General features: G+C 42.7%; 1 protein-coding gene across 1 annotated transcript; it reads left to right on the top strand.

The window, feature by feature from the left end:
- The first annotated feature begins 16,526 nt into the window (after nucleotides 1-16,526).
- abcc2 (ATP-binding cassette, sub-family C (CFTR/MRP), member 2) lies at nucleotides 16,527-70,443 on the top strand. Its single transcript, XM_071379782.1, has 32 exons — nucleotides 16,527-17,251; nucleotides 19,781-19,954; nucleotides 20,489-20,635; nucleotides 20,849-20,989; nucleotides 22,335-22,457; nucleotides 22,641-22,696; nucleotides 22,879-23,134; nucleotides 23,785-23,969; nucleotides 27,086-27,263; nucleotides 31,576-31,830; nucleotides 32,250-32,315; nucleotides 33,347-33,484; nucleotides 33,591-33,737; nucleotides 34,010-34,094; nucleotides 34,597-34,663; nucleotides 34,953-35,079; nucleotides 36,805-36,981; nucleotides 37,458-37,625; nucleotides 37,858-38,032; nucleotides 38,133-38,268; nucleotides 44,771-44,879; nucleotides 46,186-46,405; nucleotides 46,577-46,731; nucleotides 46,990-47,145; nucleotides 51,332-51,531; nucleotides 53,046-53,172; nucleotides 54,323-54,424; nucleotides 56,000-56,143; nucleotides 62,871-63,029; nucleotides 63,182-63,348; nucleotides 68,435-68,629; nucleotides 69,189-70,443. Exons 1-32 carry the CDS (start codon nucleotides 17,207-17,209, stop codon nucleotides 69,346-69,348), a joined length of 4,740 nt encoding a protein of 1,579 aa, XP_071235883.1. The 5' UTR covers nucleotides 16,527-17,206; the 3' UTR covers nucleotides 69,349-70,443.
- Nucleotides 70,444-72,089: the final 1,646 nt, after the last annotated feature.

The raw sequence follows: 72,089 nt of genomic DNA, 5'->3' as shown, positions 1-72,089 counted from the left end.
TTCATTGCCAACCAAACACAATTCAATGTTACTTTAGTAATACAGTAAATAGACTAAAGTAAAGGCTATCTTACAAACTAATGTAACAGTATTTATTCAACATTAAAATGAGTAACACATCCATGGCCACATTTTGAGATTAGCCTACATTAATAATAAATGTCAGTTACTGTGTTCTTATGTAATCATAGAAAGCGTGCATGTTCAAAATGTCACGCAAAAGTCGCAGGTCTGTGGAGATCTTCACAATTGCTATACTAATCTGTGCAGAATCTCGAACAGCATTGATCACTTGCACTATGTACTTGTAGCCCATTCCTGCAGTCAAATGACAAAACTGGCTTCATAGTTGGAATGTTATTAATATCTTTCATAATTTCATTATTAATCCAAATTATTTTTTTAAACCCAACGAAAATCCGGTGTTTCAATGTCAAATGGTTCTGTTATATCTCAGTCTTAAGTGATGTACAGTTGAAGTCGGAAGTTTACATACACCTTAGCCAAATACATTTAAACTCAGTTTTTCCACAATTCCTGACATATAATCCCAGTAAAAATTCCCTGTTTTAGGTCAGTTAGTCTCACCACTTTATTTTAATAATGTGAAATGTCAGAATAATAGTAGAGAGAATGATTTATTTCAGTGTTTATTCCTTTCATCACATTCCCAGTGGGTCAGAAGTTAGGCTGTACTTGTGAGCACCCACATTCCCATACAGAGCATCTTCGCATGTGCATGGGAGGTCGTTTCACTCTCCTGCAAATGTGACAGTTAAGGGGCAACTACTGCGGAGTAGATTATCCTCTCGCTTCACTATCTTTGTTGTTGTGGATATCGGCCTGATATGCAGCTACTGACATTTGTATAGCTGAATCTACCTTTATGCATCTCTAAATACACCATGACAGCGCAATACACAAGGGGTGGAACAGTGGCAAAGGTACCCACAGGACAAACAGAATAATATTAGTCTGAGGAGAGATTAAATAGCATTAATACAACAAAAATAATTCTAAACACACCTTTAGTTTACAAAGTTAAACAGATGTATTTTTTCTTCATAATAAGCAGGAGTAATATTCTTAGATCAGAATGACAGCAGACTGTACTTCTATCCATGTCACTAAAGACTAACAGAAACAAAAGACAAAATTTAACTAGAATGGCTTATCTTTTCTCCCCAACCCATGATACAGGGCTAATGTCTGACAAGACCAATGTCTGTTAAGCTCTCTAAGATGAGGTTCTGTTAAATTTAAAGGCAATGCTACCAAATACTAATTGAGTGGATGTAACATCCACTCAATTAGTATTTGGTAGCATTGCCTTTAAATTGTTTAATTAACTTGGGGCAAACGTTTTGGGAAGCCTTACACAAGCTTCCCACAATACGTTGGGTGAATTTTGACCCATTCCTCTGGACAGACCTGGTGTAACTGAGTCAGGTTTGTAGGCCTCCTTGCTCGCACACACTTTTTCAGTTCTGCCCACACATTTTCTATGGGATTCAGGTCAGGGCTTTGTGATGGCCACTCCAATACCTTGACTTTGTTGTCCTTAAGCCATTTTGCCACAACATTGGAAGTATGCTTGGGATCATTGTCCATTTGGAAGACCCATTTGCGACCAAGCTTTAACTTCCTGACTGATGTCTTGAGATGTTGCTTCAATATATCCACATAATTTCCCCTCCTCATGATGCCATCTACCTTGTGAAGTGCACCAGTCCCTCCTGCAGCAAAGCACCCCCACAACATGATGCTGCCACCCCCGTGCTTCACGGTTGGGATGTGTTCTTCAGCTTGCAAGCCTCCCCCTTTTCCCTCCAAACATAACGATGGTCATTATGGCCAAACAGCTCTATTTTTGTTTCATCAGACCAGAGGACATTTCTTTAAGAGGTATGATCTTTGTCCCCATGTGCAGTTGCAAACCGTAGTCAGGCTTTTTCATGGCGGTTTTGGAGCAGTGGCTTCTTCCTTGCTGAGCGGCCTTTCAGGTTATGTCGATATAGTACTCATTTTACTGTGGATATAGATACTTTTGTACCTGTTTCCTCCAGCATCTTCACAAGGTCCTTTGCTGTTGTCGTGGTAATTTCTTGTATTACTAAATGAGGAGTTTACAAACCACACACAAGTCAGGGTTATATTTTAAAGTCCATTTTTAATTATATGCACTTCACCATAGCCCTTTGACTCTCAGATCAATTCAGTGTCTATAAATTAATTCTGAGAGTGCTTACAAAAGAATACTTAGTATCTTTTATAGCCAAGATACACCCCTCTCAACTCACATGACGAACCACAGATCTCAGGGACTTCACAAAGGGCCTTTTACTTGAGTGATGAGTATCATATAGCCAGATATCATTAGCTATAAATTATCGTTCAGTTTGCTCTCTAAGATGAGGTTCTAATCTCTTTCTTGGTACTTCATAGTACCGAAACATTACCTCATCCAATGGCATATATCAATTGTCAATTCTAGATACACCCCACCCCTGGACAAGCTCCCTGAGGGGAGTGACTTCTAGGTCATATACTATCTCAAGATTCATGCAACATCAGAGGGGTAATACAATGGTTCCAGACACTGCCATACTCCTCTCCCCAATGGGAAAAGGAGTGTGACTGGCGTACAGACATTGTGGAGCCCTTCACATGGTTTAACAGATACATTCACATATGAAGACAATGTTCAAACCTATCCACATATGAAGACAATGTTCCATTCTGATATTCTGCATATTACCAGACATGTAAAAGACAAGCCTGACCTCTCCCCTCTCTGGGCCCCAAGTGACTTTTCCCGAGAGAAGAAAGGAAAATGCAACTGCCGACAGTATAGTCCAAAAAGAGACATTCTAATGACAAGTATCTCACATAAGCATATTATGAAAGTAAATAAAACATCTTATTTATCTATGTTACCTAACTAATTCTGATTCAGCTACGACACTGTTGTACTGGGATTGATTTGCACTTCTCGCACCAAAGTACATTCATCTCTAGGAGACAGAATGCGTCTCCTTCCTGAGCGGTATGACGGCTGTGTGGTCGTTTATACTTACGTACTATTGTTTGTACAGATGAACGTGGTACCTTCAGGCATTTGGAAATTTCTCCCAAGAATGAACCAGACTTGCAGAGGTCTACAATTTTTTTCTGAGGTCTTGGCTGATTTATTTTGATTTTCCCATGATGTCAAGCAAAGAGCCACTGAGTTTGAAGGTAGGCCTTGAAATACATCCACAGGTACACCTCCAATTGACTAAAATGATGTCAATTAGCCGATCAGAAGCTTCTAAAGCCATGGCATAATTTTCTGGAATTTTCCAAGCTGTTTAAAGGCACAGTCAACTTAGTGTATGTAAACGTCTGACCCACTGGAATTGTGATACAGTGATTTATAAATTAAATAATCTGTCTGTAAACAATTGTTGGAAAAAGTACTTGTGTCATGCACCAAGTAGATGTCCTAACCGACTTGCCAAAACTATAGTTTGTTAACAAGAAATGTGTGGAGTGGTTGAAAAACTAGTTTTAATGACTCCAACCTAAGTGTATGTAAACTTCCGACTTCAACTGTATATAAAGTGTAATATTGGGATGCAAAAAAAACTTGGAATACATTTCAACTGTATATCTGACATGGAAAATGTGTCTTCTTTTTCTTCTTCTTTTTAAACCCATAACCATGTGCGTGAGGTGTATACTTTTGTTTCAAAGTAAATTTGTTTAAGACTAGCAAGAAACACTCTGTGTGACACTGATTTAGCCCACTGTATTAAACTGATATTATTAATGTAATCTCAACTGCAATCTAGGTAATCTGGTTGTGCTATTCAATGAAGCACATGATAACATATTAGGTTGTTGTATAAATACAAAATATCTGACATTGTGTTCCCATTTTAACTTTGTTGTGCTTTTAAAAAAGTTGAAAGCGCAGTGATAACACATTTAGATGATAACTAATCCAAAAATCTGACATTGTTTTTCAAATGCAATTTGTTGGGCTTTTAGATGGTTACAACCATAGTGATAACACATCGGAAATTCAACAAACTTCTGGCTGTCTTTTTGAGTGGGTGAAGAAAGGTTAAAATCTCATTGATCAACGTCTCAAACAAATATTACCCACATTTCCACTTTGAAATGGCATGGTGTGCCCAGTTGGACAGTATGATTATTATTTACAAGGATTCACCACATCGTACTTCTGAAAAAGTAAGGACATTTACAGTGAGGTCTTTGTCATGTGTTCAGCCTTCAGTGGATTGCTGAGTCACCTCTCCTACGAGTAGTCTGTCAGAGGCTAGGGATCTGACAGCGAGAAAGTAATGCGCGTAAATGTTCCATAGCTTATTGCAGATCTTTTACTATCAGAATTCTCCTCTGATTTTCCTCCTCCGATCTGACGTGACAGTTTTTGTGTTTTCTAAGTAGTTATGTGTTCTCTTAATAGAACATCTTTTCAGTTACACAACTGCGTAAATTTAATGTGAGCGAGCGAGCATGAGTGTGTGTGTGTGTGTGTGTGTGTCCCTTGTAACCAGTTAGAGTAAGGTGGGTGGAGGGGAGTGGGTGGATGGGAGTATCTTATCCAAGAGAAGATGTCACTGATTTGTCTCTTCACTCTGAGCCACTCCCTCTGCCAGTCAGATAGGCCCAATTTTGTGGTGTGTGCATGCATACAAAATGTGTGTGTACTTGAATGCGTTTGTGCATATGTGTGTGTATGTGTGTGTATGTGTGACTGACTTACTGAGTCAGTGTGACTAGGGGTAATGTGATGTTGTTAAACACACTGTAATCATTAACCATCATGCACTGCTTCTGGGGAGAGGGTCATGTATGGGCAGATTGTCAGTCAGTCTCTATGAGTATGACTTACAGTTGAAGTCGGAAGTTTACATACACCTTAGCCAAATACATTTAAACTCCGTTTTTCACAATTCCTGGCATTTAATCCTAGTAAAAATTCCCTGTCTTAGGTCAGTTAGGATCACCACTTTATTTTAAGAATGTGAAATGTTAGAATAATAGTAGAGAGAATGATTTATTTCAGCATTTATTCCTTTCATCACATTCCCAGTGGGTCAGAAGTTTACATAGACTCAATTAGTATTTGGTAGCATTGCCTTTAAAATGTTTAACTTGGGTCAAACATTTCTTGTAGCCTTCCACAAACTTCCCACAATAAGTTGAGTGAATTTTGGCCCATTCCTCCTGACAGAGCTGGTGTAACTGAGTCAGGTTTGTAAGCCTCCTTACTCGCACACGCTTTTTCAGTTTTGTCTATGTAACCGATGTGAAATGATTAGCTAGTTAGCGGTGGTGCGCGCTAATAGTGTTTCAATCGGTGACGTCACTCGCTCTGAGACCTGAAGTAGTTGTTCCCCTTGCTCTGCAAGGGCCACGGCTTTTGTGGCGCGATGGGTAACGATGCTTCGTGGGGCGCAGTTGTTGATGTGTGCAGAGGGTCCCTGGTTCAAGCCCAGGTCGGGGCGAGGGGATGGATGAAAGTTAAGCTGTTACAAACTTTCTATAGGATTGAGGTCAGGGCTTTGTGATGGCCACTCCAATACCTTGACTTTGTTGTACTTAAGCCATTTTGCCACAACTTTGGAAGTATGCTTGGGGTCATTGTCCATTTGGAAGACTCATTTGCGACCAAGCTTTAACTTCCTGACTGATGTCTTGACATGTTGCTACAATATATCCACATAATTTTCCTTCTCATGATGCCATATATTTTGTGAAGTGCATCAGTCCCTCCTGCAGCAAAGCACCCCCACAACATGATGCTGCCACCCCAGTGCTTCACGGTTGGGATGGTGTTCTTCAGCTTGCAAGCCTCCCCCTTTTCCCTCCAAACATAACGATGGTCATTATGGCCAAACAGCTCTATTTTTGTTTCATCAGACCAGAGGACATTTCTCCAAAAAGTACGATCTTTGTCCCCATGTGCAGTTGCAAACCGTAGTCTGGCTTTTTATGGCAGTTTTGGAGCAGTGGCTTCTTCCTTGCTGAGCGGCCTTTCAGGTTATGTCGATATAGGACTCGTTTTACTGTGGATATAGATACTTTTGTACCTGTTTCCTCCAGCATCTTCACAAGGTCCTTTGCTGTTGTTCTGGGATTGATTTGCGCTTTTAGCACCAAAGTACGTTCATCTCTAGGAGACAGAACTTGTCTCCTTCCTGAGTCGTATGACGGCTGCGTGGTCCCATGGTGTTTATACGTGCGTACAATTGTTTGTACAGATGAACGTGGTACCTTCAACCGTTTGGAAATTGCTCCCAAGGATGAACCAGACTTGCGGAGTCTTGGCTGATTTCTTTTGATTTTCCCATGATGTCAAGCAAAGAGGCACTGAGTTTGAAGGTAGGCCTTGAAATACATCCACAGGTACACCTCCAATTGACTAAAATGATGTCAATTAGCCTATCAGAAGCTTCTACAGCCATGACATCATTATCTGGAATTTTCCAAATTGTTTAAAGGCACTGTCAACTTAGGTTAAACTTCTGACCCACTGGAATTGTGATTCCGTGAATTATAAGTGAAATAATCTGTCTGTAAACAATTGTTGGAAAAATGACGTGTCATGCACAAAGTAGATGTCCTAACCGACTTTCCAAAACTATAGCTTGTCAACAAGAAATTGGTGGAGTGGAGTTTTAATGTCTCCAACCTAAGTGTATGTAAACTTCCGACTTCAACTGTATATACACTTGGGGTCAATGTTCCCTCTAAACTGCGCACTTCCTCCAGGACTGCCGTGTAGAATAAATGCCATGCCACTTACCGACACAAGAGATTGAACTTCACTGAATTCGCCCCATTAGTTTGCACTATATTTTTCTGGGATCGACTCAACATTATATCAGCCTTTTTTCAATGCAACAAACGAAAACAAATCTAACATTGCAAGATTGAGTCTGTGATTTTGTTGTAGGCAGAGCCAGAGCGCAACGGAGTAGAATTCTATTGGCGGGGTTGTCTTTCAATCACCCGCGAGTGAGTGTGCTTTTCAAATCAGTTCATAAGGGAGAGCCGCGCTTGTGAACATTTGTTGATATTCTTTGCTAGTTAGCAAGTTCTTAGCCCAGTTATAGATAAGTATAGGTCAGCAATGGGGAGTTACAGCTTCCTACAAGAGCACAGAACCTGCAGGCTACATTTCAAGCTGTCTTTGAAAAGCTGGTCAGATAAAAAGCTTATGTCTTAATTAAAGGGGCAGTGTTGTATTTTGAGACAGACTTAAATATGAAAATAAGCCAATAGGCAGAGGGGTAGCCTACATTGTCTAATTCTCTGTTTGGTAATAATTATTCGTGTTATTTTGTAAAGTGGTTTCTTGCATCATACAACACAATACAATGCAATTTACAGTCGCATTTTGGCCCATGGTGTTACAGACCAAGTAAAGAATCATTCATTCATGTCAAGCCCTTCATAATGTAAAAACGTTTTAAAAGTCTCATGCAATGGAGACCTGCATTGAACACCACATATAGGCTACTGTAGGCTATATCATAGAAATCAAAAGCTATTTCCATGTGAAAATGTTATGGGCTTCGCTCCATTGGTTTTGTTGGTATGCCTACACTATGCTCAAATAGCCACAGTAGCCGGTTAGCCGGTTGGCTACTGTTTAACGCTGTAAGGATACAGCCTCAGTGTTCACTGTAAGCACACGCCAGAAGATGCACAAAATTCTCACAATGTTCAAGTTTCACAAAAACAAAAATTTGTTCAGTGCTCCAAATAATTTAAGGGAGCATTGCTTGGGGTCGATCCATATGAATTCAATCACTTTTTGACTGCATCCTTTTTGATTGAAACAAAACTTTTAATATGTTTGCCCTTGGTATAAGTGTTCAGAAAGGGACTTTTTGGACCTGAAGGTAAAAACACTTGCGAGATAGAGGTGCTCAAAGTTGACCCATTTTGCATATTTAAGACATTCATATCTTCATCACTGAAAAATATATTTTGATAAGCTTAAAAACAGGGTAATCAATCTACAATATTTTATGATTTATTGAAACAAGTTTTGTAATTTTTTTTATTGTAATTTATCATTTGTATTTTTAAACTTTTAACCTTAACCTTTAAAATGAATTATCTAAATTTCCATGTGTTGTAATTCTTTATAAATTCTATAAAAAGAAAGTCACACACTCTATTTATACTCCCAACAAGTTAATGGGAAAACCTAATAACCAACATTTCGGCAATGCAGTTCCTTCTTCAGGGCATGTAATTCATTATAAAAAAATGATTTGCAAGAAATTATATATTTGTTTGACAATCCATATTTGTAAGCTTTCAAATGACATTGAGCGCAACTGTTTACCTTTTTCAGTGATGAAGATATGGATTTCTCATGGTATGGTGGGATATGCAAAATGGGTATTTGAACACCTGTCTCCTAGATGTTTTGGCTTTCAGGTTCAAAAGGTCACTTTCTGACCACTTATACCATGGGCAAATGTGTATGGAAATTCACAGTTAAATCAAAAGGGGTGTGGTTACAAAGCGTTTGAATTCATATGGATTGACCCACTTATAAATATGATTATCTAATACCTATTATCAATAACACTGCCATGTGACCTCATCAGGAAAAACAAATTACCACGGGTAGGGATGCATTATCATTCTTGTTACAGGTTAATAGTTACTTTATAGTCAAACTCATAAAGTATCAAACTTGCATATAATGATACCTCTAAGAAGCACTAGACAGCTGCACAATGAGCATGTTGATTGCTTTCTATTTACCAGGTACAGGTAACTGACAACATAACGGAAACACCAACATAAAGTGTCTTAATAGGGCGTTGGGCCACCACGAGCCAGAATAGCTTCAGTGCACCTTGGCATACATTCTACAAGTGTCTGGAACTCTATTGGAGGGACGTGACACCATTCTTCCATGGGAAATTGCATAATTTGGTGTTTCGTTGATGGTGGTGGAAACGCTGTCTCAGACGCCGCTCCAGAATCTCCCGTAAGTGTTCAATTGGGTTGAGAGATCTGGGCCCAGATTCACAAAACCTTAAGAAGAAATGTCAAATTTTTTCCTTAACTATCGACTTAAGAAGAAAGTTAAGTATAGTTGCTATTCCTCAAAAAGGTTATTGGAAATGTTCTTCGGCAATTTCTTATGTTTCTCCTTAATGTCACGCCCTGACCATAGAGAGCTGTTTATTCTCAATGTTGGTTGGGGCGTGATAGTGTCTAGGGTGGGTCATCTAGGTGAATTGTATTTCTATGGTGGCCTGATATGGTTCCCAATCAGAGGCAGCTGTTTATCGTTGTCTCTGATTGGGGATCATATTTAGGTAGCTATTTCCTCATTGTGTTTCGTGGCATCTTGTCTACAGATTATTGCCTGTGTGCACACCAGTAGCTTCATGTTTCGTTTGTGCTTGTTTGTTTTGTTTGGTGAGTTTCTATTAACTGAAAGATGTTGAACTCTACGCACGCTGCGCCTTGGCCCAATCCTTTCGACGAACGTGACAGAAGATCCCACCAACAACGGACCAAGCAGCGTGCCCGGGTGATAATGGCATCCTGGTCTATAGAGGAGATTAGGGAGAGAACATCCTGGACTTGGGACGACATAATAGCAGGAGAGAAGAGCCTGCCATAGAGGCAGGCGGAAACAGCGAAGGAGGGACAGCGACGACGTCGGGGAGGAAGGCCACAGAAACCCCAAGAAAATGTTAGGGGGGGGGGGTACATGGAGCAGTCGGCGGAGCCGAGGAGTGAACCAGAGCCAGTCTGGGAGAAGAAGGAGAATTTGGAGGAGAGAGAAATGGGAGAGTTGTTGAGTTGGTGGAGGATGCACGGATTTGGAATAAAGGAACGTGTTGTCAGTTTGGTGCCACCTGAGTCAGCTCCCCGTACTCGTCCTGAGAAGTGTGTTAAAGTTCCGGAACAATTGATGCCGGCTATACACATCGGGTCTCCAGTACACCTTCACAACCCAGTACGTCCTGTGCCAGTTCCTCGCACTTGCCGTGTGAAGTGTGTTAAAGTTCCGGTACCATTGATGCCGGCTATACGCATCAGGTCTCCAGTACGTCTCCACAGCCCGGTACGTCCTGTGCCTGCTCCTCGCACTCTCCCTCAAGTGCGTGTTCCCAGTCAGGTCCGTCATGTTCCTGCTCCCTGCACTCGCCCTGTGGTGCGTGCCATCAGCCTGGTGCCACCTGTACCGGTCCCACGCATCAGGCCTCCAGTGATCCTCCACAGTCCAGAGCTTCCGGCGACAGTTCCCAGTCCGGAGCTTCCAGCGACAGTTCCCAGTCCGGGGCTTCCGGCGACAGTTCCCAGTCCGGAGCTTCCGGCGACAGTTTCACGGTCCGGAACCTCCAACGACGGTCCAGGGTCCGGAACCTCCAACGACGGTCCACGGTCCAGAGTCTCCAGCGACGGTCGGCGGTCCGGAGCCTCCAGCGACGGTCGGCGGTCCGGAGGCTCCAGCGACGGTCGGCGGTCCGGAGGCTCCAGAGACGGTCGGCGGTCCGGAGGCTCCAGAGACGGTCGGCGGTCCGGAGTCTCCAGCGACGGTCGGAAGTCCGGAGTCTCCAGCGACGGTTGGCGGTCCGGAGCCTCCAGCGACGGTCGGCGGTCCAAAGCCTTCAGCAGGGGTTCTCACTCCAGAGCCTCCAGCGAGGATCCACGGTCCGGAGCTTCCGGGGACGATTCCCGCACCAGATCCGCCATGGAGGATGGCGTATCTGCTAGCGGAGTGGGTACTTCACCCTGCACCGGAGCCGCCCCCGACGGTAGATGCCCACCCGGACACTCCCCTATTGAGTCAGGTTTTGTGGTCGGAGTCCTCTCTACGTTTTGTTTGTGCTTGTTTGTTTTGTTTGGGGAGTTAATTAAAAGATGTCGAACTCTACGCACGCTGCGCCTTGGTCTAATCCTTTCGACGAACGTGACACTTAATCAAAAAGTTAAGAAGAAATTAGATTCTTATCAGGATAAGGTAAGACCCAGGTGCAGACTGTGTTGAAGTAACAATGCTTATTACAGCAACAGAGGCAAAGGTACAGGACGGCAGGCAGGCTCAGGGTCAGGTCAGGTAGAGATCGGAAATCCAGATAGGGGCAAAGGTACAGGACGGCAGGCAGGCTCAGGGTCAGGTCAGGTAGAGGTCGGAAATCCAGATAGGGGCAAAGGTACAGGACGGCAGGCAGGCTCAGGGTCAGGGGCAGCCAGAGTGGTCAGGCAGGTGGGTACAAGGTCAGGACAGGCAAGGGTCAAAAACCAGGAGGGTGAGAAAAAGAGAGGCTGGGAAAAGACAGGAGCTGACAGGACAAACGCTGGGCTTGACAAACAAGACAAACGGGCAACAGACAAACAGAAAACACAGGTATAAGTACACAGGGGATAATGGGGAAGATGGGTGACACCTGGAGGAGGGTGGAGACAAGCACAAAGACAGGTGAAACAGATGTGACAATTCTTGAAAATAAAGTTCTTAGAAATGTTCTTAATTCTAAGATAGTGAAACCCTTGTCTTAAACTCAGGGCAGTGAGAGAAAAAGCTCATGAAAGCAATTGAACATGTTTAATTCACTCACAAACTTCATCTGAAAGTTTCTGTTTTGATTATTTTAAACCCACGAACATGTTTTAGAACCGTAATCTCAGTAAGAAATATACTAAAATCATTGCCTTTGCTAGCTAGATAGTTAGCTAAAACAATTACCTAGCAATAAACATCTTAAGAAGATTTGTAAGAAGATATTTGAGAAGTTTGCAAGAAAATCATTATATCTTAAGATATTGTTGAGGAATTGCACTTACGAACTATCTTATGAACTTTTACTTTTTACTTTTTTGCGTAAGAAGTGTTTTGTGAATCCGGGCCCCGATGGCACATAGTTTACATTGTTTTCATGCTCATCAAACCATAGCGTGACCACTTGTGCCCTGTGGATGGGGGCATTATCATCCTATAGGAGCATAGCCATGGTAGCCAAAATATTGGCCTGCCCAGCATTTTTATACATGACCCAAAGGATGATGGGACGTTAATTGCTTAATTAACTCAGGAACCACACCTGTGTGGAAGCAGCTGCTTTCACTATACTGTGTATCTCTTAGTGGTCTGTGTGTGTGTGTGTGTGTATGCGTGTGTGTGTGTGTTGGTGGTGGCCATTGTGTTTACTCTGTGCTGAAGGCCATGTAAGCAGCAGGGGTTAGGCTGCACAGGGGTTGTCCCTGTGCAGCCTAAGACAGTCAGATCAGATTTAACATGAAATATGAACAGTTAGAGACATATACTGTAGCTACACACTAGACCTGTCTTAAATACATACTCAAATACTGTAATATACTTGAACATTTATCAGATGCTCTTGAATTAGGACTTTTCCATTGGTTCCATTGAACCGAATATAGTAAATGAAGCTCAGCTCAAGTATTTAAAAATATTTGACATATTTAAACCAGGTCTGACATACACCTACTCTCATCTTACACACACCTTTAAACACACACAGCCATGTTTACTATCCATCAAAGCTCACTGCTCACCAAAGAAACCCTCACTGTTGACTATCTATCCATGTCAGATCAATGATTATTCACGAAGGAAGGAAGGAAGGAAGGGAAGGAAGGATTTTAGAGTATTTGAACAGGCCACAGTGTAATCTCATGTGAGTGGAGTCCAACCCAGTCAGAATGGAAAGTCAGAATGGAAAACAGATGTAGCCTGTGCATGTCTGCGCATGCGTTTGTGTGTCAAATCAAATGTTATTGGACACATACACATGGTTAGCAGATGTTAATGCGGGCGTCGTGAAATGCTTGTGCTTCTAGTTCCGACAGTGCAGTAATATCGAAAAAGTAATCTAACAATTTCCCAACAACTACCTAATACACACAAATCTAAAGGGGTGAATGAGAATATGTACATATAAATATATGGATGAGCGATGGCCGAGCGGCATAGGCAAGGTGCAATAGATGGTATAAAATACATTATATACATATGATATGATTAATGTAAGATCTGTAAGCATTATTAAAGTGGCATTATTTAAAATGGCATTGTTTAAAGTGACTAGTGATCCAATTATTAAAGTGGCCAGTGATTGGGTCTCAATGTAGGCAGCAGCCTCTCTGAGTTAGTGATTGCTGTTTAGCAGTCTGATGGCCTTGAGATAGAAGCTGTTTTTCAGTCTCTCAGTCCCAGCTTTGATGCACCTGTACTGACCTCGCCTTCTGGATGGTAGCGGTGTGAACAGGCAGTGGCTCAGGTGGTTGTTGTCCTTGATGATCTTTTTGGCCTTCCTGTGACATCGGGTGCTGTAGGTGTCATAGAGGGCAGCACCCTCTGGAGAACCTTGCAGTTGAGTGTGGTGCAGTTGCCGTACCAGGCGGTGATACAGCCTGACAGGATGCTCACGATTGTGCATCTGTAAAAGTTTGTCAGGGTTTTAGTTGACAAGCCAAATTTCTTCAGCCTCCTGAGGTTGAAGAGCCGTTGTGCCTTCTTCACCACACTGTCTGTGTGGGTGGATCATTTCAGTTTGTCTGTGATGTGTACGCCGAGGAACTTAAAACTTTCCACTTTCTCAGCTGCTGTCCCTTTGATGTGGATAGGGGGTGCTCCCTCTGCTGTTTCCTGAAGTCCACAATAATCTCCTTTGTTTTGTTGACGTTGAGTGAGAGGTTGTTTTCCTGACACCACACTCCGAGTGCCCTCACTTCCTCCCTGTAGGCTGCCTCGTCGTCGTTGGTAATCAAGCCCACTACAGTTGCGTTGTCTGCAAACTTGATGATTGAGTTGTAGGCGTGCATGGCCATGCAGTCGTGGGTGAACAGGGAGTACATGAGGGGGCCGAGCACGCACCCTTCTGGGGCCCCAGTGTTGAGGGTCAGCGAAGTGGAGATGTTGTTTCCTACCTTCACCACCTGGGGGCAGCCCGCCAAAGTCCAGGACCCAATGGCATAGGGCGGGGATGAGACCCAGGGCCTCCAGCTTTATGATGAGCTCGGTGGGTACTATGGTGTTGAATGCTGAGCTGTAGTCAATGAACAGCATTCTTACATAGGTATTCCTTTGTCCAGATGGGATAGGGCAGTGTGCAGTGTGATGGCGATTGCATCGTCTGTGGACTTGTTGGGGCAGTATGCAAACTGAAGTGGGTCTAGGGTGGCTGGTAAGGTGGAGGTGATATGATCCTTGACTAGTCTCTCAAAGCACTTCATGATGACAGAAGTGAGTGCTACAGGGCGGTAGTCATTTAGTTCAGTTATCTTTGCCTTCTTGGGTACAGGAACAATGGTGGCCATCTTGAAGCATGTGGGGACAGCAGACTGGGATAGAGTGATTTAAATTGGTCCGTAAACACACCAGCCGGCTGGTCTGCACATGCTCTGAGGACGCGGCTAGGACTACCCTCTGGGCCAGCAGCCTTGCGAGGGTGGCACTGAATTATCCTCAAAGCGGGAAAAGAAGGTGTTTAGTTTGTCTGGAAGCGTGACGTCGGTGTCTGTGACATGGCTGGTTTTCTTTTTGTAGTCCGTGATTTCCTGTAGTCCCTGCCACATACTGTACGTCTCGTGTCTGAGCCGTTGAGTTGCGACTCCACTTTGTCCCTGTACCGGCATTTCACTTGTTTGATTGCCATGTGGAGGGAATAACTACACTGTTTATATTCAGCCATATTCCCAGACCTCTTTCCATGGTTAAATGCGGTGGTTTGCGCTTTCTGTTTTGCGTGAATGCCACCATCCATCCACGGTTTCTGGTTAGGGTAGGTTTTAATAGTCACAGTGGGTACAACATCTCCAATGCACTTCTTTATAAACTCACTCAACGAGTCAGCGTATACATCAATGATTTTCTCTGAGCCTGACCGGAACATATCCCAGTCCGTGTGATCAAAACAATCTTGAAGCGTTGATTCCGATTGGTCAGACCAGCGTTGAATGGTTCTAGTCACTAGTACATCCTGTTTGAGTTTCTGTCTAAAAGACGGTAGGAGCAAGATGCTGTCGTGGTCGGATTTGCCGAAGGGAGGGCGGGGGAGGGCTTTGTATGCATCGCGGAAGTTAGAGTAGCAGTGATCAAATGTATTATCCCCGCGTGTAGTGCAATCAATATGCTGATAGAATTTAGGTAGCCTTGTTCTCAAATTTGCCTCAGGATATATGGTTTCCAGTTTACATAGAGTCCAGTGAAGTTACTTGAGGGCTGTCTTGGTGTCTGCTTGAGAGGGAATGTACACAGCTGTGACGATAACTGACGAGAATTCTCTTGTGAGGTAATATGGCCGGAATTTGATTGTAAGGAATTCTAGGTCGGGTGAGCAGAAGGACTTGAGTTCCTGTATGTTGTTATGATTACACCATGAGTCGTTAATCATGAAGCATACATCCTGCCCTTCCTCTTCCCAGAGAGGTGTTTATCTCTGTCGGCGCAGTGCATGGAGAAGCCCGGTGGCTGAACCGATTCTGACAACATATCCAGAGAGAAGCATGTTTCGTAAAACAGTGAATGTTAGAATCTCTGATGTCTCTCTGGAAGGCAACCCTTGCTCAAATTTCATCTACCTTGTTGTCAAGAGACTGGACATTGGCGAGTAGTATCCTCGGGAGCGGTGGGCGATGTGCACGTCTACGGAGCCTGACCAGGAGGCTGCTCCGTCTGCCCCTTCTGCGGCACCGTTGTTTTGGGTCGGCTTCTGGGATTAGATCCATTGTCCTGGGTGGTGATCCAAACAGGGGATCCGCTTCGGGAAAGTCGTATTCCTGGTCGTAATGTTGGTAAGTTGATGTCGCTCTTATATTCAATAGTTCTTCCCGGCTGTATGTGATAAGACTTAAGATTTCCTGGGGCAACAAGGTAAAAAATAATACATAAAAAAAAATAAAATACTGCAGTTTCCTAAGGACTCGGAACGGGACGACCATCTCTGTCGACGCCATCTTGTGCGTTCGTATGTGTGTGTGTTCAAATGGGTGTATGTGTGTGTGTTAGTATGCGTGTGTGTGTTGTGTGTATGGGTGTGTGTCTCACTGGGTTTGACTGGGAACAATGGTACCCAGTTGGACAACACTCAAGCTCTTCACAGTTCTCCCCATCCCTCCCTCTCTTTGGCTTTCGTTCAGCCACAGACTGTCAAAGCAAATTGTATCTGAAACATGTTTTTCAGGCAACACTCAGTTAGCTCCCCTCCCATCTAATGATGCAAATCACTTATCCTGTGACGTTTATTGGACATTACTTAAACACGGAGGAATAGGTCTGAGCAGAAGGAAAGTAAGTAAAACAGAGGAGAAAAGAAGAGAGAGAGGGGCTATGTTCGGCAGAGGAGAAAAGAAGAGACTTAAAGAGGCCCATCCTCTCCTCTTAACCTCCCTCCCTCCCCACTTCCTCTTCTGAGGGAACAATTCTGGTGTTTACAAAACTCAGCCCCAAACACTCACAATGGAATGAGAGAGGAAGAGTGGGAGGTCTTTACACAAGCTCGGGTCTTCTCTCTCTCCCTTTCGCTCTATCTTTTACTCACAAACACAAACTCTGGACTTTAGTCAGGCCTGTTATGAGTGAAGAGAACCGGCAGCGGGCCTCGTAGCAGGCTGGATCTTCACAGGAAGAGGTTCGACTGGTTGTGTTTCATACTGGGGTGCGCTCACACACCCCTCGGGAGACATTTGTTTATGTGTGTGTGTGTTCTGTGTGTGAATGTTCAGACACGTTGCCAATGACTTTATTACATATGCAGTAGAGGGAGAAGCCCTAAAAAGGGCATTATCTCTTCAGTCAGGGTCGGAGTTAAGCATTAACCTCTCTCTACAGACTACCAATACAACCCTGGTCTGTGCCTGGGTGGGTGTGTGTGTGTGTGTGTGAGGAGACCGTAAGATCTCTTGTCCATTAAAGAGCTTCACAGCTCAAAGGCCTGCTGAGTCACGTCCTGCGATTGTCTCAGTGTCTGTGAGCAAATTGTATCCGCGGAGTGTGTTTGTGTGTCCTGCTGTTAACGGAGTGGAGCAATTGAGAAGACTCAACCAATAGTGTCCCATCTTCTGATTGGAGGGGAACTAGAGAGAGACTAGCCTTGATCGGAGCTGAGCCCGTGGAGTGTGAGGAGCGTGTGTGTTATTGTCCTGTCGTGTCTTCCTGACCAGAGCTGACTCCGGGGGCACAATGACGGCTGAAGCTCTGGAGAAGTACTGTGGATCCATCTTCTGGGTGAGTAGAACTACCAGAGAAAAATGCTCTCATAACCTTGCTTTCAAGCTAGTAGTGGTGCAGACTGAAGATGAAAAGACTCTTGGTTACGCAACGAAAGTTTGCTTCAAATAATCCATTGTCCTAACAAGATTTAATTATCTTTAAATCGTAAATAACTTCCAGTTAACCTTCAGAGAACCTACTGGCATGATTGTTTGGTCTGTATCAGGAGGACATTGGCCTCTGTTTGTTTAGTACCGTAGGTTACAAAATCATTTTCAAAGCCATTTGGTGGGTTACTGCAGATTATTATTATTTTTTTTACAAAACCAATCATTTAAACCACATTTAAAGTTATTCCAAGATGAATCGCAAGATGAATCGCAGAGTATTTTCAAGACGTTGAGAAGTTAATTCGAGGCTTCTTGTATTCTTTCACTCTAAACGTATGATCTATTTCTGCTATAAAGGATTCTAACGTGAAGTTTGCTCTAAATGTGCTCTTTGGTGAATCCTTTAGTCATTGTGGCTTTGTCGTAAGAGTTTTCTTTGTTTAGATTACTCAAATGTTCTTATCTCACCATGGACATGGTCAGGGCAATTGAGAGAGCTCATTGAGCGAAAACGTGACTGGGTTGTTATGACACTGTTAAGTAATCTTGACTCAGCTCTTTAGACTTGGTGCATGCTATTGCTAGTAAGTCAGAGTGCAGTCTCTTTCTCTCACCATAAATAACTTCCCAATAGTGCTGAATTATTTGAAGTAGTACTAGAAAGTACTCATTGATACCACACTTAAAAGTACTACCACCGAACAAAAATTCAAACTCAAAATGCAGCAATTTTAAAGATTTTACTGAGTTACAGTTCATATAAGGCCACCAGTCAATGGAAATAAACTCATTAGGCCCTAATCTATGGTTTTCACATGACTGGGGATACAGATATGCATCTGTTGGCCACAGGTACATAAAAAATAAGGTAGGGGTGTGGATCAGAAAACCAGTCAGTAACTGATGTGACCACCATTTGCCTCATGCAGTGCGACACACCTCCTTTGCATAGAGTTGATCAGGCTGTTGATTGTGGCCTGTGTAATGTTGTCCCACTCTTCAATGGCGTTGCGAAGTTGCTGGATATTGGCGGGAACTGGAACACGCTGTCCTACACGTCGATTCAGAGCATCCCAAACATGCTCAATGGGGTGACATGTCTGGTGAGTACGCAGGCCACGGAAGAACTGAGACATTTTCAGCTTCCAAGTATTGTGTACAGAACCTTGCGACATTGGGCCGTGCATTATCATGCTGAAACATGAGGTGATGGCGGCGGATGAATGGCACGACAATGGGCCTCAGGATCTCATCACCGTATCTCTGCACATTCAAATTGCCATCAATAAGATGCAATTGTGTTCATTATCCGTAGCTTATGCCTGCCCTTACCATAACCACACCGCCACCATGGGGCACTCTGTTCACAACGTTGACATCAGCAAACAGCTCGTCCAAACGATGCCATATATGCTGTCTGCCTTCTGCCTGGTACAGTTGAAACCGGGATGAAGAGCACACTTCTCCAGCGTGCCAGTGGCCATCGAAGGTGAGCGTTTGCCCACTGAAATCGGTTACGACGCCGAACAGCAGTCAGATCAAGACACTGGGGAGGACGAAGAGCACGCAGATGAGCTTCCCTGAGACGGTATCTGACAGTTTGTGCAGAAATTCTTTGCTTGTGCAAACCCACAGTATCATCAGCTGTCCGGGTGGCTGGTGCCAGATGATCCAGCAGGTGTAGAAGCCGGATGTGGAGGTCCTGGGCTGGCGTGGTTACACGTGGTCTGCGGTTCTGAGGCCGGTTGGACGTACGGCCAAATTCTACAATTTACAATGACATTGTTTACAAACAGTGGGGTAAAAGAAGCTTATATTTTGAGTTCTGATGGGGTTAGACAGTTGAACTAAGCTTATGAGGCATTTATAAGTTACGTTCTTTAAGATTCAATGGCTATATATAATTCATTTGAAAGTTGTAAAAAATTTACTCAGTTTGTGTGTGTGTGTCGAGCTGTGTATCGAGCTGTCTGAACCATATCCGGAGTTATTAAACCAGAGGGGCTTGTGGGAATCTTACAGCTCATCTTAGCACACACACACGGATGCACACACACACACACACACACACACACACACACACACACACACACACACACACACACACACACACACACACACACACACACACACACACACACACACACACACACACACACACACACACACACACACACACACACACACACCCTCCAGGTGGGGTTCATGCCTCTTTGGCCTTCAGATTTAATGACCTGTGAGTCATATTTTATTAAATTGATAATCAGGGAGTTGGAGGGAAGGCTTAGTCCTTCTGGGTCAGTACATAGGTGAGTCTGGACCTGTGTGTGTGTAGTATGTAAGTATGTCCTTATTTGTGCATGTGTGTGTGTGTGTCTGCATGCATACGAGCGTGTGTGTGGCACTATGAAAAATGTGTGTTTCTCTCTGTTAGAACTCGTCGTTCCTGGAGCGTGAGGACCCAGACCTGCCAGTGTGTGTGGAGCAGACCGTGTTGGTGTGGGCTCCGCTGGGCTTCCTGTGGCTCTGTGCCCCCTGGCACATAGCAGTGCTCTGCAGGAAGGCCACCGCCACTAAACACCTGTCCAAACTATACCTCTGTAAACAGGTAAACAACGCCCCTGTCCAAGATATGCCCCGGTGGGCAACATTTGGCACATTATGTTATTTTCTGTCTGTAACCTCTACTTTTCTGGTTGAGAAGACATACAACCAGAGTGCAGCAAACTGGTTTCTGATTACAAACCGGTAATGGCATACAGACATTGTAAATATTTCATCTTTTGGTCGTTTTTTGGTCAGATACACAGATTACAACCTGATAAAGACATACTTTTTGGGTTGCTAAAAATACGTTAAGAAAACGTCCTTACTCAACCAGTATAAAACCTGACCATGATGTTGTAATGATGTCATTGCCATGACTTCATTGCAACGTTGCCCACTCAGACCTCTGTAAACAGGTTAACTCTATTCACTCAAATTAAGCATTAAGCAAATTAAGCAAATTAAGCATACTCCGGGATTTTTATCTCTGTGACATTGACACTGAATCTTTCTTCAAGCAAGTAATAGAGATTATTTCTGCATCGCTTCATCTGTCACTATTTCGCTCTCCTTCCCACCTCTCCCTCCTCCTCAGATTGTGGTTGGCCTGTTGTTCCTGACCGCCTTAGCAGGTCTAGCTGTGACGTTAGTAGAGGACTATGGTCCAACCAGAGACACCCCTGCGACAGAGAAAAACCCTTGGGTTTTCTATGCCAACCCCATTCTGTTCGCTGTCTCATGGGTAAACCTTTTCATTTATCTATTTATGTATTAATTGAAGTTGAAAAAAATCGGGACAGATACAAACACTTTGTGTTGTTCGTACCACAGTGTATAGCTGTGACGGTGTATCTAGTTTCTATTTGGTTGTGATTCATTGTGGTTTTCCTTGTGTCTTTTTTTCACTGTGGCTGTTTGCTAAATAAAAAACGGTATTATTGTATGTCCCCTTTAGATCCTGCTGATGCTCTGTCAGGAGGGAGTGAGGAGGAGAGAGGGAGCGGTGGACTCTGCTACTTTGTTCCTCTTCTGGATGATCCTGGTGGTCTGTGATATCTTCCCCTTCCAGACCCTGCTACGAGAGGCCCTCAGAATGGTACGGAGGGAGGGAGGGAGGGAGAGCTGAAGGGATGGAGGGAAAGAGGAAGCAATGACAGATGATTACATTTACATTTGAGTCGCTTAGCAGACACTCTTATCCAGAGTAACTTACAGCATTCACCTTATTAAGATAGTCAGGTCAGACAACCACATATCATTGTCGTAGAGTCACATTTTTCATCAATAACGTAGTTATCAGCAAAGTCAGTGCTAGTCGGAAAAGACAAGTGGGAGTTTATGTGGTACATAAATGATGATTCCTACTCTCTTTGACTCCCTCTATATCAACCCTCTGAGCAAATGATAAACAAATGATTCACTTGTGTTCACTTTATCTGATACAGAAAAAGATCACCTAAGTACAGCCAGGGTGTTTAATACTCATGTTCTTTCTCTCTGGCAGCGGTCCAATCGCGTCATTTTTACCCCCTCAACCCTCGCGCTAGCCACTTTCCCTCGGAGGAATCCACATCGAAACCGAATGCAGTTTGATTCCCATCATAAGTGGTGGTCCAATTCACAAAAGTTACCCCCTCGGTCCTCGATTTAGCTTCAAGGAGCAAGAGAACAACTTTGATCACTTATTGGGGTTGTTATGGCCCACAAGTCAATGAAAACTGTAGTCACATGTCAAACTCCGGCGGCCGCGAAGTGTCAAATTGAATCAACACGACTTCATTAGTCGGCATGTGAGAGAACATTGCTAAGCTTGCATGCTAGCTAGCAATTTTAGTGGTGGCAAATGGGAATATGATTTTCAAAGTGGCTCAGACTCATAGCAAGGAGCCTATAAAACGTAGCTAGCTATCTACCTAAACATAATTTTGGAAATTCTAAAATGTATTGGAATAAATAACCAAATGATAAAGCTAGCTAGCCAGCTATGGGTAGCTGTAGCTAGAACCTGACAAGAGTGCTGCATTAGCTTGCTAGGTGTATAAATTGCTTGAGGTTGGTTCTTATTAGGCATAACTTCCAAGCTTTCAACTAAGTACGTTGACTATCAGATCATCATTCTCCCTCGCTTGGGCAAGGCAATTTGAAGGTTCACTCAGATGTGACGATGTAAAACATCATTCAAGGGCTGAGGGTTGAAGTCCGAGGGCTGTCTAAAATAAAATGTTATTGGTCACATACAATTGTTTTTAGCAGATGTTATTGCGGGTGAGAGTGAAATGCTTGTGTTCCTAGCTCCAACAGTGCAGTAGTATCTAACAATTCAAAAATAAATTACCACAAAGTTGCTTAGGAGCTAGAAGCAGAGCTGCCATGTCTGTCGGCGCGTTTGGACCATAGCCTCTGACTCCTCCTCTATTTGCACTCCCCCCCTCTCTCTCCAGGGAGAGATCCCAGACCTCTCTCGTTTCTGTCTCTTCTACATCTCCTTTGGGCTGGAGTTGATCGCCCTCATCCTATCTGCCTTCGCAGATGTCCCCCGGGAAGCAGAGGACCTGGTCAAAAAGGTACCTACCTACGTGCTGAACAGTTGCCAAATATTATTGTCAATTATTTTTCATTGTTCACCTATACTGACTAATAAGGTCGATATACTGGAAAAGAGCATCTCAACAACCTGTATAAATAAAGTTATTCTAAAGATATTGTTTTACCTAAGAAGTGGCTCACTCTGTCTCTCTGTGTTTTAGAACCCAGAGGTTGGAGCCCCTTTTCTCAGCAGAATCACGTTCAATTGGTTCAACAGGTATAGTATCGCTGATTTTCCTCACTGTCTTCAAATCATGTCTTTCAGTCTGTAAGTCTGGCTCACAAGAGATTGGGTCTGGATATGGATCTGGATCTCAAGGGTTCTGGTCTTGGTCTGGGTCTTTAAGGATCTGGTTTTGACTCTCTCTTTCACTCTCTCTCCCTTCCTACCTCCTTCAGCATGGTGCTAAATGGTTTCAAGCGCCCTCTGGTCCAGAAGGACATGTGGGAGCTAAGTGAGGCAGAGAGTACCCTCCAGATCAGTCAGCGCTTCCAGCAGACCATGCAGACAGAGCTGAAAGCAGCCAGAACCAGGCTTCAGACCAAAATGAGGAAGAGAGGGGAGGAGAAGGCAAGCAAAGGCCAGGGAGAGGGCCTCCAAAACGGGCATCAGAATAGCCTGGGGAAGGGGGTCAGCCAGGATGTGCTGATGATGGTGAGAGCAACCCACACTCGTACAAAGATGCAAACATGCGCGTGCGCACACACACAAAATAAATAACACACAAAAAAACATAAAAAACACACACAGAAAAGGGGATTTATTTCGTTTTGTCTCTCACACAGTCAATCACTTTCTTTTTGACTCATATCGTGCAAGGTGAACAGTATCAGTACAACACAAATGTTTTCACCCAAACACTCCTGACAAACACTCCAGCTTTGTGAACAATGATCAGCTTTTATACTTAAAAGGAGAACATTTCTAATGGCTCTATGGACTCAAGGTAGAAAGATATTTATACAGAGATCTTACCTTAGACCTATTTCATTTCATAAGATGGTGTGTATATGTTCATTTCAATAAATGTTCTTTATATTCATATTTTATACCACAAACATGTATTTATTTTCACTACTTTCCAGATCCGAATAGGGTTGGCACGTGCATTGTATGTAACCGACAATTATGGACAATGGACGTGATTTTGCTCTGGATAAGAGCGTCTGCTAAATGACTTAAATGTAAATGTAAATTTAAAAAATATATTTTTAAGTTTGTCATAACCGTTTAAATAGACTGAGTTGCCTGAATATCTCAACTTTCTCTGAAACAGTACTGATTGATCTATTTCACTGTACTAGAAGGAAAAGGGGGATAAAAAGGACAAGAAGAAGGAGAAGAAGAAGAAGAAAGAAGAGAAGGAGGACTACCCCAAGTCGTGGCTCATCCCCACCATCCGGACCACATTTAAAGGGGTCCTGTGGGAATCAGCTTTCTTCAAGCTCGTAACGGACCTGCTATCCTTTGCCAGTCCACAGATCCTCAAGTGAGTCAACCAGTTCTAGGCCTATGGACTTTGGCCGTGTCCGAATACCCGTACTTGCGTTCTAAATAGTAGGCATTTTGGGTGTGCGAAAATTGAACATTTTATAGTAAATTTAGAAAATGTAGTATTAAAATAGAATGCCACCAACTGGTAGTGGTCTCGAAAGAGGTGCCGGTTTAGATATAAAGTGGGGCAAAAAAGTATTTAGTCAGCCACCAATTGTGCAAGTTCTCCCACATCATAGGTACACTTCAACTATGACAGACAAAATGAGAAAAAAAAATCCAGAAAATCACATTGTAGGATTTTTTATGAATTTATTTGCAAATTATGGTGTAAGTTTCAGTGTCCTCCAGCTTGCCTGTCGAAACGTTGGTAAATTAAATATTTTTGCATCTGAGCTTCTAGAGTGTGCGGCTCTCCTTTATTTTTAAGGAGACTGAAACTAAAACATATTCTTAAAGTACTTTACTTCCTCTTTCAAAATATAATTTGGTGAATAATGCGTGACTCCATCATTTGTAACAAGTTTCAATACATTTTCTTTGGTAGCATTTCTGTTGAAGATTGAAAAATTATTTTGTGCATTTTTCCCCATATTCAATCCAGTTCGCTTTATTTTTATAATATATTACACTGGATCTTTCTTGAATAAGTTCCTCCATTTCTTTTTGTTTTTCCTCTAACTTATTCTGTGCCTCTATGGTACCGTTTTTATTGCTATCTCACTGTACTGTTAGTCTTTCAATTTCCTTTGTTAATATGGACTCTTTTGATCTAAATTGCTTTTGTTTTATAGATGAGTACTGAATTGCATTGCCTCTAAAGGCAGCATAAAAGTGTCCCATACAATAAGGGGATTTGCTGTACCTATGTTATGTCGGAAAAAGTCCGTTATAAACGATTCTGTCCTAGTTATAAACAATTTATCATCTAGTAGGCTTTGATAAAATGTCCAATATCCTCGCCCACGTAGAAATTCTGTAGGAGTAATATATATGCCAATTATGTGATGTCCCCTAGCAACACTTTTTTCACTTTTGGTGCCAGAGAGAATGACGTGTGTAGTTTTATTAGACAAGTTTAAAAGATTGACGTCAATCTTTTAAACTTGACTAATAAAACTGAAACATTTTTATGGTGAGCGAGCGTTGCGCTGGTTCCTGTCCACGAGATGGTAATCAAAATTTTTTAAAGAAGTAAATCAATCAATCAATCAATCAAATGTATTTAGAAGGCCCTTCTTACATCAGCTGATGACACAAAGCGCTGTACAGAAACCCAGCATAAAACTCCAAACAACAAGCAATGCAGGTGTAGAAGCACGGTGGCTAGGAAAAACTCCCTAGAAAGGCAGGAACCTAGGAAGAAACGTAGAGAGGAACCAGGCTATGAGGGGTGGCCAGTCCTCTTCTGGCTGTGCCGAGTGGAGATTATAACAGAACATGGCAAAGATGTTCAAATGTTCATAGATGACCAGCAGGGTCGAGTAATAATAATCACAGTGGTTGTCGAGGGTGCAACAGGTCAGCACCTCAGGAGTAAATGTCAGTTGGCTTTTCATAGCCAATCATTCAGAGTATCTCTACCGCTCCTGCTGTCTCTAGAGAGTTGAAAACGGCAGGTCTGGGACAGGTAGCACGTCCGGTGAACAGGTCAGGGTTCCATAGCCGCAGGCAGAACAGTTGAAACTGGAGCAGCAGCACGGCCAGGTAGACTGGGGACAGCAAGGAATCATCAGGCCAGGTAGTCCTGAGGCATGGTCCTAGGGCTCAGGTCCTCTGAGAGAGAAAGAAAGAAAGAGAGAAAGAAAGAAAGAGAGAATTAGAGAGAGCATACTTAAATTCACACAGGACACCGGATAAGACAGGAGAAATACTCCAGATATAACAGTCTGACCCTAGCCCCCCGACACAAACTACTGCAGCATAAATACTGGAGGCTGAGACAGGAGGGGTCGGGAGACACTGTGGCCCCGTCCAACGATACCCCCAGACAGGGCCAAACAGGCAGGCTATAACCCCACCCACTTTGCCAAAGCACAGCCGCCACACAACTAGAGAGATATCTTCAACCACCAACTTACCATCCTGACACAAGGCCGAGTATAGCCCACAAAGATCTCCGCCACGGCACAACCCAAGGGGGGTAAACTGTAAACTGTTTTCTTGTTCTCTGGATTAGGGTCAAATTAGGATTAAATACTAAAGTAAATTGATACGTTTTTGGAATTTCTAAAGTGTGTGTGCGTGCGTGTATGCGTGGTTAATTGCTTTTTTAATTAGACAACGTGAAAACGGACAGTGGGGTTATACATTGAGTGTACAAAACATTAAGAACACCTGCTCTTTCCATACCATAGACTTACCAGGTGAAATCTATGATTCGTTATTGATGTCACTTGTTAAATCCACTTCAATCAGTGTAGATGAAGGGGAGGAGAGGTTAAAGAAGGATTTTTAAGCTCTGAGACAATTGAGACATGGATTGTCTATTCAGTATGTGCCATTCAGAGGTTGTATGGGCAAGACAAAATATTGAAGTACCTTTGAACAGGGTATTTCAGTAAAAAAAAATTTTTTATAGAAAAATATAAAATTACGTTTGACAATTTTACGTTTTACATACCCCACCATACCATGAGACATCCATGTCTTCATCACCGGAAACTGTAAACGGTTGAGTTTGATATCATTTAAAAGCTTACAAACAGTAAGCTTTTAAATGATATCAAACTCAACCGTTTACCTTTTCCAGTGATGAAGACATGGATGTCTCATGGTATGGTGGGGTATGTAAAACGGGTCAACATGTAGCCCCAATATCTCCTGAATGTCTTGGCATTCAGGTCGAAAAAGTCTCTTTCTGACCCCTTCTTCCATGGCCAAACATGTATGGAAAGTTTTGCCTAAATCAATAGGGATGCTGTCAAAAAGGGATCGAATCAAATGTATTTACCTTAACTTTTCTTAACTGTCCAAATACTACATTGCAAGTTCAAAACGTTGTTGTAAATTTGTTGTTAAAAGAATGCTATGTTTTGTGCATATACCAGTATGCATCGTTTTTTTCGCCCAAAATGTAGTGGTTTAACTTGTGGTTTTGGTATATCCCAGGTTGATGATATCCTTCACTACGGACAAATCCATCTACACGTGGACAGGGTACATGTATGCAGTGCTGCTTATCCTGGTGGCCATCTTTCAGTCTCTGTTCCTGCAGCAGTACTTCCAACGCTGCTTCGTTCTGGGGATGAAAGTCAGAACAGCCATCATGGCTGCTGTGTACAAGAAGGTACGTGTTATTGTCTTGCACTTGTGTTCCTTGAGGATCGGGGTTCAACCCCCCCGGCTTCCTTGATCTAACAGTGGCGGAGATTTGACAGAGATTTTGTATTTGTATTTATTACGGATCTCCATTAGCTGTTGCCAAGGCAAGTAGTGATGCAGTCAATCTCTTCTCTACTTTGAGCCGGGAGAGATTGACATGCTTGTTGTTGATGTTAGCTCTCCATGTATATTTAAGGGCCAGAGATTGGAAAGATACAGAACAGAGAGAACTATTTCGTACCATCTCATATAGGAGCAAAACAATCTGCTGTTATTTATGCATTCCAATATACTGGCTTTCTCTCTAAAACAATCAATGAGTTGATGAGTGCTTATGGGTGCTTATGGGATAGGATGGGAGGGAGTGTGGGATTATGTGTGTGATCTAGCCTAAGCATGATTGTTCACATCCTTGAACATCTTGGCCATGTACTGTTATAATCTCAACCCGGCACAGCAAGAAGAGGACTGGCCACCCCTCAGAGCCTGGTTCCTCTCTAGATTTCTTCCTAGGTTCCTGCCTTTTCTAGGGAGTTTTTTTTAGCCACCGTACTTCTTCTATATCTGCATTGCTTGCTGTTTGGGGTTTTAGGCTGGGTTTCTATATAGCACTTTGTGACACCAGCTGATGTAAAAAAGGCTTTAAAAATGCATTTGATTGAATGATTTATTGATTGATTTAGTGGCACCCCTCTTGACGGCAGAGAGAAAAATGTACATTTTAAAATGTATTTCCTGCAATTCTACACATTTTGCCATGGAACGGAGAGAAAATTATTTTATACGAAATGTCATGCAATTCTAATAAATTTGCCATGGGGCAGAGATATTTTTTCTGTTTTAAAATCAAGTTTTCTGCAGTTCCTATACATTTTGCCATGGGGCGGAGAGAACATTTAGGAATTTTATAACACATTTCTACTCATTTTACCATGGGGCAGAGAGAAATGTTGGCAGTTTTAAAGCAAATTTCCTGCAATTCTACCAATTTTGCCATGGAGTGGAGAGACATTTTTGTAGTTTTAAAGCTAATTTCCTGCAATGGAGTGAATGTCAGTGACTGACAAAACAAGAGAAAAACTGCTGATGCACAACCACATTTTTTACTTGCACCTTGTGTATTCTACTATTCTAACGCCAACAGTAAGTTGAGACTCCGACTGAGTTCCCCCAAAAAACTATGCCTGATGCCGGCCCTATGTGTGGTATACAGTACCAGTCAAAAGTTTGGACACACCTACTCATTCCAGGGTTTTTCATTATTTTTACTATTTTCTACATTGTAAAATAATAGTGAAGACATCAAAACTATGAAATAACACATATAGAATCATGTACTGTAGCATTGAAAAAACTGTTAAACAAATCAAAATATATTTTATATTTGAGATTCTTAGAAGTAGCCACCCTTTGCCTTGATGACAGCTTTGCACACTATTGGCATTCTCTCAACCAGCTTCATGAGGTAGTCACCTGGAATGCATTTCAATTCACAGGTGTGGCTTGTTAAAAGTTAATTTGTGGAATTTCTTTCCTTCTTAATGTGTTTGAGCCAATCAGTTATGTTGTGACAAGGTAGGGGTGGTTTCTTCAAGTGCAGTCGCAAAAACCATCAAGCGCTATGATGAAACTGGCTCTCATGAGGACCGCCACAGGAAAGGAAGACACAGAGTTACCTCTGCTGCAGAGGATAAGTTCCTTAGACTTGCCAGCCTCAGAAATTACAGTCAAAATAACTGCTTCACAGAGTTCAAGTAACAGACACATCTCAACATCAACTATTCAGAGAAGACTGCGTGAATCAGGCCTTCATGGTTGGATTGCTGCAAAGAAACCACTACTAAAGGACATCAATAAGAAGAAGAGACTTGCTTGGGCCAAGAAACACGAGCAATAGACATTATACTGGTGGAAATCTGTTCTTTGTTCTGATGAGTTCAAATTGACTCAGTGTCTTTGTGAGACGCAGAGTAGGTGATCGGATGATCTCCGCATGTGTGGATCCCACTGTGAAGCACGGAGGAGGTGGTGTGATGGTGTGGGGGTGCTTTGCTGGTGACACTGTCTGTGATTTATTTAGAATTCAAGGCACAGTTAACCAGCATGGCTACCACAGCATTCTGCAGCGATACGCCATCCCATCTGGTTTGCGCTTAGTGGGACTATCATTTGTTTTTCAACAGGACAATGACCCAACACACCTCCAGGCTGTGTAAGGGCTATTTGACCAAGACGGAGAGTGATGGAGTGCTGCATCAGATGACCTGGCCTCCACAATCACCGATCTCAACCTAATTGAGATGGTTTGAGATGAGTTGGACCGCAGAGTGAAGGCAAAGCCGTCAGCAAGTGCTCAGCATATGTGGGAACTCCTTCAAGACCGCTGGAAAAGTATTCCAGGTGAAGCTTGTTGAGAGAATGCCAAGAGTGTGCAAAGCTGTCATCAAAGCAAAGGGTGGCTACTTTATACACTTTATATATAAAATATATTTTGATTTGTTTAACTTCTTACGGCTGAGATCCCGTTAACGGGATCGACTTGAACACAGCCAGTGAAAGTGCAGGGCGCCAAATTCAAACAACAGAAATCTAATAATTAAAATTGCTCAAACATACAAGTATTTTACACCATTTTAAAGATAAACTTGTTGTTAATCCCACCACAGTGTTGTTGTTAATCCCACCACAATTTTTCCAGCCAAAGAGAGGGGTCATAAAAAGCAGAAATAGAGATAAAAATCACTAACCTTTGATGATCTTCATCAGATGACACTCATAGGACTTCATGTTACACAATACAGGTATGTTTTGTTCGATAAATTTCATATTTATATCCAAAAATCTTAGTTTACATTGGCGCGTTATGTTCAGTAATGTTTTGCCTCCAAAACATCCGGTCATTTTGCAGAGAGCCACATCAATTTATAGAAATACTCATAATAAACATTGATAAAAGATACAAGTACTACACATGGAACTTAGATAAACTTCTCCTTAATGCAACCGCTGTTTCAGATTTCAAAAAAACTTTACGGAAAAAGCACACCATGCAATAATCTGAGTACGGCGCTCAGACACAAAAACAAGCCATACAGGTACCCGCCATGTTTTGGAGTCAACAAAAGTCAGAAATAGCATTATAAATATTCACTTACCTTTGATGATCTTCATCAGAATGCACTCCCAGGAATCCCATTTCCACAATAAATGTTTGTTTTTGTTCGATAAAGTCCATTATTTATGTCCAAATACCTCCTTTTTGTTTGCGCGTTTAGTTCAAAAATCCAAATTCATGACGCGCAGGCCAGACGAAAAGTCAAAACATTCCATTACAGTTCGTAGAAACATGTCAAAGATGTATAGAATCAATCTTTAGGATGTTTTTAACATAAATCTTCAATAATGTTTCGACCGGAGAATTCCTTTGTCTTTAGAAACGAAAAGGAATGCAGCTACCTCTCACGGGGGCGCGCCTGATTGAGCTCATGGCACTCTGCCAGACCCCTTACTCAATCAGCTCGTATTCCCTCATCCTTCACAGTAGAAGCCTGAAACAAGGTTCTTAAGACTGTTGGCATCTAGTGGAAGCCGTAGGAAGTGCAATATGACCCCATAGACACTGTATATTGGATAGGCAAACCTTCAAACCTCAGATTTCCCACTTCCTGGTTGGATTTTCTTCTCAGGTTTTTGCCTGCCATATGAGTTCTGTTATACTCACAGATATCATTCAAACAGTTTTAGAAACTTCAGAGTGTTTTCTATCCAAATCTACTAATAATATGCATATCTTAGCTTCTGGGCCTGAGTAGCAGGCAGTTTACTCTGGGCACCTTATTCATCCAAGCTACTCAATACTGCCCCCTGTCATAAGAAGTTAACACTTTTTTGGTTACTACCTGATTCCATATGGGTTTTTTCATCGTTTTGATACCTTCACTATTATTCTACAATGTAGAAAATAGTAGAAATAAAATAAAACCCTTGAATGAGTAGGTGTGTCCAAACTTTGGAATGGTACTGTAACTGTTCACTTAGTGTTAGGTGGCACTTCAACGTGTCGTGGAGTTCTTTCAGTATCTGCTCAAAGAAGTGTTATTACTCTTTAGTAACCTTTCGTTCAACTCTCCCCCTCCATCCTGCTCTCTATCCTCTTCCATTTCTATCTCCTTCCCTCCTCTCTCTTTCGCTCTCTCCTCCCTCTCCTCCACTCGAACTTATTTCCCCTCGTCCCTCTCTCTCCACATCTCCCTTCCCTCCTCCACTCTCTCCCCCAGGCTCTGGTCGTATCGAACGACGCCCGTAAGGAGTCGACAGTCGGGGAGACGGTGAACCTGATGTCAGCCGACGCTCAGCGATTCAATGACGTTATTAACTTCATCCACCTGCTGTGGTCGTGCCCACTGCAGATAGCACTCGCTATCGCCTTCCTATGGATAGAGCTTGGGCCTGCTGTACTGGCTGGATTGGCTGTCATGGTCCTCATGGTGCCCATCAATGGTCTGCTGGCCAACATGTCCAAGAACGTTCAGGTTAGGAAGGGGAAAAGGGGGAAGAGAGGGTGGAAAAAGGGGAGGGGGAAGGTAGGGGAGAGGGAGGTAGAATCTGCGATGCTGGCTGTCATGGTTCTGGAGGAGGAATAACAAGAGTGAGGGGAGGATGGGGGAGGGAGAGGCTGATGTGTTGGACTGGAAGTCTCAGGAGCCTCTGGAGTTTGAGTTCGGGTCAGGCCAGCCCCTGGAATTTGCTACGATATTATCATACCGCACAAACGTGAATTGCTCTCCACTGTGCTAAATCTAAACGGTGAAGCTTCAACAACCCTATTCTACATGAACTGATCTGTTTCTGGGGTTATTGGGTGTATGAGTTAATGAACTGTCATCAACAGCAGTTAGTGCAAAACCTTCTTACCTCACGTTCCTATTTCTGTCTGTGTCTCTATTTCCAGATTGAGAACATGAAGTACAAAGACAAACGGATGAAAATCGTGAACGAGATGCTGAATGGCATCAAGGTATTAGCTTGAATAATAATACGGTTCAATATACCTAATTAAAAGTATGCTAGCGCAGTGGTGTGTGCTTGTCCTACTTCAAATCTACAGTTTTCTTCGTCCCAGCACTAAACAGTGCATTTGACTATATATCTTAGAGATATTCTATCAACAGTACATTATTAAGAGTACTTGAGGTAGAGGCCAATCTAAAATGGCATGCCATTAATACGTTCGCTGTTGGAGCTAATTGCAGGTAGTCACGGTATTATAGTGCTCAATGCTAAGATCACATTTTCCTACCATCACATCTAAGCCAATATGTCACCAATTTAGATGAAACCTTGCTGTCTGAGAAGGTTTGAATCCTAAGCAACCTGCTTACATGTTGTTTGATGTACAAAAGACCAACATAGCTACTGTAGTAGGCCAAAGTTGTGTGCTGGAAAACCTTGGTAGAGCATGGGTGAAGTAGGCCTTGTGATGCTCATCTGAATTTATTACATTTTTCGGCTTCAGACCTGCCTACTCACTTTGTGTTGAATTATAATAGTTTTGTAGTACTGTAATATTATTTACTATACATTTTTAGTATTGTAAGATTATAATATTGTAATATTTATTGAGCTTTCAGGCTCTACATGTGTGTGTGTGTGTGTGTGTGTGTGTGTGTGTGTGTGTGTGTGTGTGTGTGTGTGTGTGTGTGTGTGTGTGTGTGTGCGCACGTGCAGGCTTTTTATGGTTTATTGAAAACGAAAATGGCTGTGAGGTGCTGCTGCTTTATGCTGCTGCTTTGTGCTGCTGCTTTATGCTGCTGCTTTGTGCACATTTAAACCCCCCAAGGACATGGCTCTGAACTAAAGAGCCACATCAGACTTTCTCACCTGCCTTTCCCACCCGTTCCACCTCCCCCTCTCCTTTTCTCATTTCCCTACCTCTCTCCCTCTTCTTCTCTCCTTCCCACTCCCCCTTTCCTCTCCTCCCTCCCTCACTCCCTCTCTTATTCCCCCCTTCCAACCTCTCACTCTCTCCCTCCCCATCCCACTCTCCAGATCCTGAAGCTATATGCATGGGAACCATCATTCCAGAACCAGGTGATGGGGATCAGAGAACAAGAGCTAGTGGTCATGAGGAAGTTTGCCTACCTCTCGTCCGTCTCCACCTTCATCTTCTCCTGCGCCCCTGCCCTGGTGAGTACTGAGATAAAAGGAGAGAGAGACACACACACACACACACACACACACACACACACACACACACACACACACACTCTAACTAACCCGTGTGTGTCTCCAGGTCTCCTTGGCAACCTTTGCAGTGTTTGTAGCAGTGGACTCAGAGAACGTTCTGGATGCAGGGAAAGCCTTCACCTCCATCTCTCTGTTCAACATCCTCCGCTTCCCTCTGGCCTTCCTGCCCATGCTCATAGCGGCAATGGTGCAGGTAGGACAGCACACACACACACATACGTCCACACACATGCACACACACATCTTACATTTATATTCAAGTCTAAATTACTTGTTTTTAGTTAATTTTGCTTACCCCAAAAATGCATTTACTTCAAGATAATTTGTCTTGTATGAAGATATTCTGACTTGTATCAAAATAAATGTGGGTTCAAATAAGCAAAATGATATACCAGTGCAGGAATATAAATTGGCTTGGTAAAACACACACACTCCCTACATACACCTGTGTGTTTGTCCCTCCAGACCAGTGTTTCGAAGACGCGTCTGGAAAAGTTCCTGGGAGGAGACGACCTGGACACCAACATCGTGCGTCACGACCCCAGCTTCAGTAGGTCAAGGGTCAAATGTCACACACTTTGTTACATGCTCTTTAACCCCATAAAGCAAAACACCGATACGGGTTTCCTAGACACAGATTAAGCCTAGTCCCATGGACTAAGAAGCATTTTCAATTGAGAATCTCCATTTAGTCAAGGACTAGTTTTAATCTGTGCCCGGAAAACCGTCCCTTTATGTCAATACTTTAGTTGCATTAGTTGCATTTTGTTTGCCGGTATAATGAAACCAGTGGCATAGTGGTCAATAGTGCAAACAGCCAAGTTAAATCAAGCACCCCTCAAACCACAGGAAGCTGCGGAGGGGAGGACTGCTCATAATAGTGGCCGGAACGGAGCGAATGGAAAGGCATCAGACACATGGAAACCATGTTTGTTGACGTGTTTGATCCCATCCCACCTATTCCGCTCCAGCCGTTAACATGAGCCCGTCCTCCCCAATCAAGGTGCCACCAACCTCCTGTGCCTCAAACGTGTGTCTATGTCTGTTCCCAGACACAGCCGTGAGTGTCTGTAATGGAACCTTCGCTTGGGAGAAAGACGCTGAACCTGTTCTCAAAAAGTGAGTTTCCCTCCTCTGTGGGTGCGTGTCTGTTTTAACAGAGAAGTCGTATCAAATCAAAGTTTATTGTCATATGCACTGGATACGGCGTAGTGTACACAGTACGATGAATTGCTAACTTTCAGTTTAACCTCTCCTGTCAGTACAGCAGCAATTAAAAGTATAAAAAAGCATTCAATAAATACTCAGATATGCATTGAGAGGTGTGGCTTTTGCAATCATCACCTCTGCTTTGTTAAACGTGTTGTGTGTGTCCGTGTTTGTGCGTGTGTGTTTGTGTGTGTGTCAGTGTGTCATTGGAAATTAAGCCCGGCAAGCTGGTAGCAGTGGTGGGAGTGGTGGGTTCTGGGAAATCTTCTCTGATATCAGCAATTCTGGGAGAGATGCACAGCGCAAAGGGCTTCATCAATGTACAGGTAACATACACACGCACGTCATGCAGGTAATAATAATAAAAGTTTTTACTGCTTTTATACTCACATGAAATACTCAAATTAGTCAGTATGACCTATTTTTAAATAATTTATTGAGTTGACAATAAATGACCAGTGAAATATATTGTTTTTACATGGTCAGCCATAATGTATGGCTTCCCTGGATCAGATTAGGGTTAAACTCCTTGCTCAAGGGCAAATCGACAGATTTTTCACCTTGTCGGCTCAGTTATTTCAAACCCGCGACCCTTCGGTTACTGACTCAACGCTCTAACTGCTAGGCTACCTGCCTTAAGTTAGATACAGTGCTTGACAAAACTCACAACTCTGGTCCAATTTGAAGATCTGCAGCCTCACAGTTAACCTTTCCAATATAAGAACGCTGAAAAAAGTATGATTGCGCACGCTGCAGGTCGATGGAACCGTTTGCCAGTGATGGGAATTGAATTGGCTGCACCTCCTTATTTGGATAGTGAAGCTTGCATTTTAAATGTGTCTCTATACTCCAGCCCTTTGGATTTGAGATGAAATGTTTTATATGAGGCCACAGTACAGAATGTCACCTTATATTTAAAGGCATGTTCATACATATCTGTTTAACCATTTAGAAATGAAAGCTCTTTATGTATCTAGTCCGCCATTTGAAGAAGTCATAAGTATTTGGGCAAATTCACTTATAGGGCTCTATTTTCGGCTGGCGGTAAGGAGGCGGAAGTGCCAAATGCACATTAGTTTTGCAATTTAATTTAAGGGGTGGAAATAATTGAGGTGTTTGCTTAAAAACGTGCACCAATAGGCCAAATTCGGTTAGTGTAACTAGGGATATTTAAGACTGACCAAAAGCTGGTGTTAGCTGCAACACAATTGGTTTTAGCATTGATTTTGCCAGCGGAGGCGCACAAAGTAGCCTTACGTACATCATCAAAGTTTTATTAAAATATCACAAGGAGCAAAACTGTCAGACATTCCCCTTTTTAATTTAAATTGGACATCCTTTTTGTCCAGCTTCTGTGAAACGTTTGGACTCATTATGTGCAATGCCCATTGCATGAAAGGTGTCAGTGACTGTAAGAAGCCTGTTTAGGAACAACAAGTTATTTAAAAAGACTGCTTATTGGTTTTCTTTATAATTTTGTCAAAAAATGCATCTTCCACTTTCCTCTGTTGGACCTAACTGTCAAATCGGGTGTATTCCGATCGCTGTCTGTGGTTCTGAATCTATTTGTAGGCTATATTTGCCTGTTTGTTTACTTTTCACGTGGCAAAGCTCACTACTGGCCATATCAACAGCGATAGTAAGCTTATCTATAAATATGTTTGGGAGCCGTAACAGTGAGTGGACATTCCCCCTTTCTCTTTATATTGGATGTTGCCTGATATGAAACATTTTTATTTAAAATCCAAAATGCTGGAGTATAGAGGCAAATTGAAAAATGCAGCTTTACTGTCAAAATACATATGGAGAAGAATGTAAATGTCATTGCTAAAACTCTCTCTCTCCTCTTGCACTCACTCCCCTCCCTCTTTTCCCATCTACTCCCTCTCTCTGTCTCCCATACTCCTTCTTCCCACCCACTCCCTTTCTCTCTCTCCTCCTGCACTCACTCCCCTCCCTCTTTTCCCATCCACTCCCTCTCTCTGTCTCCCACACTCCTTCCTCCCACCCCTTCCCTCTTCTCTCTCCCCTCCCGTCTCTGCTCTCTCCAGGGGTCGGTAGCCTTCGTGCCCCAACAGGCCTGGATCCAGAACGCCACTCTCAGGGACAACATCCTGTTTGGCTACCCACTGGAGGACTCTCGTTTCCAGGCTACGCTGGAGGCCTGCGCCCTGGGGCCCGACCTGGAGCTGCTGCCTGGGGGAGACCAGACTGAGATCGGGGAGAAGGTGAGAGATGACTGGATGGTCTGGAGGTGGTTAGGGGAGAGGGGCTGGTGCTAAGGAGAACGCACTGAGATTGGGTCTGCATCCCAAATGGGCCCTTGAATCATAAATCGGTCAGTAGGTACACTAAAAACAACAAATCCACGTGCCAGTGATGATGGAACCTGTTTTTGATGGACCCTGTTTTTCCATCAACACAGCTCATTTACATGCAAAAACAATGTTCTATCTCTATTGATAACAGCGTCTCTCATGTCCAGCTAATGACCATGGTGGGGTCAATTTCATTTCAATTCTGTCAACTCAAGAAGTAAGCTGTACAGCTAATTTAAATGCCAATGCCATAGAGATTCAACTATGTTTTCTCTCTATAGCTAATGCCATCTCTCGTGTCCAGGTAATGAGCTACGTATGTCCCCGTTTCCCTCCCCTCTCCTCCGCTCTCTTCTCCTCCCTTCCCCTCTCCTTTCCTCCCCCAGGGTATTAACCTCTCCGGGGGTCAGAAGCAGCGTGTGAGCCTGGCCAGGGCGGCCTACAGCCAGGCTGACGTTTACCTGCTGGATGACCCTCTCTCAGCTGTAGACTCTCATGTGGGCAAACATCTGTTTGAGGAGGTGGTGGGACCTAAAGGCATACTCAAAGATAAGGTGAGTAGAATGGCTAACCAAATAAATTAGATAAATTAGATCAATAGACAGACAGATGAATGGATGGACGGACAGATGTCCTATCTTTCTGATCCCTCCGTGGACTTGTGACCCATGGAGTACAGTTTTTCTCCTCTCCTCCACCTTCTCCTATTTCTCCTGCCCAACTTCCTCTCATCCCCCTCCCTCGTCTCCTCCTCCTCTTCCTCTCTTACTCTTTCTCCCTCTGTAGACCCGTATCTTGGTGACCCATGGAGTGAGCTTCCTGCCCTACGTGGATGAGATTGTTGTACTGAAAGATGGATGTGTTTCTGAGGTCGGGTCATACCAAAGTCTCAAGGACAGCAAGGGGGCTTTCTCGGAGTTCCTGGACACCTATGCTAATGAGGAGGGCAAGAAACACACTGGTGAGTGTGTGTGTATAACTGGTTTTGTGTTTGTGTGTGTAACTGGCAGTGTGTGTGTGTGTGTGTATATAACTGGTTGTGTGTATGTGTTTATCGACAGACCCAACCTCTGATGGTGAGGAGGTGGGGGTGGTCCCTGATTTACAGGATCCTCAGGCCGACACCCCTCCTGAAGACATCGTCTCAATGACCCTGAAGAGAGAGAGCAGCATCCGACGCAGCCAACGCAATGGAAGGTATTAGAGAGAGAGAGAGAGAGCGAAAGAGGGAGAAAGAGTCTGAAATGACTCTTTAGTTCAGAGCCAGATCCCTGGGTGGTTAAAGGGTGGACAAAAAAGCAGCACTTCACAGCCATTTTTAATAAACGGGCTCTGGAGAGATGAAGGTCGAGTCATGCATCCTCCGAAACATGACCCCCCAAAATTTGCTTCTTAACACCAACCCGCACCAATGTGTTGGAGGAAACCCCATTCAACTGATGACCGAAGTCAGACTGCAGGCGCCCGGCCAGCCACAAGGAGTTGCTAGAGCGCGATGAGACAAGTAAAGCCTCCCCGGCCAAACTCTTCCCTAGCCCGGACGACGCTGGGCCAATTGTGCACCGCCCAATGGGACACCGCCTGGGATCGAACCCGGGTCTGTAGTGACACCTAAAGCAGTGCCTTAGGCCGCTGTGCTACTCGGGAGGCCTGTTGGTTATTCTTTTTAAGAAAAAGCATATGCCTCTCTGCATCTACAGTATGTAAAAATCTGGGTAAAAGATGAAAAGGAATGTGTGTCTTATTTAGTACATGTAGTAATTGCTTGCTTTCTAAAGTCAAAAAATCTAAAAGATGGTTAGACAAGCTAGCTACTATAACTTGATTGATAGCCTGAAATGGATTCTTGGTAGCAAGTTATTGCTATAGTTTTTTGTATTAATATTTGTATTTACAACACATACAACACAATCAAACTAACCAAACAACAAAACACACCTCATGCAAACATGACACATTGTTCTCTCTCGTCCTGGTCCAAATAATTTGACTCATAAAGGCACATTTCGATACGTTCCTTTATTTTCTTTGCATATCACACTTTCATCCTAACAATAAATCAAAAGACGAATGTTGCATATATGGGCGGGCTGCATTGAAATTTCAAAAAACAAAAAATATATAAATAGTTACTTAAAATGATGAATAATTATAAAGTTGCTCATTATATACATGATTTTTATGAATGACATATTATTGATTTGTATAATGACTTTGTATCGATACACATGATTGGCGCCGGAGGGGATGGCTGCTGTTTTACGGGCTCCTAACCGATTGTGCTATCGTGTGTGTTTTGTTTTGCATTATTTGTAACTTATTTTGCACATAATGTTTCTGCCACCATCTCGAATAACCGAAAAGAGCTTCTGGATATCAGAACAGCGATCACTCACCTCGTACTGGACGAGGATGTTTTCTTTAACGAGTTGGACGCAAAGGATTTACTTCAGACACCGGACAAGGCCCAAATCCCCGTCATTGAAGAGGCGACAGAGATATAGGTGTCGTAGGTCGGGATTCCTTGTAAGAATCCGACGGCGAGTGGGTAACCTGCCTCTACCATCAGTCCTGTTTGCCAACGTGCAATCATTGGATAATAAACTGGATGAGCTCCGATCAAGACTATACTACCAACGGGACATTAAAAACTGTAATATCTTATGTTTCACCGAGTCGTGGCTGAACGACGACATGGATAACAAACAGCTGGCTGGATTTTCAGAGCATCGGCAAGATAGAATAGCTGCCTCCGGTAAGACAAGGGGTGGTGGTCTGTATATATTTGTCAATAACAGCTGGTGCACAAAATCTAATATTAATGAAGTCTCAAGGTTTTTCCTCGCCTGAGGTAGAGTATCTAATGATAAGCTGTAGACCACACTATTTAGCAAGCGAGTTTTCATCTCTATTTTTCATAGCTGTTTATTTACCGCCTCAAACCACTGTTGGCACGAAGACCGCACTCAACGAGCTGTATAAGGCCATAAGCAAACAAGAAAATGCTCATCCAGAGGCGGCGCTCCTAGTGGCCGGGGACTTGCAGGGAAACTTAAATCTGTTTTACCTCATCTCTACCAGCTTTCTACCAGCATGTTACATGTGCAACCAGAGGAAAGAAAACTCTAGACCACCTTTACTGCACACATAGCGCTCCATTTGGCAAATCTGACCATAACTCTATCCTCCTGATTCCTGCTTACAAGCAAAAACTAAAGCAGGAAGTACCAGTGACTCGCTCAATACAGAAATGGTCAGATAACACAGATACTAAGCTACAGGACAGTTTTGCTAGCACAGACTGGAATATGTTCTGGGATTCTTCTGATGGCATTGTGGAGTACACCACATCAGTCACTGGCTTCATCAATAAGTGCTTCGATGACGTCGTCCCCACAGTGACCGTACGTACCCCAACCAGAAACCATGGATAACAGGCAGCATCTGCACTAAGCTAAAGGGTAGAGCTGCCGCTTTCAAGGAGCGGGACTCTAACCGGGACGCTTATAAGAAATCAAGCTCTGCCCTCCGATGAACCATCAAACAGGCAGAGCGTCAATACAGGACTAATATTGAATCCTACCACACCGTCTCCGAAGCTCGTCGGATGTGGCAGGGCATGCAAACTATTACGGACCACAAAGGGAAGCACAACAGTGAGCCCAGTGACATGAGCCTACCAGATGAACTAAATTACTTCTATGCGGGCTTCGAGGCAAGCAACACTGAGGCATGCATGAGAGCACCAGCTGTTCTGGACGACTGTGTGATCACACTCTCCATAGCCGATGTGAGTAAGACCTTAAAACAGGTCAACATTCCCAAGGCCGCAGGGCCAGATGGATTACCAGGACGTGTACTCCGAGCATGCGCTGACCAACTGGCAAGTGTCTTCACTGACATTTTCAACCTGTCACTGACCGAGTCTGTAATACCAACATGTTTCAAGCAGACCACCATAGTCCCTGTGTCCAAGAACACCAAGGTAACCTTCCTAAATTACTACCGACCCGTAGCACTCATGTCTGTAGTCAAGTGATTTGAAAGGCTGGTCATCGCTCACATCAACACCATTGTCCCAGAAACCCTAAACCCACTCCAATTGGCATACCGCCCCAACAGATCCACAGATAACGCAATCTCTATTCCACAGTGTCCTTTCCCACCTTGACTAAAGGAACACCGTCGTGAGAATTTTATTAATTGACTACTGCTCAGCGTTCAACACCATAGTGCCCTCAGAGCTCATCACTAAGCTAAGGACCCTGGGACTAAACACTTCCCTCTGCATCTGGATCCTGGACTTCCTGATGGGCCGCCCCCAGGTGTAAAGGGTAGGTAACAACCCATCTGCCACGCTGATCCTCAACACGGGGGCCCCTCAGGGGTGTGTGCTCAGTCACCTCCTGTACTCCCTGTTGACCCATGACTACATGGCCAAGCACGACTCCAAAACCATCATTAAGTTTGCCGACGACACAGCAGTGGTTGGCCTGATCCGTGACAAGGATGAGACAGCCTAAAGGGAGGAGGTCAGAGACCTGGCAGTGTGGCGCCAGGATTACAACCTCTCCCTCAATGTGATCAAGACAAAGGAGATGATTGTGGACTATAGGAAAAGGAAGGTGGAGCACGCCCCCATTCTCATCGACGGGGCTGTAGTGGAACGGGTCGAGAGCTTCAAGTTCCTTGGTGTCCACATCACCAATCAACTGTCATGATCCAAACACACCAAGACAGTCGTGAAGAGGGCACGACAATGCCTATTCCCCCTTAGGAGACTCAAAAGATTTGGCATGGGTCCTCAGATCCTCAAAAATTTCTACAGCTGCACCATCGAGAGCATCCTGACTGGTTGCATCCCCGCCTGGTATGGCAACTGCTCGGCCTACGACCGCAAGGCACTACAGAAATGAAACCAACCTGGTCAGTTGAACTCAAAGGGTGAATAACTTTCCTAAGTATGTTTGCTAATAATTTAGAAAGTATCTTAAAATCAACATTCAGTAAAGCGATTGGTCTATGGTTAAAGCATTGAGACATGTATTTACCCGCTTTATCAATGAGTGCTATAATTACATCCGCAGTAGTTCCATTTAAAATACCATTATCCCAAAAATAATTGTACACTCTAAGCAGTACTGGTGAAAAAAAGTATAGTTGCAAACTGCTTCTGAAATTTTATATAAACATCACTTCCCGGTGCCTCATATTTTGGTAGCTCTAAATGGCATCTTGTATTTCTTGTATTGAAATTGGTTCATCCAATTGCGACTTAAGCTCATCATGCAACTTTGGTAACTTAATGCAATCCCAACAATTCTAAAGGTCTTTCTCACTACAATAGATTTTGAGTTGTACAAATACTTACATAAGTATTCAGACCCTTATCTCAATACTTTGTTGAAGCACCTTTGGCAGCGATTACAGCCTCGAGTCTTCTTGGGTATGACTCTACAAGCTTGGCATACCTGTATTTGGGGAGTTTCTCCCATTCTTCTATGCAGAGCCTCTCAAGCTCTGTCAGGTTGGATGGGGAGCATCGCTGCACAGCTATTTTCAGGTCCCTCCAGAGATGTTCGATTGGGTTCAAATCCGAGCTCTAGCTGGGCCACTCAAGGACATTCAGAGACTTGTCACAAAGCCACTCCTGCGTTGTCTTGGCTGTGTGCTTAGGGTCGTTGTCCTTAGGATCTATCTTTCCCTCGATCCTGACTAGTCTCCCAGTCCCTGCCGCTGAAAAAAATCCCCACAGCATGATGCTGCCACCACCATGCTTCACCGTAGGGATGGTGCCAGGTTTCCTCCAGATGTGACGCTTGGCATTCAGGCCAAATAGTTCAATCTTGGTTTCATCAAATCAAATCACACGCGCCAAATACAACAGATGCAGAGCTTACAGTGAAATGCTTACTTACAAGCCCTTAACCAACAATGCAGTTTTAAGAAAAATACCTACAATAATAAGATATAAAAGTAACAAATAATTAAAGAGCAGCAGTAATATAACAATAGCGAGACTATATACAGGTGGTACCGTTACAGAGTCAGTGTGCGGGTGCACCGGTTAGTCGAGGTAATATGTACATGTAGGTAGAGTTATTAAAGTGACTATGCATAGATAATAAACAGAGAGTAGCAGCAGCGTAAAATATAAGGGGTGGAATGAAAATTGTGTGGGCAGCCATTTGATTAGATGTTCAGGAGTCTTATGGCTTGGGGTTAGAAGCTGTTTAGAAGCCTCTTGGACCTAGACTTGGCGCTCTGGTACCACTTGTCGTGCGGTAGCAGAGAGAACAGTCTATGACTATGGTGGCTGGAGTCTTTGACAATTTGTAGGGCCTTCCTCTGATACCGCCATGTATAGAGGTCCTGGATGGCAGGAAGCTTAGCCCAAACCAGAGACTCTTGTTTCTCATGATCTGAGAGTCTTTCGGTGCCTTTTGGCAAACTGCAAGTGGGCTGTCATTTGCCTTTTACTGAGGAGTGGTTTACGTCTGGCCACTCTACCATAAAGGCCTGACTGGTGGAGTACTGCAGAGATGTTGTCCTTCTGGAAGGTTCTCCCATCTCCACAGAGGAACTCTGGAGCTCTGTCAGAGTGACCATCGGGTTCTTGGTCACCTACCTGACCAAGGCCCTTCTCCCCCGATTGCTCAGTTTAGCCAGGCGGCCAGCTCTAGGAAGAGTTTTGTGGTTCCAAACTTCTTCCATTGTTCTTGGGGACCTTTAATGCTGCAGACATTTTTAGGTACCCTTCCCCGAAACAATCCTGTTTCAGAGCTCTACGGACAATTCCTTCAACATCATGGCTTGGTTTTTGCTCTGACATGCACTGTCAACTGTGGGACCTCATATAGACAGGTGTGTGCCTTTCCAAATCATGTCCAATCAATTGAATTTACCACAAGTGGACTCCAATCAAGTTGTGATGGATGATCAATGGAAACAGGATGCACCTGAGCTCAATTTCGAGTCTCATAGTAAAGAGTCTGAATACTTATTTAAATAAGGTATTTCATTTTTTTATTTAAAAAATGCAAACATTTATTAAATCCTGTTTTTGCGTTGTCATTATGGGGTATTGTGTGTAGATTGATGAGGGAAATAATTTTTTCATCCATTTTAGAATAAGGCTGTAACGTAACAAAATGTGGAAAAAGTGAAGGGGTCTGAATTCTCTCCGAATGCACTGTAATTACCTAATTCTAGCACTTTAATTTTCCTTTTGTTTTTTTTCAAGTCGTTTCCTATTTTTCCAGCCAGAATAACCTTGGATTGTACCCCTGAAAACAACCTTTATAAAATTGCTAGGTGGCTAGTAGTATTACACAGAAACAACAACAACAAAAATAGTTTATTTTTAATAACAGTACTAAGCTGAGGGGGCACGTGCCACTGTGCCCCCTGTGGGCATGACCCCTCTGCAAACAGAGAGTGCGGGCTAGAGAGAGAGAGAGCCTACTGCCATTGTCACTTTATTACATCATTTGTGAATGACTCCATCTTCTCTCTTTCCCATCCTTCCATCTTCTACAGCGAGAATCAATTAGTTCATTCCACCTTCATAACATTTTCTCCTCCAATACCACTGACATTTAAGTGTTTGTGTTTATTATCAAATATACACTCACACTTTCCTCGCATTTTCTCCTCCATCAACACACCTCTTCTCCCAATCTGTGTGTGTGTTTCCCAGTATTAGGTTGAGAAAGAACAGTTCCCTAAAGAAACCGAAGCCACCTGCTGATGACGAGACCAAGAAAGGCCAGAGGCTGATCGAGAAGGAAAGCATGGAGACGGGACAGGTATATTGTGGGCTGTGTATTATGGCCTGTATTGACTTAGAGCCTTGGTATGGAGGTGGGAAAAGTAAGACCACTTACTGTTTGTAGAACCCTTCAATAACCCAAAATCAAATGCACTAATCTACAAACTCAGTGGCAACTGGTCATTCAAGGATTGAGAAATCATATGCACTCCAAAGAGTCCTTCTAGTGGTAATAATCCTGTTGAAATTATAATTTATTTTTTATTAAAAAATAAAAAGTATTCAGAGAAAAAAACCCATCTAACAGTAAATATTCTCTCTTTGAAGTGTATATACAGTACCAGTCAATAGTTTGGACACACCTACTCATTCAAGGGTTTTTCTTTATTTTTACTTTTTTCTACGTTGTAGAAAAATAGTGAAGACATCTAAACTGTAATGTGTACGCTAGTAGTCGGGAAGCAAGTACAGGGAGTGATTTAGAAAAATAATAATGAAACATGGAACAAAACAAGAACCACGAGTAGCGTACAAATATACTGGGGAAAGAACCAAAGGGATTGACAGATATAGGGGAGGTAATCAGGAAGACGATGGAGTCCAGGTGAGTCTCATCAGGCGCATATGCGCGTAACAATGATGGCAGGTCTGCGTAATAATGAATAAACGAGTGCCGGAGAGGAGGAGCGGTAGTAGACGTGACACAAAACTATGAAATAACACATATGGAATCATGTAGTAACCAAAAAAGTGTTAAACAAATCAAAATATATTTGAGATTTGAGATTCTTCAAAGTAGCCACCCTTTGCCTTGATGACAGCTTTGCACACTCTTGGCATTCTCTCAACCTGTTTCATGAGGTAGTCACCTGGGTTGCATTTCAATTAACAGATGTGGCTTGTTCATTTGTGGATTTTCTTTCCTTCTTAACATGTTTGAGCCAATCAGTTGTGTTGTGACAAGGTAGGGGTGGTATACAGAAGATGGCCCTGTTTGGTAAAAGACCAAGTCCATATTATGGCAAGAACAGCTCAAATAAGCAAAGAGAAATGACAGTCCATCATTACTTCAAGACATGAAGGTCAGTCATTTCAGAAAATGTTTAGAACAGTCGCAAAAACCATCAAGCGCTATGATGAAACTGGCTCTCATGAGGCCCGCCACAGGAAAGGAAGACCCAGAGTCCAAACTTTTGACTGGTACTGTAGTTAAAATACATCCATCATTCTCTCTGTGTTGTCTCTCCCTCAATTCATTTAAATTCAAGGTGCTTTATTAACATGAAATATTATATTTTTCTGTCTCCCTTTACCTTTCTCCCTCTCTCTTTTTCTCTCTCCAGGTGAAGTTCTCGGTGTATCTCCAGTACCTACGTGCAATGGGCTGGGGCTACTCCACCATGTTCTTCCTGGTGTACTTCATCCAGAACGTTGCTTTCATTGGTCAGAACCTGTGGCTGAGTGACTGGACCAATGACGCAGAGGATTACTACAATAAGACCTACCCCAACTGGAAGAGGGACACTCGGATTGGTGTATTCGGTGCGCTAGGCGTGGCTCAAGGTAAGAGGAGAAGAAGAGAAAGAGAAAAGTTGCTTCATTGACCATGTTAAAGACACCTTATGAAGTAGGTGAGAGTGAGAGAAGAATAATACTGTGTTGTCCATTTGTAGAAATGGAAATGTGCTTTTTGGTAGATTTTATTATTAAAATAGTCTCCTCTCCTCACAACAGGTGTATTTGTATTCATGGGCACCCTGCTCCTGGCTAACGGCTCTATCAATGCGTCTCGTATCCTCCACACCCGGCTGCTCAACAACATTCTACGCGTTCCCATGATGTTCTTTGACACTACGCCATCCGGCAGGGTTGTCAACCGCTTTGCCAAGGTATAGGGGACAAACCTGCTACTGTGCTGTGTTCATTAGGCACTAAATGAGCAAAAAAAACAGACTGAAACACAAAGGGGCTATCTGGACTTTGGTCACAAATGTTTTCTTTTGCCAAATGTTTTAAAACGCTTTCTGTTGCATGCCCTAATGAACGTAGCCCTGGCATATTTGAATATTACATTACCCCTGCGTTCACTTTATCCTGGTTGGTGATGCCAATTATCGTTTGATGTCACATCCTGTTTCCTGTTGTAGGACATATTCACAGTGGACGAGGCCATCCCCCAATCGCTTCGTTCGTGGATCATGTGTTTCCTGGGTGTGCTTGGAACGCTGTTTGTCATCTGCCTGGCCACACCCATTTTCACCGCCATCATCATCCCTCTGGCTGTGGTCTACTACTTCGTTCAGGTAGAGAGAGAGAAAGAGAGAAAGGAGTGTGTGGATGGGTGGGGTAGGAGGAGAGAGGGAGGGAAAGGGTGCACAGTGTTTTGAAGCCACTGCGCATCCATTCTTGTACTGCTCCACCATTGTAAAACATTTGGTAAGCTTTAGAAATGCATTTATTAATGGTAATATACATTTTTGCCAAGTATATAGGTATGTATATTCTAGTACAGACACCTTATCGCATACTTTTAAAGATGCCGCCTCACTCCTCGAGTTGTGTTTTCATTTTGAACTAAAACAAGGGGGTTGAGCCCTGAGCCGCCCTGAGCTGGCCTTCTGGGTAAGGTGTGTCTTTGCGCTAAATCCTACCCACTAACAACTCTGCTACCATGGCCCAGGAGCTGGAGAGGAAGAGAAAGTCACTTGCAAACTACAGCCGCCAGAAACAAACACAGAGCAGATGATGCCAACAAGCTAACTTGTTTGCAGATAAAAAAATTCAGAACATTTTGACAGAAATAGGCATAATTCTCAGTTCTTGGATCTGAATCAAGACCAATCCAGAAACCAGATGAACATTGCAATACATTTTGAAAGATGGACTGGTAGGTAAGTGCTGGGTTGCGTTTTTAGAATGCTAGCTTGCTAGGTACGTTAGCTGCTTACCTTAGTGTGTTCAATGTTCAAACTAGCTAACATGGCTACTCTGTATTAGGACTGTTTTGTACTCAAAGAAATCTAGTGATGGATACATCATGTCGCTACACTGCATGAACCCCACAAGATACCCAATGCCTTTATTTAAACTAGCTAGTGTTAGCCAGCTAGCTAAAGCTAGATATGCAGATTGTTGATGTAATAGTGTGTTTGGTTTGTAGATGATAATGTCATGCAGATGAGCCATTGTTTACTTGACTGGCCATGTTGTCCTTTAAGCTGGGAAGTTCAAAGTAGGAATCAATGCCATGCTACATAGGCAATGTGCTGAACAGGCAAGCGTCATGTAGTTAACTATTTTGCTCAATTACCAACAAAATAATTATTGAATCACAAAGAATAACCTCTTTTGATGTTGATTTTTCCATAACCACAACTTCTACAACCTCAGGTTCCCGTGAAATCAGACTGTCTCCACCAGTATCTCCCTGAAAAATACATGTTTGTTTGATATTACTGTACCGAAAGTTAGAGAGAATTTTTTTGGGGGCGGTGGTTCTGTGCCGAAAATGCTGTAGACCATCTAGCTGACTAGCATTATCATCTACTAACCAAACACACTATCATGTCAACAATCTGCATATCTAGCTAACTAGCTAGCTGACATTAGCTATTTGAAATTAAGGCATTGGGCATCTGTGGGGTTCATGCAGTATCGTTAGATTATTTTGAGTCCAAAACAGTTTGAATACAGAAGATGTTAGCTAGCTAGCTAAATAGCCGTGTTAGCTAGCTTGAACACTGAACACACGAAGGTTAGCAGCTAACTAGCTAGGATGCTAAAAACACAACCCATCACTTACCTACCAGTCCATGAGAACGGTGGCAATTTCGGTATCACTCTTCCATTTTTCTAAATCGATTTTAATCCGGTTTCTGGATTGGTCATGATGAGCAGTCTTCTTGCCTCTTTTTCTATTTCATGAACCGAGAATGATGCTTATTTGTATTGACATTTTCAGAAAACGTTGTCCCTGCTACCATGACAGTTTATCTGCAAACAAGTTAGCTAGCTATCTAGTTTGTTGGCTTTGGCTGCTCTGTGTTTGTTTCTGGCGGCTGTAGCTTTTAAGTGACCTTCCCTTCCTCTCCTGTTCCGGGTACCATGGCAGCAGGGTCATTTGAGTATGCGGGATTTGGCGCAAAGACGAACACACCTTGCCCAGAAAGTCTTCCCAGAAGAGTGGAGGCTGTTTTTAGATGCAAACGGGGGACCAACTCCATATTAATGCCCATGCTTTTGGAATGAGATGTTCGATGAGCAGGTGACCACATACTTTTGGTCATGTAGTGTAGTATCAGCAATGTAGGGTTTATATACAGTACATCATTTGGACTGAGAGGATGGAAAAGAGAGATAGGGGTGGCCAGAAAAAGATGCACACTGTATTCCGGATAATAGCTCATATCCCGGTTAGTCTTATTCAGTGTAAGATGTTTATATGCACCTTTGATATCCCGCTTACGAGTATCCCTATATCCACAAATAAACAGAATATTCCTAATTTGCCCAGGGACAGCGTAATGACTTTTTGACATGGGGTTTTTAAGTCTCATTTAGATCTAGTATTTGTCTGCTTATAATAGGCTATATGTTAGTAAACCTGTCTATAATTAGATACATGGAGCTTCTCTTTTGTCATTACTTGATGCTCTAGAATACTAATTATGCAACGGGTGGTTTGGAATTCCCATTGTTAAAGCCTCACCTGCCCAGATACAGTATATGAGACAACATACACATGGCCACGTTCATGGTTTACGTCGTTAGCTAGCAATGCACTACCACTCATACTTCTACAACTACTAGCATTAGCACCTGTAACTCGTCGTGGATGATTTTAAAGTTAACTTGCTTTTGACCTGTTTTATCCACTAACATTTCAAGAATGGTGCCAACAAGAAGAGGATATGAAAGAAATAAAACAAGAAGAAGAGCAGGTGGACCAGCAACCTGAGCCTTGTGTTACCGTTAGACATGCAGAAATCACGAATGTTAGCGCTGCTATAGACGACATAGAAAAGGAGATAAATTATGTAGCTACATAAAGACAAACCAACTGGGCAGTGATCTGGCAAATGTTTCAAAAAAGGGTATGGGTAATATTCTCAGGAGTTTCTATGCCACCTACTGAATACGGTGTGGTTTGATTTGCAGTTGCACTTTTGCCAAAGAGGCAATGAAGGAAATCGCAAACTGAAGCCAGACTCATTCGTAATAAAAGACAAAAATGGTTTGAGATATGCAACACTGAGTTTCAATGATGAAACCAAGAACCACAAAAATGCAATGGAAAGAGACAGAGAGAATCGTCATGGCTACATGCAGAACCAAGGACATCGTCTGTAGAAACCAAGGTTCTGGAACTATCAAACAGCGCTTGGGTAGTTTTGCTTTACTTGGCAGACAAAATGAATAGAACTAACGACCAGAGAACGCCAAAAATGTAATTTGACTACCAGTGAATGTAGCATCACGTTTTGTTGAACAATTTATGGTTTGGGAAATAATCTAGATTTTTTTAATGGTACCAGTTGTATTAAAGCAAAAATACACTCGAGTCCATGTGTTATGAAATGTGTATCATGGCTGTGGTGGTCTACACTACTCGGCTTCGCATCGTGGCTATGACCACGTCCCATGATAAAAATGTCATAACACATGGCCTTTCGTGTCTTATTGCTTAAATAAAGCCTTGCTCTAAAGAATGTCATGCATGATAGAATGAATGCATCATCAACAATCTAGTTGACATCGGTAAACCAGGGAGATTTCCGTGTATAATTTTGAAATGACATCAGTTTGTTGACCGGTTTTAAGGAAATTAAAAGCTTTGAAAACGATACAACATGTTTCTGATAGTATTTCAGTTCGTCTTGGATGCATATTTTATGTGGTTGAAAGTTAAATACTGTCCACTTTTATGTTGCTGAATTTTTGATAACTTTTAGTCTACATAACACAGAACCTACATGTGCATTTGCTCACATTTCCTCAAAATGAAAGAAATGATATTCCTCCACTCCTGTTCCCGAGACAAAATTAACATTCGGACTATAATTTTACTCCAAGAAACACTTAATTCTATAGGAGTTAATACTGTAATAGGCTACATGTGAGGCCTACAGTCAGTGTTCAGACTTCAGTTACTATTCCAACTATTACTGTTCCCATCCGAACTTCAAAGGTGATAAGATGCAAAACTGAGCCTGCGCAAACCGCAAAAAACTACGTTAAGCGGGATAAGATGTTCACATGCCACAGTGTCCGTCTAAGATCAGCATATCCCAGCGATAGGAGCTTATTCGGGTTTTTGAAAACGGGATATGATGTTTAAATGCGTCAACTCAAAAACAGAATACTTGAGTATCCCGAATAATAACGCGATATTGGTGTGCATGTAAACGTGGTCAGTGCCACTTCAGTATAGGATTTGTGAATCGTTTATTCTCTCTCTCCTTCATTCCTCCATCCACTCTCTCCCCTCAGCGTTTCTACGTGGCAAGCTCACGGCAGCTGCGTCGTCTGGACTCTGTGTCTCGGTCTCCCATCTATTCTCACTTTGGAGAGACAGTGTCTGGTCTGTCGGTCATCCGGGCCTATGGACACCAGGACCGTTTCCTCAAACACAACGAGAAAGTAATTGATGAAAACCTCAAGTCGGTCTACCCGTGGATAGTCTCGAACAGGTCAGGAACACACTCAGTTTTGTTCATGTCAAAACAGCACTGGATAATATGAGTTCCATTCTGTCTGAAATGTTATGGTGAATCTGTGATGTCTGATGTTTGACTTAGTCTGTCTCTTGCCTGTCTTGTCAGTCTTGTCTCTCTGTCTCACAGGATGTTGCTGAGGGGAAGACAGCTCATAATAATGGCTGTAATGGAGTGAATGGAATGGTATCAACCACATGGAAATCATTTGTTTGACGTGTTCGATACCATTCCATTTATTCCGTTCCAGCCTTTACTATTTGTATTTGTATTAATTAGGGATCCCCATTAGCCGCTGCCAAGGCAGCAGCTACTCTGTCTGGGGTCCAGCAAAATTAAAGCAGTTATACAATTTAAAAAACATTACAATACATTCACAACAGATTTCTCAACACATTAAGTGTGTGCCCTCAGGCTTTTACTCTACTACCACATATCTACAACACAAAATCCATGTGTACATGTGTGTATAGTGCATATGTTATCGTGTGTCTGTGCCTATGTTTGTGTTGCTTCACAGTCCCCGCTGTTCCATAAGGTGTATTTTTATCTGTTTTTTTATCAAATTTTACTGCTTGCATGAGTTGTGGAATAGAGTTCCATGTCGTCATTGCTCTTTTGTAGTATTGTGCGCCTCCCATAGTCTGTTCTGGACTTGGTTACTGTGAAGAGATCTCTGGTGGCATGTCTTGTGGGGTATGCATGGGTGTCCGAGCTGTGCGCCAGTAGTTCAAACAGACAGCTCGGTGCATTCAACATGTCAATACCTCTCACAAATACAAGTAGTGATGAAGACATGCATATTATTCATGTTAGCTCTGTACATCTATGCTGCCCTGTTCTGAGCCAATTACAATTTTCCTAAGTCCTTCTGTGGCACCTGACCACATGACTAAACAGTAGTCCAGGTGCGACAAAACTAGGGTCTGTGGGACCTGCCTTGTTGTTAGTGCTGTTAAGAAGGCAGAGCAACACTTTATTATGGACAGACTTCTCCCCATGTTATTGACCATGACAGTTTACAATTCAGGGTTACTCCAACCAGTTTAGTCACCCCAACTTGCTCAATTTCCACATTATTCATTACAGGATTTAGTTGAGATTTAGGGTTAGTGAATGATTTGTACCAAATACAGTGCTTTTAGTTTTTGAAATATTTAGGACTAACTTATTCCTTTCCACCAATTCTGAAACGAACTGCAGCTCTTTGTTAAGTGTTGCAGTAATTTCAGTCGCTGTAGTAGCTGATGTGTATATTGTCGAGTCATCCGCATACATAGACACACTCAAAGCCAGTGACATGTTGTTAGTAAAGATTTAGCCCATCCTCCCCAATTAAGGTGCCAGCAGCCGCCTGTGGTCTGTCTGTCTGTCTGTCTGTCTGTCTGTCTGTCTGTCTGTCTGTCTGTCTGTCTGTCTGTCTGTCTGTCTGTCTGTCTGTCTGTCTGGCTGTAATGCCTGTCTGTAATGCCTGTCTTTCTGTCCTGCAGGTGGCTGGCCATCCGTCTAGAGTTCCTTGGTAACCTGGTAGTGTTTTTCTCAGCTATGCTTGCTGTCATTGCCCGGGACTCTCTGGACAGTGGCCTGGTCGGCCTCTCCATCTCCTATGCTCTCAACGTGAGTACACCACACTCGCAACCTGCATGCGCACACACACACAAACAGTGTTCTTCTGTGTTGTGCCTACTGAATATGACCTTGGGGAACCGATTATTTATCTCTCAATTCACTGTACTATACCAGAGAGAGGAGTGCTTTGTTGAGGATGGTTGAGCTGTGCCTTCAATCGTCAAATCTCAATCAAATGAAGGAAGTACTGTATGAGGTGTTTCAAAGGATTAACTGGTTTAGGGATTGAGCTGCCACCATGGTATCGGTCAGAATGAGGAGATGGAGATAAGGAATCCAGGTTTAAAGTTGAACACGAACACAGAGGCACATGGGGGAGGGTTTGGAATGGAGGTTTGTTAGGGCTGGTAGTGTGGTAGGTAGGGAGGTTGGATGAGATACAAAATGGAAACATTAAAAACAGAAACATCAACGGTGCATTCATGGCAATGACCTGCCAGGTGGCTATGGGGGAAATACGGGCTGAACATGTACTGTATATTCTGCTTATATAGGGAACTGACAGTAGAGAAAAGGTGACTAGGGAGTAGAAACCAGGTGTGGAGGCAAGGGGCGTGGCCTGGGGTAATTGGGATCAAGTAGGTGTCCTGTTACAGTGCTCTGACCCTTCGCAACACTCTGGCTGCGTTTACACATGCAGCTCAATTCTGATCTTTTGACCAATTTTTTTTTTTTTTTAATATTGTGGAAAAATATCAGAATTGGGCTGCCTGTGTAAACGCAACCAATGTATCATCATATTCTGACAGCAGAAGTCACATACAGTATACTGTAAATATCAAGAGTAGATGCTCTCAAATGTAAGTGCCATTGTGTTAACATCTAACCAACCTGAACTCTGATTCAGTTCCGTTTTAACTGAAGGCCTCAGTGGTACTTTAATGGTCATACATACTGAATATAATATTATTATTGTTATTACTTTATTTTGTTTGCACTTTGAGATTATCTTGTGATGAAAAATACTAATGTATTACTATTATGTAAGGAGATGAATCAGGGTTAAATCCTGAGTTACTGTGGAGTACTCCCTGACAAATGTGTATTTGTAAAACGCACTTAATGGATTTTATGGATGATGGAATGATAATAAAGTGATGATGACTTGATGGTAATGACCCCAACCCTTGACATGTAGGTGACCCAGACACTGAACTGGCTGGTGAGGATGACATCAGAACTGGAGACCAACATCGTAGCTGTGGAGAGAGTCAGCGAGTACACGGAGATAGAGAATGAGGTTTGTGTGTGTTCAATGAGAATGACAGATACAGTTGAAGTCGGAAGTTTACACACACTTAGGTTAGAGTCATTCAAAATAATTTTTCAACCACTCCACAAATGTCTTGTTAACAAACTATAGTTTTGGCAAGTCGGTTAGGACATCTACTATGTGCATGACACAAGTCATTTTTCCAACAATTGTTGGATGCAGACACAGGAGGTGGATAGGACAGTTCTCAGATCATTTATTTTAAACACGGGGCAGGCAAAGGGCAGGTCGTGGACAAGCAGAGGTTCGTGATCAGGTCAGTCAGGCTGGTACAGGACGGCAGGCAGGCTCGGGGTCAGGGCAGGCAGAGATTCGTAATCTGGTCAGAGTCAGGCAGGTACAGGATGGCAGGCAGGCATGGGGTCAGGGCAGGCTGAATGGTCAGAACCGGGAAAAACGAGGAAACGAAACTTGAGGAACAGGAAGATGTGGTCAGACAAGAAGCACGCTGGTCAGACAAGACGGACTGGCAACAGAGAACACAGGTATAATGGGGCAGATGGGCGACACCTGGAGGGGGGTGGAGACGAGCATAAAGACCGGGGAAACAGATCAGGGTGTGACAGTGATTGACATTTGGGTGACAGCTAAACCAAAAAGCAGACTTAGATTTTCCATTGGAATTTGGTTGTGCTTAGTTATAACACATTGAAAATTCAACTCTTTTTGAGTGGGTGTAATCTCATTGACCAATGTCTCAACCAAATATTACTCAGTTATCCATGTTGAAATTACATAGTGTTCCCAGTGGGAAGCATTTCCTGACGAGGCTTTGCAGGTATAGAATGAGACCTTGTTTGAGCTGAGTTTAGAATATGTTGAATTTGAAAACGTACTGCTTGTGAACAGTCTGATGTTAAATAGACAGTGAAAACATGTCTGTTCTGTGACTTACAGTATAGAAACACTATGTCATCAACTTGGACCATAAACGGTCTTTTAGTGATGGGAAGTTTGGCTCTTTTTACTGACTCTGATCTTTTTAACTCGTTCTGTCAATAGAATGGCTAATTTCGTTCATTTGATTCAGTAATGCCCAGGGCACGAAGGATCCCCTACCAGCGAACGATGAACTAATAACCTGAAGAAAAAAAATTAGGATTCTACAAGCCTACTGTTCATCATAGGGGTCTTGTCATTCGAGCTGTCATTTGTGACTGAGACTTATAAAAGTGTGCTTCAAACAATGTACATTTGTGATTATTCTACATGCAAATTCACTTTTCAGGCATTTAGCAGACGCTCTTATCTAGAGCAATTGACAGTAGTGAGTTCACACATTTTTATTTGCACTGGTCCCCGTGGGAATCAAACCCCCAACCCTGGCATTGCAAGTGTCATGCTCTATCAACTGAGCCACACAGGACCTCAGAACGTCTGGCGTCAGCCCAATGCTTCAGACACACTGTTTTAGAACACGCGTGTGCTGATCCATTTCCGCGTGACAGTTTTCTTAAACTAGTTTTGGTAAACGTGTGTGTGTGTGCTACGTGTTTTTGTGAGGTGGAGTTGTGTATAAAACGTGTATGTGCGTTTGAACAGGCGGACTGGGTGTCAGAGATACGACCGCCAGAGAAGTGGCCTGAGGCTGGGAGGCTGAGGTTCGAGAACTTCAAGGTCCGCTACCGACCTGAACTGGACTTGGTGCTGCACGGGATCACCTGCGACATCGACAGCACAGAGAAGGTGGGTGAGAGAGACAGAGAGACCAGCGTCAGACACCACACATACAGTGGGGTCCTGAAATGATTTACACCTTTGATAAAGTTGAGCAATAATGACTGAATAAAATGATTAATTCAAATACAGAGCTATATTGTATGCGCATTTTTTGTAAATTATTATATTATTTTTATACTAATACAATTGCTCAGAGAAAGCAATTTTATTTAACAAATAATATACATTTTCCTCAAAAAGGTAGGGTTCAAACAGTCATTATTGCTAATCTTTATCAAGATGGTCAATAATTTTAACCCCACTGTCTGGTATCATATTTCACATACCACGTCGACAAAGAAACAATGTATATAACGGTCTACGTGCAAAGAAAACTAACTAGTATTCACCCCCACAGGACTTTTTCACATTTTGTTGTGTTACAAAGTGGTATTGAAATGGATTTAATTGTTGTTTTTGTCATTGATCTACCAAAAATAATCTATAATATCAAAGTGAAAATAATAATGTTACAAATGTTTACAAATTAATACAAAATGAACAACTATAAAATATATTATTCACCCCCTTTGTTATGGCAAGCCTAAATTAGTTCAGGAGTAAAAATTGGCTTTAAAAAAATCACATGTTAAATGGTGTCACTCTGTATGACATAATGCCTCGTAGAGAAGGGCAGCAATTGGTAGATGGGTCAAAATAACCAATCAAACACTGAACATCCCTTTAAGCATGGTCAACTTAATAATTAGGCTGCGGATCAAACCGCCAAAACACAACAAAGATACAGTCGTTCTTCCTAACTGACAGGACAGGAAGGACATTGCAAAGCTTTTTTGTGTATATCAGTGACAAAAAAAATAATATTTAAATCAATTTAATTCCCAATTTGTAGAACAATTAAAGTCCAGGGGGGTGAATACTTATTATATACACTACCGTTCAAAAGTTTGGGCGACCCCGGGATGCTGGCCTTCTAGGCAGAGTTCCTCTGTCCAGTGTCTGTTCTTTTGCCCATCTTAATCTTTTATTTTTATTGGCTTGTCTGAGATATGGGTTTTTCTTTGAAGCTGCCAGTTGAGGACTTGTGAGGCGTCTGTTTCTCAAACTAGCCACTCTAATGTATTTGTACTCTTGCTCAGTCGTGCACCGGGGCCTCCCACTCTTCTTTCTATTCTGGTTAGAGCCAGTTTGCGCTGTTCTGTGAAGGAAGTAGTACACAGCGTTGTATGAGATCTTCAGTTTCTTTGCAATTTCTCGCATGGAATAGCCTTAATTTCTCAGAACAAGAATAGACTGACGAGTTTCAGAAGAAAAGTCTTTGTTTCTGGACATTTTGAGTCTGTAATCGAACCCACAAATGCTGACGCTCCAGAGACTCAACTAGTCTAAAGAAAGCCAGTTTTATTGCTTCTTTAATCAGAACAACAGATTTCAGCTGTGCTAACATCATTGCAAAAGGGGTTTTCTAATGATCAATTAGCCTTTTAAAATGATAAACTTGGATTAGCTAACACAACGTGCCATTGGAACACATGCGTGTGAGGGGGTGTATTCCTTCCACCGATTCTGTTAAAACATTTCTTAAATAGGAGGTAAATGTAACGAAACGAGGATAAACATACCTGAATTTGTCCATTATGAACTATTGTTTGCAATTGTTGGAATAATGATGACACCCTAGATCAGCTACATGCAGGCAAGAGTGTGCAAGGTGGTATTGAATGTGTCTGTCTGTCACATTGATTACTCAAATTCCTCTCCACCTGTGCACCTAGCGTACGTTGTAAACTTTCATTCATAACCTAGGTTGTAGCATCCTCATGATGGGTATAGGGAGAATTTGAGTATCATGTAGTAGCCTAAACCTATCGATGTTACATTGAGCTGGGTGAATGGAATATGAATGACAGTCATCCAAAATGCTTTAATAGAAAATAAGGCTAAAAACAATCATTCTCCCTCATCTGAAACGGCACCGACCGCCACTTCCTCTGATATACCACGGCTTTCAGCCAATCCGCATTCAGGGCATGAACCACCCAGTTTATATTTAAGAACAGCCAGTGTTTGTGTTCTTGTATGTTAAAGTAAGAGAGAGAGGACGAGAAAGAAAGTTTGTACTTGAAAAGTTGGCTGTGCGAGAAAGAAAGAGCAACACGTGACATTACGAACACTGAAAAAGTGTGTTTGTGTGTGCATGCGTGGGTGGGTGTACAGTGCCTTCTGAAAGTATTCCGACCCCTAGACTTTTTCCACATTTTGTTACGTTACAGCCTTATTCTAAAATGGATTAAATGAAGAAAAAATACTCAGCAATCTATACACAATACCCCATAATGAGAAAGTGAAAAATCGTTAAAATTTTTATTTTTTTTGCAAATGGCTTACAAATAAAAAACAGAAAAAGCTTATTTACATAAGTATTCAGAACCTTTGCTATGAGACTCTTTAACTAGTCGGACGTAGAGGATTTACTTCAGACACCTGACATGGCCAAAATCCCTATCATTCGCATGAAGAAGTGACGGAGATATCGGGGACGTCGGTCAAGGTGCCCTGCTAGGATTCGACGGCGAGTGAGTAATCCGGCTTTACCATCAGTCCTATTAGCCAACGTGCAATCATTGGATAATAAAATGAATGAGCTCCGATCAAGACTATCCTACCAACGGGACATTAAAAACTGTAATATCTTTTGTTTCGTCAAGTTGTTTCACACAATCTAATATTAAGGAAGTCTCTAGGTTTTGCTCATCTGAGGTAGAACATCTGCACTGAGCTAAAGGGTAGAGCTACCGCTTTCAAGGAGCGGGACTCTAACCCAGAAGCTTATAAGAAATCCTGCTATGCCCTCTACGACAAACCATCAAACATGTAAAGCGTCAAAACAGGACTAAGATTGAATCGTACTACACCAGCTCCGACGCTCGTCAGATGTGGCATTGCTTGCAAACTTTTACGGACTACAAAGGAAAGCTGCCCAATGACACGAGCCTAGCAGACAAACTAAATAACTTCTATGCTCGCTTTGAAGCAAGCAACACTGAAGCATGCATGAGAGCATCAGCTGTTCTGGACATCTGTGTGATCACGCTCTCCGTAACCGAAGTGAGTAAGACCTTTAAACAGGTCAACATTCACAAGGCCGCAGGGCAAGATTAATTACCTGCCTAAATTTACTACTGACCCGTAGCACTCACATCTGTAACCATGAAGTGCTTTGAAAGGCTGGTCATGGCTCAAATCAACACAATTATCCCATTAACCCTAGACCCACTCCAATTTGCATACCGCCCCAACAGATCCACAGATGATGCAATTTCTATTGCACTCCCCAATGCCTTTTCCCACCTGGACAAAAGGAACACCTACGTGAGAATGCTATTCGTTGACTACAGCTCTGCGTTCAACACCATGGTGCCCTCAAAGCTCATCACTAAGCTAAGGACCCTGGAACTAAACACCTCCCTCTGCATCTGGATCCTGGACTTCCTGACGGGCCGCTCCCAGTTGGTAAAGGTAGGTAACAACACATCTGCCACACTGTTCCTCTACACGAGGGCCCCTCAGGGGCGTGTGCTCAGTCCCCTCCTGTACTCCCTGTTCTCCCATAACTGTATGGCCAAATGATTGTGGACTACAGGAAAAGGAGGGCAGAGCACGCCCCCATTCTCATTGAGGCTGGTGTCCACATCATCAAAAAACTATCATGGTCCAAACACACCAAGACAGTCGTGAAGAGGGCACGACAACGCGACAACGATTCCCCCTCAGGAGACTGAAAATATTTGACATGGGTCCTCAGATCCTCAAAATGTTCTACAGCTGCACTATTGAGAGCATCCTGACTAGTTGCATCAACGCCTGGTGTTGCAATTGCTCGGCCTCCGACCTCAAGGCACTACAGATGATAGTGCATACGGCCCAGTACATCACTGGGGCCAAGCTTCCTGCCATCCAGGTCCTCTATACCAGGCGGTGTCAGAGGAAGGCCCTAAAAATTGTCTAAGACTCCAGCCACCCTAGTCATAGACTGTTCTCTCTGCTACTGCATGGCAAGCGGTACCGGAGGGCCAAGTCTAGGTGCAAAATATTTCTTAACAGCTTCTACCCCAAAGCCATAAGACTCCTGAACAGCTAATCAAATTGCTACCTGGACTATTTGCAGTGGCCCCCCCACCCCCATTTTAACTCTGCTTCTACACTCTGTTTATTATCTATGCATAGTCACTTTACCTCTACCTACATGTACATATTACCTCAACTAACCTGTGCCCCCGCACATTGACTCTGTACCGGTACCCCCTGTGTATATATTTATATATCTCTATTTTCCTCCTTTATTTTTTATTTTTAGATATTTATGTTTTACCTCAGTTTATTTTTGTAAATACTTTCACAACACTTATTTTTCTTAACTGTATTGTTGGTTCAGGGCTTGTAAGTAAGCATTTCACTGTTAGTCTACACCTGTTTATGAGGCATGTGAGAAATAACATTTCATTTGATTTTGACTATACTGGTCTTCCCTGTGACTTGTTTTTAAATTGCGTCTCAAAGCAAAAGTAGTCCATTCTTTATTAGATTATTCAATTAAACTGTAGTCTAATAGGCACATGGGATTCAGTTCCTTGTTGTGCTTGACTACAGAAAGCAATGGTGAATTGATGTGGGTGTGTTTGCTGCTTATGTTGCAGACAGCTGATCTTGCATGATTGATGTTATTTAGTTTACTGTCCGGCTATTCTAAATAACAAGGTGTAGCCTAGGCCTAATTTATTTCTCCATGGTTCTGACTTGTCTGCTCGTTGCACTTTGCCTTGTCAATCTGTGTGCTCGATAATCTGGGTACAGGTATAGTCTATTTTAATAATGATTGACAACCATTCAAACACTAATGCATTCATGAAACCAACTGTAAACAATATGGGGGGCCCCCTCAAATGTTTTTTTGCACCACCCAACCTGTGGCAAAACCCTAGCTCTGTTTTGACATAAGCATGGATTTTCCCATTGAATGCAATGTATTGACATACGCTTCAATTGGTTTACACTCCGCTTTTCCCAATGACTGAAATGTATTGACATAATTGTCAACTGGTTGACCCTCATCTTTTCCCATTGACTGCAAATGTATTGATATAAGTGTGAATTGGTTGACACATCTTTTCCCATTGAATGCAATGTATTGACATAAGCTTCAATTGGTTTACACTCCGCTTTTCCCAATGACTGAAATGTATTGACATACGTGTCAACTGGTTGACCCTCATCTTTTCCCATTGACTGCAATGTATTGATATAAGCATCATTTGGTTGACACTCATCTCTTCCCATTGGCACAGCAAAGCCTGCAGTTGACTTAAGCACCTTAAGCACCAATTGGTTGATCCATAGATGACATTTTGAGGCTGATAATTGGTTGTAAATAATAATGGACTGCAGAGCAAGCAACTCTGCTGTCCTCATAACTGGATAATTATTAAATGATTTGCATGTTTGCCTCATCCTCCTTTCTTATTAGGTCTAGGCTACTATGCCTAAAATAATACTATTTTACATCTTGGTGTTGTTTGCTCAATTTCACTTCTTGTGGCCTGAAATATTTGTCATTCAAATGTAAGCTATGATTGAGAAGCCATAGACTTTTTCACAATTATTCACATTTGAAAGCTGCAGTAGGATATTACACACTTAATAACAATACTTGGGAAATATTCTTAATAAATAACTTTTCTTAATGCTTTTATGATATTTCAATTAGAATTAGCCTAGGTTTTTGGCCGTTTGGGTCACAATGGCAAAGAGGGATTTCTTTCTGTTTCTTAAAATAGCCTAAGTTTTGCTCAATTTGTTAGGTTTGTTCAAACTCCTAATTCTATTTTCCTATTGTTTGTTCTCTCTATCATTATTACCTTAGGCCTACTATGTTTTTAGATGATTCAAAAACAACTTAAAACTTTCTGAGATAGCTTAGAACTTTGTAAGATTAATTCCATTTTTTATTAATGAAATAGTGCGGCGGGAAAAAGTCAGCATGCATAAAACGAATAGAGTAGCTTAATAGGTCAAGTCATATTCATATCAAATGGAGATAACATTTTTTTTAAAGGCATTAATAATAATTAGACATCGGACAGTCCGGTATAAAAATAGGCCCAGATCATTGGAGAGAGAAAACAAAAACATATTTTCTGACTGGACATTTTGCATTGTTTTGGTGAAACTCAGGTCTGTCTTCATTGTTCTTGTGCATTCTGTTTTTAGTTTATAACATATGTATGGAAATAGGTTATGCAGGCCATAGCAAAGGTATATGCCAAGTGGCATCGGCGCCCGGGGAGCAGTCGTTGTTGGTTAACTACCTTGCACAAGCGCAGAAGGGCAAATATTACCACCTTGCCTGACTCGGCGATTCAAACCAGTGAACTTTCTGTTACTGGCCCAACTCTCTTAACTGCTAGGCTACTTGCCACCCTACACAGGGACACGATCAGTCACTGCTACAGAGTTGGACAGAGGGCACACTTGGTCCAAAGCCTGTTTTATCATGGCCAGCGCCATTAGGGACTGGCACACATTTTTAAGCAAACATTACATAACTGCAGGTGGCCGTAAACCACCAACCTTGGTTTAATACTTGTTCTTTAGTACATGTCTATGGTCATGACCCATCTGCAACAAGACTGAAGCATTACTCAAATTCTTACTGAACGTCCTCCATTTTGTCCAGATCGGTATAGTGGGTCGAACAGGTGCTGGGAAGTCCAGTCTGACCAACTGCCTGTTTAGAATCATCGAGGCAGCAGAGGGACGGATCTTGATCGATGGGACAGACATCGCTACTCTAGGCCTACATGACCTCAGGAGCAGACTCACTATTATACCACAGGTAACGCACACACAGAAATGCATGTATGCACGCTTACACACACGTGCACGCACGCACGCACCCACAGACACACACCCTTATAAATGGCATAAACGTTCTAATATTTTGACATGATGACATTTTGTTTCTCCATTCGGTGTGTGTGTGTGTAGGACCCAGTGCTGTTCTCAGGGACGCTGCGTATGAACCTGGACCCGTTTGAGACCTTCAGTGATGAGGAGATTTGGCGCGTCCTAGAGCTGTCCCATTTGAAGGAGTACGTGGGAGGGTTACAGGAAGGACTGACCCACGAGGTGTCAGAGGGGGGAGAGAACCTCAGGTGGGTTACGCTCACATAGCCGCACACTTCAGATACAAGGACATCGTTGAAACTGAAACGCTTGTCACCTTCGATTTGAAGAATGTCTTTTATGTACTAGAAATACCTTGTTAGCTAGCTGCCCATTGCTAGTTGGTTGGATGGGCAGCCAGGCAGGTTGGAACTGCCTAGCTAGCTAGTATTATTTAGTGATAATGCCCTCGAAGCCAGTGTTTGGAGGATATATTTGCACTGGTGTTGTTAGGCCCGTGTTAGTGCCAATATATCCTCCAAACACCGGCTTCGATGGCATTATCACTTTTATACAACGGGTTACTCAAATAATATGTAATATTCAAATAATGATTGACATATTTAAAAAAAAAAATTACATTTTGATTAATTTATTCATACTATTTCATCCTTTCACAAGATATAGTCCCGACATAAATCTAGGGTTGCTACCCAAGCCGGCTGGTCGTTCGTTCTATTGGTTCAGTTGCTAGAGACGCGACCCAGTCGTTCAGTCTTTTTGTTCTGTATCTATGGGCGCGACCCAGTCGTTCGTTCTATATGTTCCATTGCCATACTGGCTGGCAATGTTCTTATCTCTTGCTTGCTAGCTAACCAACTACGGCTAAGTTACAGTCACGTCAAAAAGTGCAGCGAGAATAACAGCGAAGTAGACTCATTTACATTTGTTTAAGCTGTTTTCTAGTGACATTTATTTGGATAACAATGAGCTAATGAGGCACAATTTGGCCTGGCATAGACAATGTGCTCACTCGTCAGGACACTGTTGTTCAGAGGAGCTAGCCAACAACACCGCTAACACGATCACTTCAAACTGAAGCTGGAAAGACTGCAAACTAGCTGCTTTTCGTTTAATTTTACGTTTTTTTCAATTGACAATTCTTTGTATATATCCATAAAAATAATGCCAGCTCATTCATGATTTAGACTGGTTGAGAAACGCTGCCTGCCTGCCTGTCTGTCTCCACCCGACATCCGACACATTCATTACTATGGGGAAGCTGGAGATTGAATTTGAATATTGAAACAATGTTGCAAATGTCGGAGAGACAGACAGGTTTATGCAAATCTCTGCTGTTGAAAACTAAATGTTAGTCTAAAAGAAATGTGAGATAATGTCTAGATGCTTTTTTTTATTTTTTTTATTTTATCCCATTTTCTCCCCAATTTTCGTGGTATCCAATCGCTAGTAATTACTATCTTGTCTCATCGCTACAACTCCCGTACGGGCTCGGGAGAGACGAAGGTCGAAAGCCATGCATCCTCCGAAGCACAACCCAACCAAGCCGCACTGCTTCTTAATAACACAGCGCGCCTCCAACCCGGAAGCCAGCCGCACCAATGTGTCGGAGGAAACACCGTGTACCTGGCCCCCTTGGTTAGCGCGCACTGCGCCCAGCCCGCCACAGGAGTCGCTGGAGCGCGATGAGACAAGGATATCCCTACCGGCCAAACCCTCCCTAACCCGGACGACGCTATGCCAATTGTGCGTCGCCCCACGGACCTCCCGGTCGCGGCCGGCTGCGACAGAGCCTGGGCGCGAACCCAGAGACTCTGGTGGCGCAGTTAGCACTGCGATGCAGTGCCCTAGACCACTGCGCCACCCGGGAGGCCCTAGATGCTTTTTATAGTGGAGATCAAGTTTATCATTTCCATGCCTGTGCTGATGAGACAGTGGATTGCGCAGTCAGATGGAAGAGAGTAAATACGCATTTTAACGTCATAGATTTAGACGGTGGTACCTTGTGGAATAGACACTGTCTGGAATGCGGTTTTAACCAATCAGCATTCAGGATTAGACCCACCCGTTGTATAAAGATTAACAAACAAGGTAATACCTGCTCTATTTTAACACCAATAAACCCATCCGTTTTAAAATGTGTTTAGAATATGTCAATCTAGGAAGCCAGGCAAAAAGAATAATGTTTTGGTTTGTTGTTAGCTTGTTAGCTGGGTAGCCAGATCAAATGATGATCAGATATACAGTATCTGACAACATTTTGACTGTAGCCAACCTTTATTCATTATAATTAGAAAATTAACTCATTACGATAATTATTTTCGAGGTTTAATGGCAACCTAAAAAGAGCTAACTTACTGTTGTGAATCTGAGGAAATAAAAGCAGGGCCTTCTGTCGGAGAAATCCAAAACTTCTTGATGCTGTCACTGTCACTGACAACGACTAAAACAACAGGGTCAAAGTTGAAAAATGTTAATGTTTCTGCGACAAGGAAAACGAGAGCCCCATCGACAATCTACAGACAGTTGGTCTGAGTAGAAATGTAATGTTATTTTGGCCAACGACACTTGTCGCTAACTTCCTACAATTCCACACATTTTGCCATGGGGCCAAGAGAAAAAAAAATCAGTTTCATGGATAATCTCATGCTATTTTACACATTTTGTCATGAGGCTGAGAGAATTTAGCATTTTTAAAGCTATTTTCCTGCAATTCTACAGATATTGCCCATGGGGCAGAGAGAAGAAAATGCCATTTTATAGTTAATCTCATGCTATTTTACAAATTTTGCAATGAGGCTGAGAGAATTGATCATTTCTAAAGCTAATTTCCTGCTATTCTAAACATTTTTGCCAAAGCTTATGACCTGTCCATATGCTATCTGTGGAGGGGCCGACCTGGGTTAGAGGCCCCCAGAGTCCGTGGGCTCCGGGGGTGTATGGTACGCCAGTGGGAGAGATGCATTCTGATAAGCGCACACATGTGAAGGTTGCGCCACATTTCAAAATGCAACTGAGGGAATAACACAGCTTTTAAAGTAATTACTGTTGTTATTGTTAAAGACGAGAGTCAGCTTTGTCTGAGTATAAAACATATTTCTCAGGGCACTCTCAATATTGAGCAAATGGCACCACTTTACAACCGGAGTATGCAATGTGGTTTTCAGATGATGCGCCCGCGGACCAGAGTGAACCATTTGCTGTGAATACTGAAGGTGTGCCGAGTACTTGGACAAAACTAGTATTGTAACAGATATAGCGAATTGTTTTTTGTAATTATCCGTCATCGGGAAAAAGTTATTTTCAGCTGCCAGCATGCTTCACTCTTTCACTCGCGCTGTGTGCTGTAAACAACTATTGGCTAGTTCTTTTACCTGTAAAGAAAATGGCCGGGGTATCGGTTGAGCCTGCTGCAAAGATTGGATGAGAACAAGCTGCTCTGCTCTCATTGTTGTTCAATCAAGTTATTTCCTGTCATATGGTTGTTTACTGGTTGTCTACATGGCACTGTTTAGTAGGCCTACTTTATCTGTCCGTATAATTATTCCCTTTCTGACGTCTCTCATTATGTCGTGATCCAAGCCCGTGCTTGCTTGCTATTTATTTTTGCCCAGGCATGTTTACCGTGCGACAGATCATTCGAAAATAAAATGACAAATGTGGCATAAGGTTTGTTGATAACTGAATAGGACCAAATAAGTTAATCATGTGCATTTTCATCTTTCGGGGTCTTTTAACAATGTGTGTGTGAATGAGTGAAGGGACATTATGATGCACTCTGAGTGATAGAGCAGTAATGCGCACTTGAGGTACAGGCTTTACCGAGATTTAAATTCCACTTCGATCATGAGTAAATCCGGTTAGAGTATCAAGTGTGATAAAACCGATACGATTACAAATACGAGTATGACAAGATCGGGACATCACTAGTACATCAAGTAGCCTAGGCCTACCTACCGATGGAACGTTTTTGTAGGACATTAAATATAATGTTAGATCAATCAATAACATGGCTATCTAGCATAAAAATCATATTTAGAGTTAGCAATCTATCTTATGTGTTTTGAGTTCCCACTTCCTCAGGTGGTGAATTATATAGCCTAGTATAGGCAGTTTTACGCAAATCTGATCATTCTGGAAGCTACATTACATGGCCAAAAGTATGTGGACATGCCTTCAAATTAGTGGATTCTGCGATTTCAGCCACACATGTTGCTGACAGTTTTATAAAATCGAACACACAGCCATAGAAAAACATCAACAGTAGAATGGCCTGTGTTGAAGAGCTCAGTGACTTTCAAAGTGGCACCGTCAAATTTCTGCCCTGCTAGACCTACCCGGGTCAACAATAAGAGCTGTTGTTGTGAAGTGGAAATGTCTAGGAGCAGTAACTGCTCCGCCGCAAAGTGGTAGGCCACACAAGCTCACAGAACGGCATCACTGAGTGCTGAAGCGCGTAGTGCGTAAAAATCGCCTGCCCTCGGTTGCAACACTCGCTACCGGGTTCCAAACTGCCTCTGGAAGCAACATCAGCACAACAACTGTTCGTCGGGAGCTTCATGAAATGGGTTTCCATGGCTGAGCAGCCGCACACAAGCCTAAGATCACCATGCCAATGCCAAGCGTCAGCTGGAGTAGTGGACTGTGGAGCAGTGGAAACATGTTCTCTTGAGTGATGTATCACGTTTCACCATCTGGCAGTCAGATGGACGAATCTGCGTTTGGTGGATGCCAGGAAAACGCTACCTGCCTGACTGCATAGTGCCAACTGTAGTTTGATGGAGGAGGAATAATGGTCTGCGGCCGTTTTTCATGGTTCGGGCTAGGCCCCTTAGTTCCAGTGAAGGAAAATCTTAAAGCTACAGCATACAATGACATTCTAGATGATTCTGTGCTTCCAACTTTGTGGCAACAGTTTGGGGAAGGTCCTTTCCTGTTTCAGCATGACAATGCGACCATGCACAAAGCGAGGTCTATACAGAAATGGTTTGTCAAGGTCGGTGTGGAAGAACTTGACTGTCCTGCACAGAGCCCCGACCTCAACCCCATCAAACACCGTTGGGATGAATTGGAATCCCGACTGCAAGCAAAGCCTAATCGCCCAACATCAGTTCCCGGCCTCACTAGTGCTCTTGTGGCTGAATGGAAGCAAGTCCCTGCAGCAACGTTCTAACATCTAGTGGAAAGCCTTCCCAGAAGAGTGGAGGCTGTTATAGCAGCAAAGGGGGGACCAACTCCATATTATTGCCCATGACTTTTGAATGAGATGTTTGACGAGCAGGCGTCCACATACTTTTGGTGTATTTTGACAGGTTGCACATGTTTCCATTACAGTATTGGTCAGAGACAGTTGTTGTGTCTGGCCCGTGCCCTGCTGAGGAAGTCTCGCATTCTGATTCTGGACGAGGCTACAGCTGCTGTGGACCTAGAGACAGACAACCTGATCCAGAAAACCATACGACGAGAGTTCTCCCATTGCACTGTACTCACCATCGCACACAGACTCCACAGCATCCTGGACAGTAGCAGGTAACACACATGCACATACACAGTAGAGTCACTCCTATGTAGTCAAATGTAACACTATGTTGGGGTTTATATGGTCCCATCCCCATTTTGTGTTAAAACTACTCTGGTCATGGTGCTGATAGTTTTGGAGTTAAAATGACACTAAATGGCTTTAAAAGGACTCTGTCCCAATCAACTCCAGTTATCAACACTAACTCCAGGGAGCGTATCACTCTCTTGAGGGCTAAGATAACTTCCAGTAGAGTCAATTTAACCTTCATTTTTTTTAACACTGTGATTTCAACTATCCTTGATTTACTGTGTACTTAGACACACACACACACACACACACACACACACACACACACACACACACACACACACACACACACACACACACACACACACACACACACACACACACACACACACACACACACACACACACACACACTTTATGACAAGAGTTTTCTCACAGATCATGGCAACTGAAACTCTGAAACAGTTGACTCTCACTCATCCTTTCCTCCCTCTTCTCCCGCTCCCTCTTCCTCCATCCCTCTCTCTCTAACACTTTCAGGGTGATGGTGCTGGATGCTGGGAAGATCGTGGAGTTTGACTCTCCCAGCACTCTCTTCAACAAACAGGGTCACTTCTATTCCATGGCAAGGGATGCTGGTATCACTACAGTGGACAGCACTGCTTTGTACAGCACTGTATTGGATAGCACTACTCTCTGAGACTTGGGACTTGTAGTACGGTTGGTCTCAGAGAGGGCAGAATCATGCCTTAACTGCAGAGGGGATGCTAGCCTCTGGTGTTGATTGTAAAAGAGAATGTGTTCTCTAACTTACCGGAGGGGTTTATTACAAAGCAGTATCAACAAGTTATCCGGGTAACTTTAGAAGCTTAAGTTGAATATGGGCTATTGAGAAATATTATACCATTACAATTTCCAGTTGGTTATATACCATTTCAAAAAGACGACTTCTTTGTGATAAAGATGCATGCCAAATGTGTTATTTTTCTCCTGTGTTTATTTCTGACTGATTTTATACACGTTTTTGCAGTCTGTTATTGATATAAAGACTGTCTGATCGGTGAGGTGTATTTCAATGAAGGTTGGTTTGATTAAGAACCTTATATAAGCAGTGAAGGTGTCAAACTTGAGGTAAAAGAATATTGATTGATTTACAAAAACGGATAATATAGTATGTGATTTCGTTTTTAAATGTCATACCTTAAGGAATTCACTCTTACATTGTAAAACGAGTCGTCCCAAAAACAATGGAACTACTCTTTAGTATAGACACAGTTTTAAAAAAATCAAGTTCTAGCTAAAACCATTTCACTTCACAGTGTGACCGTATGAATCAAACCAACCTTCAAAAGACCAATTACTGAAAAAAAGATCAGAATGGGGCTGCTGTGTAAATGCAGCCATGTAAAACTGTGAGAAGTCCGAAAAAAGATTGGATATTGAAAAAAAATCGTTTCTTAGGGTGGCTGTGTGAACAGCCATAAGGTCGGGAAAAAGGTGGGAAAAAGGTGGGAAAAAGGTGGGAAATGTGCTGGCCAGTATTAACACTAACATGATCAACATGTAAAATGTCCTCGTGCTTTTTGAAGGACACAGCTTAGAAATGCCTGAAATATTTTTGTGATGCTTTCTAACCTTATCATAATCTCAAAACTGCTGTCAATATTCTTTTATTATGTATTTTAATATGCATCTGGAAATGCATGTGAAATGTATTAATATATTAGACAAATATTTGATCTGTCCAATTTGAAATATTTCACATGTCCTGAAAATAAATCAAATTTGCAATAAATTTAAATGTAAATTCTGATTTCATATCTGCAATGAAAAAGGAAATGGTGAATCAAATTTGAAAGTAATGTAGATTGTGTGAGAGTTTATTGAGCATGTTCTAAGCTGACATATGGAATTGTTTTCAGGTCATACCATGGATCGTTTCGTTTTTTTATTTCGAATTTTAGGACTCATTTAGTGATAAATTGTTTTAATTTTTTGCAGCACTCATCACTCTCCTTGGTTAAATAGCCCTTACACAGCCTGGAGGTGTGTTGGGTCATTGTCCTGTTGAAAAACAAATGATAGTCCCACTAAGTGCAAACCAGATGGGATGACATATCGCTGCAGAATGCTGTGGAATTCATTGAATTCTAAATAAATCACTTAGTGTCACCAGCAAAGCACCCCCACACCATCACACCTCCTCCTCCATGCTTCACGGTTTGAACCACACACGAGGACATCATCCGTACACCTACTCTGCGTCTCACAAAGTCATGGTGGTTCGAACCAAAAATCTCAAATTTGGACTCATCAGACCAAAGGACAGATTTCCAGCGGTCTAATGTCCATTGCTCACGTTTCTTGTCCCAAGCAAGTCTCTTCTTATTGGTGTCCTTAAGTAGTGGTCTCTTTACAGCAATTCGACCATGAAGGCCTGATTCACGCAGTCTCTTCTGAGCAGTTTATGTTGAGATATGTCTGTTACTTGAACTCTGTGAAGCAATTATTTGTGCTGGAATCTGAGGTGCAGTTAACTCTAATGAACTCATCCTCTGCAGCAGAGTCTTCCTTTCCTGTGGCGGTCCCCATGAGAGCCAGTTTCATCGTAGCGATTGTGGTTTTTGCGACTGCACTTGTTCTGGATTGACGGCCCTTCATGTCTCAAAGTAATGATGGACTGTCATTTTTCTTTGCTTATTTGGTCTTTTACCAGATAGGGCTATCTTCTGTATACCAACCCTACCTTGTCACAACACAACTGATTGGCTCAAATGCATTAAGAAGGAAAGAAATTCCACAAATTAACTTTTAACAAGGGCCAAGACACACTTGTTAATTGAAATGCATTCCAGGTGACTACCTCGTGAAGCTGGTTGAGAGAATGTGAAGAGTGTGCAAAGCTGTCAAGGCAAAGGGTGTCTACTTTGAAGAATCTTTAATATAAAATATATTTTGATTTGTTTAACACTTTTTTGGTAACCACATGATTCCATATGTGTTATTTAATAGTTTTGTTGTCTTCACAGTTATTCTACAATATAAAACATTTTAATAAAGAACAACACTTGAATGGGTAGTTGTGTCCAAACTTTTGACTGGTACTGTATATATTTTTAAGAAATTGCCATGACGGCCGCGATGCAATTGAGAAATATCACAAAAACCCACAACCCATGACCAATACATTTTCACCCGCAACATCGTTTTCAAAGTAGCCCAATTTTTGCCGGAAAACCGTGGACATGGCAACTCTGCTTCCAGAAGCTTTGCTTTCACACAGCCTGTCAGCCACTCTGTGGTTTCTGCCCTGTCCTAAATCCAGCCGGTTGAACACTCCAAACAGCCTACCTGACCGCTCAGATGCCTCTGCATGGTCTTAAAACACCGTTTTTGTATCACATTGCAACCATAAAACTGGGAGGGGATAAAAATGCAGTA

This window comes from Salvelinus alpinus, chromosome 32 (assembly GCF_045679555.1).
Source record: "Salvelinus alpinus chromosome 32, SLU_Salpinus.1, whole genome shotgun sequence".
NCBI classification, from domain to species: domain Eukaryota; kingdom Metazoa; phylum Chordata; class Actinopteri; order Salmoniformes; family Salmonidae; genus Salvelinus; species Salvelinus alpinus.
The sequence above is the reverse complement of the archived record's forward strand: the minus strand, read 5'-3'. Positions and strand labels throughout refer to the sequence as shown.

Coding starts and splice junctions, on each gene's coding strand:
- abcc2 (XM_071379782.1), top strand. CDS start 17,207: ATGACGGCTGAAGCTCTGGAGAAGTACTGTGGATCCATCTTCTGG. Junction 23,970..27,085: donor GCCAGTCCACAGATCCTCAA/GTGAGTCAACCA, acceptor GGTATATCCCAG/GTTGATGATATCCTTCACTA. Junction 35,080..36,804: donor AGGGCTTCATCAATGTACAG/GTAACATACACA, acceptor TGCTCTCTCCAG/GGGTCGGTAGCCTTCGTGCC.